Consider the following 52,752-nt stretch of genomic DNA (forward strand, 5'->3'; position numbering starts at 1 on the left):
CATTTAAATTGATGTAATTTTGTATTGTTCAATTAAATTTAGCCGATTGAAACTGCATAACTACTTGATATCCTGTAGATTATTATATATATAATTCTTATATATATTTTTTTCTATATATTCTTAAAAAACAATAAATAAAATAGAAATAGAGGTGTGTGCATATGTGAATATATATATTTTATATTTTTTCGAGCAATATAACTGGTCGGGATATGACTATCAGAATGCTGTCTGTTTCGCGCGGCCTCTATGTTGAATTTCGTCAATATATTGATCACTCTTTAGACATACTGACGGAAGCGCAAAACCTAATGTCCTAGAAATGGGTAGATGTTTATTGATTTGGCGATGGTAAAATGAAATGAATGGAAACGAAGCGAAAATATATCCTTTTCGGCATGGGATATGATTGTTCCTCTCTTATATCTCTTAGACATTGTTTAAAGCGTATAAGCTGTGTGTGTGTATCTATCGTTTCTTATTCAAAAATTAATATGATCACTTCAAACAAAATGAAATTCCGCCGAGGAAAAATATTTGCAGCATTGAATAATTTTCCTGAGTGAATTAAAGAAAGTACTGGAATGTGTTGAATTATTCTGCCCAGTAGAGTCTGCATCTTCTACTTCTATACAAAATTAGAAGAAAACATTTTTGCCCTCGGTTAATTGGTATAATTAAAAAGAAACTGAGCAAAGACAAACAGTTCCGTAGGGACAAGAAACGGAAAAGCGCAAAATAAAATGCTTTTTTTTTAAATTATCCAAGCTTTGAGAAAATGTAAATAAATAGTTGTGTGTGAGAGAGAGAGAGAGAGGGAGAGAGTCTGTGTGCTTGGTATCATCTACTGTGGTTGATGATGACGACAACGACGAAGAGGTTGGTGATTGATGAAGCTAATTATGACGGTAATGATGATTAAATTAATAAGAAACACGATACTTACTTTCATCAATGAATTTCATGTGGCTTTTCTTAACTCCTAAGTTAAGCAATTCCTGGGAATTGTTCAAAACTGGGAGATATTGCGCCGCAGTTGACTTTCAGTCATTTCGCTAAATACTGTACAGTAAATAGCAAATATTTTATTTCTGTTTGAGCTGAAATAAAAAATAAATACATACATGTATGTCGGTATGTATGTATGTATGTAGCTAGCTAGCTAGCTAGAAATATAATACATACTATATAGATATATATATATATATATTATATATATATATATATATATATATATATTATATATATATATATATATTATATATATATATATATATATATATATATATATATATATATATAATATAATTCGAGACAAAACCACTATTTTAAAACCAAACAAGGAAAGACTTAATCAATACATAAAATTTTAATATAAATTAAATAAACCGCCACTACAAATGTTTCATGTCTGCTCCGACAATCTTCAGGTGGATTTTCGATCTAAAAATAGCAATATTTTAAAATATAATTTAAAATAATTTAAATTAATAAAACAATAAAATTATCAATGAAAGAATGTAAAAAAATAAAAATATAATCTATATATAATCTATATATAATCTATATATAATCAATATATAATCTAAAATAATCTAAAATAAACCCTATAAACAATTGAATATAAAAACCTATTATAAAAGTTCTCATATTTAAAAATGTACAAAAACCAAAACCACAGACATGAAACATTTGTAGTGGCGGTTTATTTAATTTATATTAAAATTTTATGTATTGATTAAGTCTTTCCTTGTTTGGTTTTAAAATAGTGGTTTTGTCTCGAATTATATTATATAATATTTTACTATAAATTGGATTTAACCCTAAATCTGATTTTTCCCTATTTTGGATTCATTCCCTAATATTATTATATATATATATATATAATATACATTCGTTTAAAAGCTGCCCTGTTAATCTTGGGGTCCAACAATGACACCATGCATTGAGTACATATTAAGTTTCATGAAACATGAATATTTCTCAAGCAATGAACAATTTTCATCAAAGCAATGATATAATTTGTCGACTCGGAACTTATTGCAAAGCTTCATGATAAACAACAGTACCACCACCATCGCCACCATATCTGCCATACACACGCCATCCAGACTTCTGACGCCATCACCATCAATACTTTTCATCACTTCCCCCTCCACAACCATCACCACTGTCTTTCACATCGCTTTCTATCACTATATTCAAATATAGCTCAGGATTGGATTATCATAGCTAAAATAACCGCATTCAATATGGTTGAGAACAGAATTAGTTAAGAAGGCTCGAACTACAAGCGGGTGACTAAAAGTTGTCTTAAGAATATATTCGTCCACTAAGAAATCCACATGAAGGCCTTCACTCCCTGCATAAATCTTTAAATACACTTTATATATATATACATACATATATATATATATATATATATATATATATATATATATATATATATATATGTAATTACCTGGTTGGTTTTAAATTGCGTGTTAGCCACCTTCAATATTTTATAATCTTCACATTGCCATTTTGTGAAATCAGTCCCTAATTCCTATGGCATTCTCAATGATACTGAGAGGCGTGAGTTAGCCTCCACCAGCCGTAATGGAGTGAGCATTGCTGATGAGTATTAACTTCCTATAAGAGATTACCATGCTAATCTAATCCATCTGGCTTACCGTGGGGAATGTTCTCCCCACTGTCAATGCAAACAGACCATATGTCTTTTTGTGGCTAAGGAGTCTATGACTAATATTTTCTAATAATGCTGGTGCTCACTGCACTCTTTTCACACTTAGTGACTGTGAATTATTCCTTGTTGGTTTCAAATTGCCGGTAGCCACCACAATTTATATATATACACACCCATATATATGTGTGTATATATATGTGTGTATATATATTGTGTGATGTTATGTATGTATATATATATACATATATATATATACAGCAATTTAATAAATAAAACATATGCATACATACATACATATATGTACATACCTACATCTATACGTATATATACATATATATATGAGTACAGGACACTACAAAAAAGCGTAGAACACAACGAAAAACATGAAATCAAACAAGGAAACGGACTCTTTTCAACAACGAAAAAACAGAGTACAAGACAAACAATACAAGGAACATTCCCCTTCTTCAGCTGCTCCTGTTTCGACTCAATGCGTATATGTATATATATGTATATATATATATATAAATATATATATATATAGATATATATATATATATATATATATATATATATATATATATATATATATATATAATATAGGTATGTATGTATATGTATATATGCATATATATATATATATACATATATATATATATATATATATATATATATATATATATATATACATATATATATATACAGTCTCTGTATCTTTATATGGGTTTGTTTGTCCTTTGTATAATAAAACATTGATAAAACACTTAAACATTTCATTGAATGTATGAATTAGTATATTGTGGGTCACAAGTACAACACTGTTGATTATTGTGACGTATAATACATGCGATGATGCCGCTCTGGTAACACACACAGAAGAAGCCCTCCAAAGGCTCATTAACTGTTTTGAGCAAGCATGTAACGACTTTGGCTTAGCTATCAGCCTTAAGAAGACCAACATCATGGGTCAGGCTACATCGGACAAGAGGTGGAGAAGTTTACCTTCTGGGCTCTACCGTCACCTACAACCTATCCCTTGACGCTGAGCTCAATATACGCATTGGCATTGCAAGGCAGCTGCGCGATGGCCCAACTCTCCAACGGACTTGGGACAACAATAAGCTGACCAAGACCACAAAATAAGATCTACCAGGCATGTGTACTCAGCACTCTACTGTATGGAAGCGAGACCTGCGCTATACACACGCCAAGAGCGTCGCCTAAACATCTTTCACCTGCGCTGCCTCCGAAAAATCCTCCACATCAAATGGCAGAATCATATCCCCAACAAAGATGTCCTCAGGCAAGCAGGAATACACAAGCATGTTTGCACTCCTCACACAAAACGTATGAGATGGCTTGGGCTGTTAGCCGTATGAAAGATGGCAGAATCCCCAAGGACATACTCTAACGGAGAGCTTGCTAGCGGTACCAGGTCTGTGGGTAGCCGATCTTACGTTACAAGGATGTTTGCAAAAGGGACATGAAGGCCTGCAACATCAACATTAGCGGTTGGGATGCAGTCGCCGGCAACCGTGGAGAATGGCGTCGTACAGTAAAGAGTATACAGAGGAGTGACAGAAGAGAGAGGAGAAATGGAAAGAAAGGAAGAGACATGAACAAGAGACCATGGCACTACAACCAGCCAGGAACAGTCTTCGCTACATTTGCAGTACCTGCCAGAGGGAGTGTTTGTCCAGATAGGACTACACAGCCACAGCAAGAAATGTAACAGGAAATAAAATATAACAGCCGGACTAGACCTAGAAAAAAAAAAAAAAATGCGCAACTCCATTGTCTCCCGAGACAGAAAGGATGCCAAACAATACATGCGATAAAATCGAATGTTTGGAACAAAAGCAAATAAATTTGAATAAATGTGCTAGAAGCATTTGCTTACCCACAGTCTTCAACTCTAAATGTTCCCGTCACGGTTGAAAGGTCATGCTCCATCTGCAAAAGCCGGATGTATATATATATAAATATATTATATATAATATATATATATATATATTATATATATAATATATATATATATATATAATATACATACATTAATGAAAGAAACTGAGTTTGATTTAAAAGTCGTTGAGATGTATTGAAAAATAGATAAAGAATATTTTATTCTGAAACGCAGGATAATGCTAATGATATAACGTGAACCGGATGAAATATCCATAATTTGCAGAAAAATCTGTCGGCGGCCAGCTATGTGACTACACCTCACACCCCTGTGATTACGCTTTAAGTGCTTTACCATTAAGCTAAACTGCGCGAACGACAAATACTTCTGCAAAGTTAGGCTATATACATCTAGCTTTATAAGACGCGTAATCTGGCCGCCGACAGAGTTTTCGGCAACAGGTGAATACTTTATCCTGTTCATGCTATACTATTAGCATCATCCTGCGTTTGAGAATATAATTATATATAAATATATTAGCTTGACACTCGGTAAAGTGGGGGAAATGAGAGGGTTTTTAATGTTCCGAGCATATCTCTTTTTCAGAAAGGAAAACGAAAATGTTGAGAAGAAAAATATTACCAAAAGGAAGTGTGTGTGTGTGTAAACATAAGATTAGTGATATTTTTGAGTAGGATTTTATTTACTGTCAGAATCGGAAATTATATCACGGAATATATTAAGACAAAATAGTGGATAGAACAGTCTTTTTATTGACCAGAAAAAATTCAGTAAGTTAAAAAAGAAAGTTTTATGTAATAGTTTACTATCAGTAAATGGAGTTGAATGTCTGAATTTCATGAAACCTCACTATTTATTTGACGTTTCACATTTCTTCTATAAAATATGCATGTGTGTGTGTGTATGTGTGCGTGAGAGTGTGTATGTGTATGCATGTGTGCGCATGTTCAGTGCATATGTGTGCGCGCATGTGCGTCTGTGTACGGAGAAAGAGAGAGAGAGGGCAGATATCTACTCACGGCTCTTGATATGTTCTCAGCGGGGATTTTATATTCGTTGAACTTTTTAAAATCAAACGAAATACGAGGGATTTGGTCCAGCCTATGGATTGATATAGAAAATAATCTCTGCTTTTATAAATGAGACACACGTCATAGATGCACATAAAACCCACATACGTAGATAAAAATATACATTTATAATCACATATACACTTAAAATACTATATATATATATATATTATTCTTATTCTACCTATTATATACGTTTTTATTATTATTATTATTATTTGCAATTTACTTAAGCATTGACATTTAATTATTATTTATTTTTTATATTTCTATTATATGTAATTTTCTAGATGGTGTAATTTAATTGTTCATTTTGAATTGATAAAAAGTGTTTTTTTTTATTTTATTTTTTATATACAATCTTATAATGTGTGAAATTTGATTTAGTATTTCTAATTTAATTTTTCCCTTGTAAGTTTGGATTTTATTCACTCAAATAATATTATTATATATATATATATATATATATATATATATATATCTATATATATATATATATATATATATATATATATACACACTTATCATTCTTCCCTTCTTCCTGTCGCTCTCTTCGTGTATCGGCTATCAATGCCTGCACGTGGATGATTGGTTCCATACATCGTTAGGACCTTTCTTGACTTCCTGTCCAACTCCTTTAGCTTCTCCTCCGTCCACTTCAGTTTTCCAGCATCATTCCGAACTACTGCTACTGACTGCGTGCGAGTTTATCGCCGAAATTATGTTCCAGGCATTCAGCTTTCTAACCAATTTTTGCTCACTCGCCAAAAGTGCTCTCTTTTACTCTTTTCCTTCATGTCGTGGTGTTTATTTCCATCTGTGAGTGTGTGTGTGTGTTAGAGAGAGAGAGGGGGGGAGAGGGAGAGAGGGAGAGAGAGCATTGCAAACAGTATATATATACACACACACGTATACACATCAAAATATTTTCCCGTATATTAATTACTATAAATATTCTTATTAACTATCAATTTGTAATAAACTTGTTAGTGTTTATTTAGACAATAAATAACACTTACCAATGAAATCATTCTGTTACACAAGTGTCCGACGCAACAACCAGTACAAGACGTGCCATTCGTCCGTTTATTGCATGTAAGGGTATTGTTTCTCATAGCTTCAACACATTTTCTGTATGTGCTGCAGGACCTTTCAGTCTTCAGTTTAGCACCGTTCATTGATATTGCGAATCGGCATACAGGCTGTAATAATAGATATGAAAATTATACACTACAACAACAATATTTATTAGGACGATTACTGCTAATTACAGCAACAACAACAGAAACAACACCACTGGGGATGTTTACCATGCAAGTAAGTTTAATCATTGCTTTAAAATACCCAAAAGCAATAAATGAAACCGTAAAAGAGTTGCCGAATTGTTGAAAGTTAACAGCATAAGTAAAATTCCGTAAAAGTTATTGCTATTTAGTATTCAAAAATCATGTTTTAAATGCTTACAGTGTCCAAACCTCTCGGATCACAAGGAGATATGGCCATCGGATCACGGTCTGTATCAAAACCGCATCGCACTGTCACCCATTGCCCAACTTAAAATAGGTTAAATTATCCTAATAAAGATGTATCAATTCTCTAAAATTTCTTCTTACTGGAGGAATGCTCAAGAGGAATTTTTCATATAAAATTTACGGAAAATCATGCGTACAAAACTCACCAACAAGAGAAACTAATATGCCTTTACCCAAAGATGAAAATGAAATATAATTGTCAGATTGAACTCCTCAGTCCAAGCAAATAAAACAGAAAATACATAAAACGAACACAAGAGAAACTTCGTTTTATTTTGCAAGTATATTTTATATGAAAATACGGTATATTAGTATAAAATTTGGAGAGAAAACAACCAAGGTCTTGTTAACTTAATAAGGGACATTCTGAAAACGAAAAATATCAGAAATGGAGAAGAATATTTAAGAAAAGAATCCATCACGAAAACGCAATTAATAATCGCAAACACCTAACAATAATAAAAGCAATGAAAATGTAGACATTGAAGTTAGAAATAAGATTTGCATTGCCTTAGTTTGAAATTGAAACTTGTTTCTTCCAATGTTGGAAAAGTTTTAGAAAGAAAATTGGATCTCCCAAACTGAGTGAGGATGTCATGAAAAAATAACCAATGATAGTGTCCGAAGGCTGGCGTCTTCAAAAGAGCCAATGGAGTCGGTGATTGCAAATGAATGAATCATTACATAAGCTAACTCAGCTTCAAGAAAACAGAAAGGTCTGAGATCAGAACAGACAATGAAACAGGCAACAGATTGCAGCCATGCTCTTATGTCACGCTCTATTCTCCTATATTCTCGTAATGTGAAGCATTGATCTGTGACATTACCGGTGTCTTTTATTGTTTCTCTTGTGTTTCTTTCACCAATGTACAACTGTGTATTCAGAGATATGCCTGACAATTTTAATTTGTGTTTTAGCTGCGTTTTAAAGTTATAGGTTTTACCTTTCTGTGAAACAATATGACCCCCACCTATTATGTTCTGGAGAGCTTATTGTACTACTTGATGTGAGGGAAGATTTAATCTGTTTCGAATATTTCATAACCTCGTATATCAAACAACCTCTTTTGCTATGGCCAGCAGATGAAGGAAAAGTCTCATTTGCTTCTTAACTTATTCAATCCGCTCCCTGTAATGTTTGCGAACTGGTAGGGCCAGGTTCGACTTCCAGTTACCCCTCTAAGGTTGGTGACCCGAGGTCATTCGACAAGGAACCTTGATTCCAAGTTGACTTATAGCCACATACATTCATGCATCCTACTCTAAGGACAGCCATGTTTGTCGGAGAAAGGTCACTCTAAGTTCGTGTGTTCGTTTCTTGAATAGGTATTCCTGGACAGGGTAGAACGTTGCGTCCTTGAACAAGGCACTTCATTTCACTTTGTCCCAGTCTAATCAAGTGAAATGTGTCCCAACCTAGTGATGTTCATCTATTTCTCTCTTCAATCGTCACATCCTTCTCGTCCCATTGAGTCATGAATAAGAAGATCGACAGGGTGTGTGTATGTCTACGCAGGCGCATAAAAAAAACTAGCGAAAGCATAGTACAATCTATGTGGACTTAATGGCTTTCGAGTGACGGTTGTGGATATATTTTAACGAAAAGGAAGAAAGTAATATTCCAGTTTACCTCTGTTCCTGGACAGCTTGTCACTTCCGATTTATTGCATTTAATTCCTGAACATGTTTGACACTGTAAATTCCGTTGAAATAACGAGTAATCTACAGAATACAAGTAAATATCTGTATTTATGAACCAAATAATGCAATGCATAGCAATAACAAGAAATATTTTCTTTCAGATGTAAAAACAAATGTATGCGTGTTAGTATTGAAATCAATACATGTTAGACATATAAAGCAAATTATTAACAAAGACTATAAACCTATTTTCATGTTCATTCGGAAACGTTTCAATAATGTCACAAATTCAACTGAGAGAAGCATGAAAGCCACTTGTTGTCCTTTTAGTATTCTGATGTAACAAACACGTGAAAATCGTTGAACAAGTCAAATAAAGGGATTAAATTTGTAAGTTGCAACCATTGATGCAGTGGGAACTCCCTAATGAAACCTGAGAATCTCATTTAAGTTATGCTGCAATGTCATATAGTATGTGAAGAAGGCCATAATATGTGAAGTGAGCAAAACAATATTTGGATAAACAATAAAAATTATGATCACTAATATTGTGCTTTTTCCAATATACACACATTTATGTATGTATGTATGTATGTATGTATGTATGTATGTATGTATGTATGTATGTATGTATGTATGTATGTATGTATGTATGTATGTATGTATGTATGTATGTATGTAAAGGTTTTAGTTGCCAATCCTGTAAAATACATTGTAGATATTTAGCTGGGCTAAAAAGTCACATTCGATCACAGCACCAGTAACAGTTAAGCTTCGTCCAATGGCCATACTCGGTAACAAGGGGGCAGCCATAATAATACATGTATGTATTATGTATGTATGTATGTCATTATTCACTGTTATTTCAAGATTTCTTGGCAATAGAGAAGGAGAGAGTTTCTATCCTACACCTACGGCTCCTTCATTGGAATTTCAACAACATCAATATTGCCATCATCTCGGAACTTTCTACCAACATATCCATGCATAGTCTCCTGTTTATAGATACTCATCTGTTCATCTAATGATACGTTGCGGTAGAGTCGTGCGACATCTTTGAGCATGTATTCTGTTATCAGATAAGGAATGTTGCTCAAGGAGCTGCCTTCCAAGTCATATGAATTATGCAAACTTGGTCAAAGGATGCACTTTGACATTTGTGGTTATAAGATGTTACCGAAAGGATATGATACGACATTCAAAGACATTTTGCATCGATGTTAAGCCCCTGCCGCCTTGTTTTCGTTTTAAGGAGAGGGGGTCTACTTTACCGTTTATGTGGAAATTATGTGTACTTGTCAGTATTTTCCGGGTTTTCACATAAACAGCTCGGATCTCATCAAGTGACCAATAAAACAGCCCAAATGTCAGTATGAGTACTTGCACAGCAAACACGTTTGTGGGCAATGTTTTATTGAATGCATAGATTTCTGAGGTCGAAATTTTATTTATTCAGCTGTAATGTTCTTTGTTTATACTTTAATGACACCTGTAAGTTAATGGTACCTGTAAAAAAGCACTTGTTTTGTTACAGGTGCTGTTATGAGATATATTTTCAACCACCCCTAGATATCTGTAACATTCCTCTTCAGATATAGGGGAAACTGTCAGGTCATTGATGGCGATGTTGCTAGTCTGGTTTACATTTTTCGCCCTTTTCACAACCATATAACATTTATCCTGAACAAACGCCAACCCAACATTTTTTGAGAATGTTGTAACTTGGTCAAGGCTCTTTTTCATCTCATCCATATTCTTTGCATAAAGTTTTTAAGTCATTCACAAAGAAACAGCGTTCAATTTTGTAATTTCTGTTTCCTTTTGAACCAATGAGATATCCTTAACATGAATGACATGAGGTTTACAGAAAGTATAAACAACATCATAACGAGGTTGTCCCCTTGGAATATGCCTTTGCGATATTGTATTCTGTCAGTGATAATAGTCACTCTTTGTGTTTAATTTCATGATGGTGGCTCACAATGGAATCAGGTCAGCTATGGCTTTGATTATGCCTCACTGGAAATTTACCAAGCTGAAGGACTTCTAGCATCCATGAGTGTGTATGTATGTACGTATGTACGTATGTATGTATGTATGTATGTATGTATGTATGTATGTATGTATGTATGTATGTATGTATGTACGTATGTATGTGTATGTACGTATGTATGTATGTATATCTGTATGTATGTATGTATGTATATGTATGTATGTATGTATGTATGTCCGTATGTGAAAATGTATGTATGTATGTGTGTGCGTATGTACATACATATACATACTGACTCATATATTTTCTCGAGTGATGTGCTTCATCGGACTCCATTTTAAGTCTGTCATTTGGAACCTTCGCTGTTTATGCCGGATTCTTCTCTGTTGTAAACAATCAAGGCTGGTCTTTGGTTTCAGGATATCTTCCTACTTTCCCCCAACCAATCACAGCAGCCTTCTGAATGATCATGAGCATTGACTGTCTTCCTGGCTAAGCGCTAAATATACTTTACCTCTCTACTTTACTCTCTCTACTTTTTCTTCTCTCTCTCTCTCCTCCGCAGCATCACTCTTACCAACCCACATCCTCACATTATTTGTCCCTCCGCCCACATTTACACTTTATACACACTTCACACGCTAGACCACAGTTTCTACCTACACATCTCACTTCGGTAGCACAGTTACTCTCTGCACACTTTATTACACACAAAGACAAACACACACACACACACACATACACACACTTGTCCCATTGGATATTCTACATTTGACACACACATACAAATGCATACACACTCGTACATAGACTCATACATATTCCCTCACGCCACTCACTCTTCAAACACATACACACCTCACACACACATACCCATACTCACAAGTGCTGCCCTCACACATTCACTTTTGCACCCAACGTTTTGCTTTGTATCTCTAAACCACTCACTTCTCTCTCTCTCCCTCCTCCTCCTCCTCCTTTTTCCTCCCACTACTGCTTGGCTCCTACTAACAGTTTACCTCCCCTATACGCACACATACCGCACCCTTCTTCTCTCCCTTTCCATTCGTGTTCACTCTTCTTCGAATAAAACCACTTTTGCTCTTCTCTCCTTCTTTCGTCAGCCATTTTCTGTCTCTCACTTAACCCATGTGTACCAACCCTTTGCTTGTACAGTTTACATTATTTGACCTTCATGAAGTGTGCCATCTTTTTCAGACAATTTACATTACTGAATGTTTTGCCTGCATTTTGCCCTTTCTTGTCTTGGTATTTGATCTTCTGAAGCAACTTTTCTCTCTTATTCGATTTTTATCCTATAGATTCTACTGCAACTGTCCATGTCACGTTTGCTGACTTTACAGTGTTCCCAGAGCATTGAACAGCAGTGATGGTGTCTGAATTGTGGTAACCGTCATGAATTATCATGAATACAGGTTTCTCTCTTCCAATATTTAGATGGCTTTCAAGGCGGCAAGCTGGCAGAAACGTTAACACACCGGGCGCAAAGCTTAGCAGTATTTCGTCTGTTTTTTCACGTTCTGTGTTCAAATTCCACAGAGGTCGACTTTGCTTTTATCCTTTCGGGGTAGCAGTTGCGTACTGGGGTCGATCCAATCGACTGGCCCTCTCCCCCCAAATTTCATGCCTTGTGCCTAGAGTAGCAAAGAATATTAGATGGCTTCCAGTCCGCCATATCAGCTTTTTTCTCAGCTACAACTTTATGCTCTCTAACGCCTTTGCTTACCAATACACTACGTTTTCCTTAATATAATGGGACATAAAATCGTTATATTTAATACCGACACTCTGTATATCCATCCATCTACCATCTTCAACGCTCATTATTCCTGGGAGGGTCATGAGGACATCTGGTGCCTCAGGTACCTCCTGCATAGGGTACTATCAGAGGCAACTGCCAATACGCATACTGATTGCATTCTCAAGCATGACCAAATGAGGCTATGGATATTTTCTAGCTATCACTTTTTGGTGGTCTAACTCTACATTCCCTGCTGTTTTTCATCATTTTAAAGAATCGATCTTGCGATTTTGTCATGTGACATCCTAATCGCATGTCCGCATTACCGGAAATGTAGTGGCACAATACGGAAAAGTACCGACCTGATCTGGAGAGACTCCCTCATCTCCAAGGTACACACTGTGTCGAGTAAGCTACTCCAGTTTTTTCGGAGGAATCCCATTTCGTCGGCCGCTTCTCTGTTTGAGATCAGACTCTTTCAGTCGTTAGCCAATATTCATGACAACAGATGAGAATGGGCACGAAACCCAAACTGAAGATAGTGTGTTTGGCTTTGTTACCAAGTTGTCCTCTTCTGGGGATCGAATACTGGAACATTTTTTTGTATCTCGGGAGGGTCATTAAGCCAATAAAAAACACACGTACTGGTTCTATTTCACTCATTCATTATTCGTCACTTTGTTAACAATTTGTTAACGAATTAACTAAATGAATGTTTGATTAACCGTTTGGTTAACCTATCAACCAGTTATGGTTGTTAGCGACATTTTGTTGTGTGTGTGTGTGTGTGTGTGCTGTTGATGGTTGTGTGATACAGTTGAATCTATAAGTTCGTTGGAGAGAAGATGTGAATGTAAAGCGTGCGAATGGTAAAACGTTTATTCCTCATATCTTTATCTATAGTTTCCCTTTCATAAGACATTATATTGCAAGCTTCAGAGAATAACCCGGATTTTCTTAGTATTAATAATAAAAGAAAAGAAGAAACGAGAATTTTACTTACTTTGACATTGCGAATAATCCAGTATAGGTATTCGTTTCCCTGAGCCTTCCTGACACGTGCCAGAGACAGCAACAGTTCTGTTATAGACTTTTTTAATATACTTAACGAAGGCTGGCAAGTGACATCCACACTTCATAAGGTTATTGTTTTCGAGGTAACTGTAATAATAAAGAGAACTCTGAATGCGTTTCAGATCAACAGAGAAATTCCTATGTGATTTGACAAGAAACAAAGATTATAAAATTTGAGCAGGTTTATAAACGCTATGGCATTCATTTTTTTAAGTGTTGTTAATAACATCAATATTGCGAAATGGTTTCTAGTAGAAAGTGGAAGCACTAAGGTTCTTTTCTCTTTTAGCTTAGATATTGAATAATAAAGTACCTTTAAATAAGATTACTAGCCACTTGAAACGATTCTATTTTATTGTAGTTTAGGGACATTTTAGTGTCGGGAATTTGGTGGTAGGGATCTTGCGCCGCTCTGTCTGAGAAAACTCGTTTAGATGGGCGGTTTTGGCGCTAAGAAGGTCGTGTTTATTCTATGTAGCAACTGGTTTTAAAACTAGAGACGTACCAGCGCAGAAACTGAGAGATTACAGTGTTGTACATTTTATAGCTTCAGCGGTACAGACATGTATAGTAATACTCCTAATTAAGAAGGGGAAAATTAATATTCAATTTTGATATATCAATTTGAATATTTTCAGTCAATAATAAATCTCTGATCGAGATGTAAACAGTAACCGCTCGACAACGTAAAGTATAATAGCCATCTCAATATGGCTAACCACTAAGGGTGGGTGTTACTATAGCTTTTAACCCCAGGAGATCATCGTCAACGCAGGGTATTCACCGGATTCCGATCGTAAACCGGTGATTACCGTGCGTTGACAAGAGGCAAATACCTCGAAACTGCGGTCCGTGCGTATCACTTAGGCTTATGAGAGAGGGATGACCTCCCTTTGCAAATACCATAAGGGCACAGATAGTGTGCCTAAAGCCAGCTGGAGACGATGATCTCCTGGGGTTACAAGCTACAGTAACACCCACCGTTAGTGGTTAGCCATATTGAGATGGATATTATACAATATTTTCAGTGTTTTTAAAAAAGAGCAACAGCAAGAACAACAGCAACAACATCAACAAAAATACAACAAAAACAACAACAACAACAAAAACAACAAAACAATAATAATAATAATTACACAACCATGACTATTTGAAGTGAGAAATAGAAGGTTGTTGACAATGAAGAGAGTAGAGGTGATACCAGTAGTAATTGGTACATTTGGAAGTATTAGCACTCAACTCCCAGCATGACTGAAAACAATTGGTACAAGTGTGAAGGTAGAACACCTAAAAGAAATCAGTATTGCTTGGAACGCAAGAATTCTTCGTAGGGTTCTTGAAGTATAAACAGTAAACAAGTACACTTTCCATCAAACCCAGAAAAGTAAGCTGTGAGTTTTCATATGATATGATGATGATGATGATGATGATGATGATGATTATATGATGGTGATGATTATGATGGTGATGGTGATGATAATGATGATGATGATGATTATGATGGTGATGATTATGATGATGATGGAGGTGATGATGATGATGATGATGTTGATGATGATGAGGAGGAGGAATACATTCTTTAAATGAGAATGCATGGACAGTTTGAAAAGAATAAACAGGATGTTAAGGATAATACAGCATCGTGGGCATGGCTTGAGCGAAGTGATTTGAAGCGTACCACTGAAAGCCTGATCATTGTTGCATAAGACCAGGCTCTCGCTGCCTCATTGGTCTGTCTCATTCGCTGTGTATTGACCAAAACCAAATAATCCATTGATGAGGAGGTCATCCGATAATCCCTAAAGCCAAAAACCTCTCAGTTCAATTGTCTTATGTCTGAGTAGAAATTAGAGGGAAAATGAATAAAAGAAGGTTTAACCTTCTCATTTGACCATTCACATGCAATCATAGACATCTTCATACACATTCAAGCATGAATATGGTAGTAGAAAGTAAAGTTAGAGTTACAGAGAGAGAGAGAGAGAGAGAGGGGGTATGAATGTAATCCATTCACACCACTCTGTACTACAAACTGCAGTAGATTTATTAGAGAGGAGAAATGAGAAAATGATAATTGAAAATACAGATACCAAATAAAATTAGGTAGGATGTGGTTAGAGAATATATAAATGGCATACTAGATTTAGAGGATATTCTAGATATAGATGATATGCTATTGAATTATTGAATATGATTTTCAGAAGAGAATATTCTGAACCTTTTAGGAATTTTGCTACATCGTAATGCAATTCTATAATGTTCTGATAAATACAATTTTGAAATAGTCTGCTTGTATACCTCCCAACCTCTAATACTGCGCAAACGTTGTTAGTTTTTTACTATTTGTCTCCCTTAAAAGGTTCTCCATTCCAAGCAGTGTGGTTAAGCTTTAATAGGGATAGGATCGTGTTAAATTTCCCTCTCTTTCTTTACCTCTCCACACACACGTGTATATATACATGTGTGTGTGTGTGTGTGTGTGTGTGTGTGTGTGTATTAACACAGAAGAATGGAGATATCATACACATTGAATCAGATTGGCAAATCACAAAATCTTGCGATACAGTAATACTGCGTATTAATCGGCCCTTTAGTTACAGGGTGTTCTCTTTTCATGTTCTGAGTTCAAAATTTGGAGGACGATTTTGCCTTTCATCTTTTTGGGGTCGATGAATTAAGTACCAGCCGAGCACTAGGGTGGATGTAATCGACAAGCCCCCAGCCACAAAATTGCAGGCCTTGTGCTTATCGTAGAAAGAATATTTTAGCCCCTTGATTACCAAATTACCAAATGGCTTCGTGGTAGAAAAACAGAGGCAAATACAGCAATCATCAGAAATATTTGAATGGAATTTTTGTGGTTCTTATTCCTTCTGATAACTCCGTTGTCATAAGGATATAATAAGTAATAACAATATATATATATGTGTGTGTGTGTGTATGCTTATATATGCACATACGCATACACACACAGGAAAATTTATATATGTGTGCATGAAGGTTTGTATGTAGGCCACTCTCTCGACTCCAGTTAATTATGAGTATTTATAAACATGGGGTAAACTAGATCAAACCAACCTTCTGATATTTGAACATAATCTTTTCGATAATAAAACACAGTGCTCGGAAATCATGTTGATCCACTGAAATTTAAATCAACTCATTGTTGTTTATTACCAACAACATTTAACGAGGAATTGAGAATTTTATGACCTCATTTTTATTTTTTTCATTTTCCTATAACCCAAAAAACTGTTTTGCTTACATTTTAACTATGCTGGGAAGAATAAGAAGCGCCATCTTCATATTTTTCTATTGGGTTGCTGTTCAAATATCTGAAAAAGAGACAAATATTACACACTTTAAAATAAGTAAAATTAAATAAATCTGTTTACTCTTGTTCATTTCTAAATTGCTTTTTAGTCAACACTAACAGGGTAAATGCTGATATTACACACTACAATTGTTTATTCCTCTTTATATTTCTATGGGAAGTGTTGTTTGAACAAGAATAGGTTCCTTCAATCTAACTTAATTATCCTAACAGAAAACCTGATAACAAAACAGCAAAAGATGGAAGGGAATAAAATACAAAAATAAAAAAAAATAACAAGGAGACTTTCTTATGTGCACAATATGGGTTTTAGTCAACATTCTCATCTATGGTAGAAATATCTTCCTCCATACAGGCAAGGTTCTGTGGCAGGAAAATTACATCTCACATCCATGGATTCTTTAGTCCAACTGTGTGGCACCTTGGACAAATAACATTAACTATAACCTTGGGTCAACTAAGCGTTGTGAGTAAATTTGCTGCAGGAAACTGTGTGGATTCCCTTCGTATATATATATATATATATATATATATATATATATATATATATATATATATATATTATATATATATATATATTATATATATATATGCGAGTGCTTGATAACCAATATTGGTTTGTTTACGTCCCCCGTAACTTAGTGATTCCTCAAAAGGTATCCGACTGATTAAGTGCCAGATTTTAAAAATTCAGTACTAAGGATGATTTGTTCGAGTAAACGCTTGAAGGTAGTACTCCAGCATGGCCGCAATCTGATAACTGAAACAAGGAATAGTAAAAGTACATACTCCAGTAGCAGTGTAATGATAAAAAAGGTTTTCAAAACAATAAAATAATAATTATTGCAATAACATTGACCATCTTCAGACCAGTGCATAACTATCAGAATCCTATTCAAAGTTCATAAAACAATGGTCACCTTTTGGTAGAAGATAAATACTGGGTACCTATAAATTGACTTTACAATTTGAACACTTCAGAAGACAATGAAGAACAAGGATAACTCATCAAACTTTATTGGAAATCTTTGGCAAACAAATATCAGAAGCATTAGAACACTTCGACGTGGATTTAATTGTTACCAATTCTACGTCGCTAAAAGCCACACTTCTTTTTTGTCGGTTGAATTTTATAACGGGATTTTTACTAAAAGAGTCTTCCCCATGAAGACGTTCTTTTAAATTTGATTAATCTACACATTTCCTTTGGAAATAACTGAGATATTTTGATTCAAAGTCACTTTTTTGCCTTACGCTGCCATTTTTTACCTCGAAAACTTTGAAATAAATATTTTAAAGAATCAATTTCCAATTATTTTAGCTCGAAATGTAGCTTACATCTCGATCATCATTGCCAAAACGATGCAATTAATTAGGTTGAGAGCTGAATTACTAATTAAATCATGTAATAGGAGTGGAAGAGCTGCACTCTGTTGTTCACAGTCTCTAAGTGAAGTTCAGTAACAAGGACGGGGAGTCAAATGTTGGGGTGCCAGGTGGGATAATCTATAGTCACCTTGATACTTTGGTGGATGGAGTTGGCTACTTGCTGGATGCTCTCCATTATGTTCCTCTCAGTTTCTACATTACCGTTACTAGAGCTGGTCTTAACTGTGATATTAATGCCATCTATATACCTACAGTAAATTAGAAGAGTTGTGGACTGTTTTGCCAAGGATTGCTTAGGTTTTCTGATCCACCAGGTCATGAAGAGGCCGGCAATATCTCCAGATACACCGACACAAATGGCCGCACCTTGAACTTACATGTATAGTTTCAAGCATTTGTCTTATGAAGGAAGGCCGAAGACGCACGACCTTTGTTCTCTCGAAAAACGACGACGCCGTGGTGATCTCATTCTTGGTCCCTACATCATAAGCGGAAAGTGTATCCTCTCGAAAGAGCTGTTCTTCACTCCTGCTCCAGAGCGTCGGCTGCAGGGTCACTCCGAAAAGCTCTATCTACGACGATTTCATCTCAATCGAAGGAGAGGGGCTATCTCCGTCCGGGTTGCGGATCCGTGGAATAAGCTGCCGGACGAGATAGTGAAGATGCCGACGACCGCTCGGTTCAAAGTCTCTCTTGACCAGAAATAGCCTGAACTCTTTGTATGACCACCCTCCCTGTACATAACGCCCTGTCCCCCTACATGGCCTTGCTTTTGCTTTTTGAGACAAAAAATTAAACTAAACTAAACTAGTGATACTTTAGTCTGTGGTTCTTCAAGGTGGTTCTTACGCTAGCTCCTACTGCCTGTGCAATCATTCCTTTCTCCTAATTGTTGTTCTCAGGGAGTTGGGTGGGTAGGGTCAAGCCACACCAGCGCTCAGTGGTGCATTTATTTACTGCTGAAGTGATGGTGGGTGGTCTAAGAATCTGTGATCTGGCGGGGTAGAATATATAGTCTAAGAACGAGACACGGATCACGCGTGTTGACATCACAGAACTACACTTCACATTTCACAGACAATCTCATTACATTATACTCCAGCAAAATCGATGTCAATAGATGGGTAGAGGGAAGCAAGTCCTTAGTGTCCACTACACAACATGTGAAGAACTTGGAGTGACCAAAAATACTCATTTTATTGAGGATGTCCTCAGTGCTAACAGAAGAAGAAGAAGAAGAAGAAGAAGAAGAAGAAAAAGAAGAAGAAGAAGAAGAAGAAGAAGAAAAAGAAGAAGAAGAAGAAGGAGAAGAAGAAGAAGAAGGAGAAGAAGAAGAAGAAGAAGAAAAAGAAGAAGGAGAATAAGGAGGAGAAGAAGAAGGAGAAGAAGAAGAAGAAGAAGAAGAAGAAGAAGAAGTAGAAGAAGAAGGAGAATAAGGAGAAGAAGAAGAAGAAGAAGAAGAAGAAGAAGAAGAAGAAGAAGGAGAAGAAGGAGAAGAAAAAGAAGAAGAAAGAAGAAGAAGAAGAAGAAGAAGAAGAAGAAGGAGAAGAAGAAGAAGAAGAAAAAGAAGAAGAAGAAGAAGAAGAAGAAGAAAAAGAAGAAGTAGAAAAAGAAGAAGGAGAAGAAGAAGAAGGAGAAGAAGAAGGAGAAGAAGAAGAATAACGGCAATGCGGATAAATAACTGCCAGTCGTTGTCATGTCCAAACACATTCAAATAGATATATCATGAATAGAGTCCAGTAGTTGATTCGTCGATATATTAAGGAAATGCGAAAAAATGTCATCGTTCAGAAGATATATGAAGCAGGAAGAAACGTTGCTTAGTTTGAATAATGTTCATTATGTGAAGAAAGAATTTATATGGAAATATAACGAATAAGGGAAGAAGAAGAACAAGAAGAAGAAGAAGAAGAAGAATAGAAGAAGAAGAAGAAGAAGAAGAAGAAGGAGGAGGAGGAGGAGACGAAGAATAAGAAGAAGAAGAAGAAGAAGAAGGAGAAAAGAAGAAGAATGAGGAGAAGGAGAAAAAGGAGGAGGAGAAGGAGAAAAAGAAGAAGAAGAAGAAGAAAAACAAGAAGAAGAAGAGGGGGATTTAGGAAGAAGAAGAAGAAGAAGGAGAAGAAGAAGGAGAGGGATAATAATAATAATAATAATAAGAAGAAGAAGAAGAAGAAGAAGAAGAAGAAGAAGAAGAAGAAGAAGAAGAAGAAGAAGAAGAAGAAGAAGAAGAAGAAGAAGAACAAAAACTTCAACAACAATAACAAAAACATTATCTCGGTGGAATTGTGGATAAATAACCACACGGCACCACAGAATCAACAGAACAATGTGAAATAAAATAGTAGCTAAAACTTATATTAATAGTGCAGATACAGACATACATATGAACATACACATATATTTTCAGGAATAACATTTTTATGCAGACAATTATCAACTGACAGTCATTGACATGTTCAGACTCAATCAAATAAATATAACACGAATATGAGAACTGAATATGATTTACAGTAATAGAGAGTGAGAAAACATGGAAATAAGGGGATATTAAATTTAAAGACATAGTATATTCCTCATGTATAAACGACAACATTGAAAGAACTTACAATTCCTCTAAGCTGTGAAGGCCTTGAAACATCTCCTTTTCAATCCTTGAAATTTTATTGTTGCCAAGGTTTCTGAAGCAGGAAACAATATTGGTTAGATTGACATAGTGTGAATTGCGATAACATATTCAATATTGTTCTTTATGAAAAGGGAAAAAATATAGGAAAATAACACAAGAAGAAGAGGAACAGGAAAGAGATTGAGAAGAAGAAGAAGCCAAAGAAGAAGGGGAGGTGGGGAAGGGGAAACGGAGAAGACAAGGAGGAAGTGGAGGGGGAGAAGAAGTAGAAGAAGGAGGAGTTGGAGGAGGAGGAACGAAGGAGAGGAAAATGGCTGAGGACGGAGTAGGACAAGGAGATGAAGGAGGGGTGGGGGAAATAGGAGGAGGAGCAGAGGGTAGAGTAGAAGAAAAAGATGTAAATTATTAAAAAGAGGAGGAGGGTGAGGAGACGAAGAAGAATAGGCAAAAGAGAAGAAAAAGAAGAAGAAGAGGAAAAAGAAGAAGAAGAAGAAAGCGATGAAGAAGGAGGAGGAAGAGGAGAAGGAGGGAGAGAATTACAAAAAAGAAGATGAGAAAAAAAAGAAGAAGGAGGAGAAGGAGGAGAAGTAGAAGAAAGTAGAAGTAGGAGTGGAAGAAAAAGAGGAAGAAGAAAGAGGATAAGGAGGGGGAGGGGAAAGTAAGAATTACAAGAAGGAGGAGGAGGAGGAGAAGAAGAAGAAGAAGAAGAAGAAGAAGAAGCAGAAGAAGAAAAAGGAGGAGGAGTAGAGGTAGAAGAAGAGGAAGAAGAACAGGAAGCTGTAGAAGAAAGAGAAGACGGAAGAAGAGGCAAGAGGTGGAGGAGGAGGATGAAGGGGAAGAAGAAGTTAGAGAAAAGAAAAAAAGAAGAAGAAGGAGGAGGAGAATAACAAAATGAAACTATGAAGAAGAAAGAGCCGAAAGAGGAGAAGTAGATGAAGAAATAGAAAGTAGAATAAGAAGAAGTAGAAGAAAAAGAAAAATAAGGAGGAAGATGAGGAGGAGAAGTACAAGAAGAAGAAGAAGAAGAAGAAGAAGAAGAAGAAGAAGGAGAAGAAGAAGAAGAAGGAGAAGAAGAAGGAGGAGGAGGAGGAGGAGGAGGAGGAGGAGAAGAAGTAGAAGTAGAAGTAGAAAGAAAGAAAAAGAAGAAGAAAAGAAGACGAAGAAGAAGAAGAAGGAAAAGGAGGAGGATGAAGGGGAAGAAGAAGAGAAAGGAGGAGGATGAGAAGAATATGAAGAAGTAGAAAGTGTAGAAGAGGTAGAAGACGAAGAAAAAAAGAAGTGGTAGAAAGAGAAGAAGAAAAGGAAAATGATGGAGGAAGACGGGGAACAGAAGTAGAAGAAGAAGACGAAGAAGGAGAAGAAGAAGGAGAATAAGAATAAGAATTAGAAGAAGAAGAAGAAAAAGGAGCAAGAGAGGAGAGGGGTGGAGATGGACGAGAATTACAAGAAGAAAAAGGAGGGGTGGGGTGGTGAGAGGAGGAAGTGAATTACAAGAAGTAAATGTAGATGAAGAAGAAGAGAATAAAATTAGAAGAAGAAAAGAAAGAGGAGGAGGTGGAGGAGGAGAAGAAGAAGAATAGTTTAAAAGAAGGAGAAGAAGAAGAAATTGAAGAAGAGAAGAAAAAGAAGGAGGAGGATGATGAGCAGGAGGTGAGGCGGAGGAAGGAGAAGACGAAGAAGAAGAAGAAGAAGAAGAAGAAGAAGAAGAATAGTTTAAAAGAAGAAGGAGAAGAAGAAGAAAATGAAGAAGAAGAGAAGAAAGTAAGGATAGGAGGAGGCATGAGGTTGGCTAAGGAATAAGAAGAAGGAAGACTAAGACTAAGAATATAAGAAGAAGACGACGACGACGAAGAATAAGAATAATAAGAAGAAGAGTATAAGGAAGAATAAAGAATAGAAAAGAAGAAAAGAAGAAAAAGACGAAGACGAAGAAGAAGAAAGGAAGAAGAAGAAGGGGAGTAGAAGAAAAGAAGAAGAAGAAGAAGAAAGAAGTTATATTGAAAATCATGGTGTTGAAGACGAAACTGAAATTGTTCTTAAAATATCAGGAAATAATTCAAGGATAGATCGATAAATTTTGGGCGAGAAGACATGGCTGAAAAATCATGGAATATACGGAATCAGAAATCAACATATTCAAATGCACTCATACGCATTCTTATATTCATAGTATCAACGACGGAATGCGGTATGCACACTCACATCACACATATTCCCACTCACCCTTGTGGAAATATGGTGAGAGAGATTATTTCATATCGCTTCATTGTCAGAAGAATATTAGAAAACACACGCTTACAAGAAATATATCAGCAGTTTAATTGTATCAGGCCAAATATTCCAGCTTACATGTACAGTAAGTATTTCAGGTTTACAGATAGAATGTATGTGACTATATTATTCGAATATATATTTTTCGCTTCCAATTTAGTTGCTCTATTACATAAATAACGTGAAGTGAATGACAAAATTCGAAGTTGAATGATAATATCGAAACATGAAGGAGAATATTGAAATAGGAAATGGAGGAGGATGTAAAATATAAAATAAAGGAATAATATATTCACATTTCACACAGAACTACACTTATATATGAACATACACAAATACTTCAGCTAAAAATATTTGATGCAAACATGTAAACTCACAAACGTTACCATTTCTAATACAAATTCATATCAAAATCATTGAAATTGGGGAACAAAATGAGTTATTTAGATGCGAATTGAAACGAAGCAAGTACAAGAAAGGAACATTATATTTTTCCTATTATTTCACATTTTCTCTCAAATTCTCTCTCTTTCTTTCACATTGTCTCGCTCTCTCATATTCTTCTTTGTATATTCCTAAATCGTGTTGATTCTACAAATTCGAATTGATTTTGTTTGGTGGAGTCTGAAATTTTATACATTTGTGAGCTTATATATCAGCATCAATTATTACATTCGGAAAATAATATCAAGAAACTGAAGAACTTACAATTCTGTTAAATTGCAAAGCCCCGTGAATACACCTTCTTTGATGGTTGCAATGTTGTTGGAACCAATATTTCTATAGCAGTAAAGAAAGAGTAAAATAGATTATATGGAAAATATTTGTGATACGACATCAAACACTGTGACTTCAGAATGAAAGGAAGAAAAAGAAGAAATATAACGAAGAAGAAAAAGAAGAAGAAGGAGAAGAAGAAGAAAAGAAGAAGAAGAAAAGAGAAGGTAGATGAAGAGAAGAAGAAGAATAAAAAGAAGAATAAGGAGGAGGAAGAGGAGAAGAAGAAGAAGAAGAAGAAGTAGAAGAAAACGTAGAAGAAGAAAGGAGAAGATAAAGGAGTAGAAGACCTAGAAGAAGAAAAAGAAGAAGAGGAGGCGGAGGAGGCGGAGGAGGCGGAGGAGGCGGAGGAGGCGGAGGAGGAGGAGAGGTGGGGATGTTAGGAGGAGGACAAAGGAATGGATGACTGAGGAGGGGCAGCTGGGGATAGCAGCAGAAGGAGCAGGAAGAGCAGGAGGATGAGAATAAGAGGAAGAATTGGCAGAGAATGGAAAAGAGGGAGACCATTGAAGAAGCAGAAAGTACAGAGAAGAAAAAGAAGAAGAAGAAAAGAAGGCAAAGAAGAAGACAAAGAAGAAGTAGAACAGGAAGAAAAGTAACAAGAAGAAGAAGAAGATGAAGTAGAAGAAGAATAAGAGGAAGAAGAAGAAGAAGAAGACGACGAAGAAGAAGAGGAACATGCAGGAGATGAAGAAGGAAAGAAGAAGACGAAGAAGATGAAGAAGAAAAATAGAAGAAGAGAAAGAAGAAATTAAAGAAAAAGGAGGATGAGTAGGACGAAGAGGGGAGGTTGAGGAGAAGAATTGCAATAAGAAGAAGAAGAAGAAAAAGGAGAAGGAGGTGGAGGAGGAGGGGGAATAGGAGAATTACAAGAAGAAGAACAAAACAACAACAATAACAAAAAAATTATCTCGGTGGAAGTGTGGATAAATAACCACACGGCACCACAGAATCAACAGAACAATGTGAAATAAAATAGTAGCTAAAACTTATATTAATAGTGCAGATACATACATACATATGAACATACACATATATATTTTCAGGAATAACATTTTTATGCAGACAATTATCAACTGACAGTCATTGACATGTTCAGACTCAATCAAATAAATATAAGACGAATATGAGAACTGAATATGATTTACAGTAATAGAGAGTGAGAAAACATGGAAATAAGGGGATATTAAATTTAAAGACATAGTATATTCCTCATGTATAAACGACAACATTGAATGAACTTACAATATCTCTAAGTTGTGAAGGCCTTGAAACATCTCTTTTTCAATCCTTGAAATTTTATTGAAGGAAAGAGATCTGAAGCAGGAAACAATATTGGTTAGATTGACATAGTGTGAGTTGCGATAACATATTCAATATTGTTCTTTATGAAGAGGGACAAAATTATAGGAAAATAATACAAGAAGAAGGGGAACAGGAAAGAGATTGAGGAGAAGAAGAAGACAAAGACGAAGGGGAGGAGCGGAAGGGGAAACGGAGAAGACGAGGAGGAAAAGGAGGGGGGGAGAAGAAATAGAAGTAGGAGTTCGAGGAGGAGGTGGGGAGGAGAAGAAAAAGCTTGAGGTCGGAAGAGGACAAGGAGATGCAGGAGGGGTGGGGGAAATAGGAGGAGGAGCAGAGGGTAGAGTAGAAGAAAAAGATGTAAATTATTAAAAAGAGGAGGAGGAGGATGAGGAGACGAAGAAGAATAGGTAAAAGAAAAAGAAGAAGAAGAGGAAAAAGAAAAAGAAGTAGAAGAAGGCGATGAAGAAGGAAGAGGAAGAGGAGAAGGAGGGAGAGAATTACAAAAAAGAAGATGAGGATAAAAAGAACGAGAAGGAGAAGGAGGAGAAGTAGAAGAAAGTAGAAGTGGGTTAGGAAGAAAAACAAGAAGAAGAAGGAGAAGTAGAAGAAGAATAAATGAAGTAGAAGAAAGAGAAGTTGAAGAAAAAGAAAAATAAATAGGAAGATGAGGAGGAGAAGTAGAAGAAGAACAACAACAACAATAACAAAAAATTTATCCTGGTGGAAGTGTGGATAAATAACCACACGGCACCACAGAATCAAGAGAACAATGTGTAAGAAAATAGTAGCTAAAACTTGTATTAATAGTGCAGATACATACATACATATGAACATACACATATATATTTTCAGGAATAACATTTTGATGCAGACAATTATCAACTGACAGTCATTGACATGTTCAGACTCAATCAAATAAATATAAGACGAATATGAGAACTGAATATGATTTACAGTAATAGAGAGTGAGAAAACATGGAAATAAGGGGATATTAAATTTAAAGACATAGTATATTCCTCATGTATAAACGACAACATTGAAAGAACAATTTCTCTAAGTTGTGAAGGCCTTGAAACATCTCTTTTTCAATCCTTGAAATCTTATTGTTGCGAAGACCTCTGAAGCAGGAAACAATATTGGTTAGACTGACATAGTGTGAATTGCGATAACATATTCAATATTGTTCTTTATGAAAAAGAACAAAATTATAGGAAAATAATATGAGAGGAAGAGGAACAGGAAAGAGATTGAGGAGAAGAAGAAGCCAAAGAAGAAGGGGAGGAGGGGAAGGGGAAACGGGGAAGACAAGGAGGAAGTGGAGGGGGAAAAGAAGTAGAAGAAGGAGGAGTTGGAGGAGAAGGAACGAAGGGGAGGAAAAAGGCTGAGGACGGAGTAGAACAAGGAGATGCAGGAGGGGTGAGGGAAATAGGAGGAGGAGCAGAGGGTAGAGTAGAAGAAAAATATGTAAATTATTAAAAAGAGGAGGAGGGTGAGGAGACGAAGAAGAATAGGTAAAAGAGAAGAAAAAGGAAAAGAAGAGGAAAAAGAAGAAGCAGAAGAAGGCGATGAAGAAGGAGGAGGAAGAGGAGAAGGAGGGGGAGAATTACAAAAAAGAAGATGAGAAGAAGAAGAAAGAGGATGAGAAGGAGAAGTAGAAGAAAGTAGAAGAAAGAGGATAAGGAGGGGGAGGGGAAAGGAAGAATTACAAGATGAGGAGAAGAAGAAGAAGAAGCAGAAGAAGAAAAGGAGGAGTAGAGGTAGAAGAAGAAGAAGAAGAACAGGAAGCAGTAGAAGAAAGAGAAGAAGAAGGAAGAGGGGGCAAGAGGTGGAGGAGGAGGATGAAGGGGAAGAAGAAGTTAGAGAAAAAGAAAAAAAGAAGAAGGAGGAGGAGAATAACAAAATGAAAATATGAAGAAGAAAGAGCCGAAAGAGGAGAAGTAGACGAAGAAATAGAAAGTAGAATAAGAAGTAGAAGAAAATGAAATAGAAGAAAGAGAAGTTGAAGAAAAAGAAAAATAAGGAGGAAGATGAGGAGAAGTACAAGAAGAAGAAGAAGAAGAAGAAGAAGGAGGAGGAGGAGGAAGAGACGTAGAAGCAGAAGTAGAAAAAGAAGAAAAAGAAGAAGAAAAAAGAAGACGAATAAGAAGAAGGAAGAGGAGGAGGATGAAGGCGAAGAAGAAGAGAAAGGAGGAGGAGGAGAAGAATATGAAGAAGTATAAAGTGTAGAAGAAGTAGAAGACGAAAAAAAAAGAAGTGGTAGAAAGAGAAGAAGAAAAGGAAAAAGATGGAGGAAGACGGGGAACAGAAGTAGAAGAAGAAGACGAAGAAGGAGAAGAACAAGGAGAATAAGAATAAGAATTAGAAGAAGAAGAAGAAAAAGGAGCAAGAGAGGAGAGGGGTGGAGGTGGACGAGAATTACAAGAAGAAAAAGGAGGGGTGGGGTGGTGAGAGGAGGAAGTGAATTACAAGAAGTAAATGTAGATGAAGAAGAAGAGAATAAAATTAGAAGAAGAAAAGAAAGAGGAGGAGGTGGAGGAGGAGAAGAAGAAGAATAGTTTAAAAGAAGGAGAAGAAGAAGAAATTGAAGAAGAGAAGAAAAAGAAGGAGGAGGATGATGAGCAGGAGGTGAGGCGGAGGAAGGAGAAGAAGACGAAGAAGAAGAAGAAGAAGAAAGAAGAAGAAGAAGAAGACGACGACGACGAAGAAGAAGTAAAAGAAGAAGGAAGATAAAAGAAAAGAAGAAAAGAAGAAGAAGAAGAAGAAGAAAGAAGAAGAAGAAGAAGAAGAAGATACATTAAAAATCATTGTCTTCAAGACGACCCTTAAAATGTTTTCATAATATCATGAAATAATTCAAGGATAGAATGAAAAATTTTGGGCGAGAAGACATGGCTGAAAAATCATGGAATATACGGAATCAGAAATCAACATATTCAAATGCACTCATACGCATTCTTATATTCACAGTATCAACGACGGAATGCGCTCTGCACACTCACATCACACATATTCCCACTCACCCTTGCGGAAATATGGTGAGAGAGATTATTTATTTAATATCGCTTCATTGTCACAAGAATATTAGAAAACACACGCTTACAAGAAATATATCAGCAGTTTAATTGTATCAAGCCAAGTATTCCAGCTTATAAGTACAGTAAGTATTTCAGGTTTACAGATAGATGTATGTGACTATATTATTCGAATATATATTTTCCGCTTCCAATTCAGTTGCTCTATTACATAAATAACGTGAAGTGAATGACAAAATTCGAAGTTGAATGATAATATCGAAACACGAAGGAGAATATTGAAATAAGAAATGGAGGAGGATGTAAAATATAAAATAAAGGAATAATATAGTCACATTTCACACAGAACTACACTTATATATGAACATACACATATACTTCAGCTAAAAATGTAACCTCACAAACGTTACCATTTCTAATACAAATTCATATCAAAACCTTTGAAATTTGGGGAACAAAAAAGAGTTAATGAGATGCGAATTGAAACAAAGCAACTACAAGAAAGGAACATTATATTTTTCCTATTATTTCACTTTCTCTCTCAAATTCTCTCTCTTTCTTTCACATTGTCTCGCTCTCTCATATTCTCTTTGTATCTTCCTAAATCGTGTTCATTCTTCAAATTCGAATTGATTTTGTTTGGTGCAGTCTGAAATATTATATATTTGTGAGCTTATATATCAGCATCATTACTTTCGGAAAATAATATCAAGAAATTGAACAAACTTACAATGTCTTTAAATTCGAAAGGCCCGTGAATAAACCTTCTTTGATGGTTGAAATGTTGTTCCATCTCAGATCTCTATAGCAGTAAAGAAAGAGTAAAATAGATTATATGGAAAATATATGTGATACGACACCAAACACTGTGATTTCAGAATGAAAGGAAGAAAAAGAAGAAAGATAACGAAGAAAAAGAAGAAGTAGACGGAGGAGGAGGAGAAGAAGTAGAAGAAGAAGATGAGTAGAAGAAGAAAGTAGAAGAAGGAGAATTGGGCAGGAGGTGGAGGGGGCGGAAGAGAAGGTGTAGTGGGGAGGTTAGGAGGAGGACCAAGGAATGGATGACTGAGGAGCGGCAGCTGGGGGTAGAAGCAGAAGGAGCAGGAAGAGCATGAGAATGAGAATAAGAGGAAGAATTGGCAGAGAATGGAAAAGAGGGAGACAAGTGACGGAGCAGAAAGTACAGAGAAGAAAAAGAAGAAGAAAAAAAGAAGAAGAAGAAGAAGAAGAAGAAGAAGAAGAAAAATAGAAGAAGAATACAAATAAGTAGAAAAATAAGAAGAAAAAAGAAGGCAAAGAAGAAGACAAAAAAGAAGTAGAACACGAAGAAAAGTAACAAGAAGAAGAAGTAGATGAAGTAGAAGAAGAAGAAGACGACGAAGAAGAAGAGGAACATGTAGGAGATGAAGAGGGAAAGAAGAAGACGAAGAAGATGAAAAAAAAGAAAAATAGAAGAAGAGAAAGAAGAAATTGAAGAAAGAGTAGGATGAGTAGGACGAAGAGGGGAGGTTGAGGAGGAGAATTGCAATAAGAAGAAGAAAAAGGAGGAGAAGGAGGTGGAGCAGGAGGGAGAATAGGAGAATTACAAGAAGAAGAACAAAACAACAACAACAACAATAAAAAAAATTTATTTCGGTGGAAGTGTGGATAAATAACCACACGGCACCACAGAATCAAGAGAACAATGTGTAAGAAAATAGTAGCTAAAACTTATATTAATAGTGCAGATACATACATACATATGAACATACACATATATATTTGCAGGAATTACATTTTTATGCAGACAATTATCAACTGACAGTCATTGACATGTTCAGACTCAATCAAATAAATATAAGACGAATATGAGAACTGAATATGATTTACAGTAATAGAGAGTGAGAAAACATGGAAATAAGGGGATATTAAATTTAAAGACATAGTATATTCCTCATGTATAAACGACAACATTGAATGAACTTACAATTTCTCTAAGTTGTGAAGGCCTTGAAACATCTCCTTTTCAATCCTTGAAATTTTATTGCTGTCAAGAGATCTGAAGCAGGAAACAATATTGCTTAGATTGACATAGTGTGAATTGCGATAACATATTCAATATTGTTCTTTATGAAAAGGGACAAAATTATAGGAAAATAATACAAGAGGAACAGGAAAGAGATTGAGGAGAAGAAGAAGACGAAGAAGGGGATGAGGGGAAGCGGAAAAGAAGAAGACTAGGAGGAAAAGGAGGGGGAGTAGAAGTAGAAGAAGGAAGAGTTGGAGGAGGAGGAGGGGAGAAGAAGAAGAAGGAGGAGGACTGAAGAGGACAAGGAGATGAAGGAGAGAAAGGAACATAGGAGGAGGATGGGCAGAGGAAAAGAAGACAAAGAAGAAGAGGAGGAGGGGAAGGGGAAAATAAGAAGACAAGGAGGAAGAGGAGTTGGGAGAAGAAGTAGAAGGAGGAGGAGGAGAAGGATGAGTAGGAGGAGTAGGCGGAGATGAGGAGAAGTAGGTTGAGGACGGGGGAGGACAATGAGATGCAGGAGGGGGAATAGGAGGAGGAGGAGGAATGGGAGGAGTAGAAGAAGAAGATGTAGAAGATTAAAAAGAGGAGGAAGAAAAAGAAGATATAGAAGAATGAAGGGGATGGAGAGGAGAAGAATAATAAGAAGAAGAAGCAGGAAAAAGAAGAGGAAGAAGAAGTAGAAGAAGAAGAAGAAGAAGAAGAAAAAGAAGAAGGAGAAGGAAATGGAGGAAAAGAGATGGATGACGAGGAAGGGGAAGGAGAAGAAGGAGAAGAAGAAGAAGAACAACAACAACAACAAGAATAAGAAGAAGAAGTAGGAGGAAGAGGAGGAGAATAACAAAATGAAGAAGATAAGAAGAAGAAGAAGAAGAAGAAGAAGAAGGAGGAGGAGGAGGAAAAGTAGAAGAAGAAAAGAACAAAAAGAAGAAGAAGGAGAAGAAGAAGACGACGACGACGAAGAAGAAGTAGAAGAAGAAGAAGGAGAAGAAGAAGAAGAAGAAGTAAAAGAAGAAGAAGAAGAAGAAGAAGAAGAAGAAGAAGATACGTTGAAAATCATGGTGTTCAAGACGAAACTGAAAATGTTGTCATAATATCAGGAAATAATTCAAGGATAGAGCGGTAAATTTTGGGCGAGAAGACATGGCTGAAAAATCAGGGAATATACGGAATCAGAAATCAACATATTCAAACGCACTCATTCGCATTCTTATAGTCATAGTATCAACGACGGAATGCGCTATGCACACTTACATCACTCATAATCCCACTCACACTTGTGGAAATATGGTGAGAGAGATTATTTATTTCATATCGCTTCATTGTCAGAAGAATATTAGAAAACACACGCTTACAAGAAATATATCAGCAGTTTAATTGTATCAGGCCAAATATTCCAGCTTACAAGTACAGAAAGTATTTCAGGTTTACAGATAGAATGTATGTGACTATATTATTCGAATATATATTTTCCGCTTCCACTTCAGTTACATAAATAACGTGAAGTGAATGACAAAATTCGAAGTTGAATGATAATATCGAAACACGAAGGAGAATATTGAAATAAGAAATGGAGGAGGATGTAAAATATAAAATAAAGGAATAATATAGTCACATTTCACACAGAACTACACTTATATATGAACATACACATATACTTCAGCTAAAAGTATTTGATGCAAACATGTAAACTCACAAACGTTACCATTTCTAATACAAATTCATATCAAAACCTTTGAAATTTGGGGAACAAAAATGAGTTATTGAGATGCAAATTGAAACAAAGCAACTACAATAAAGGAACATTGTATTTTTCCTATTATTTCACTTTCTCTCTCAAATTCTCTCTCTTTCTTTCACATTGTCTCGCTCTCTCATATTCTTTTTGTATCTTCCTAAATCGTATTCATTCTACAAATTCGAATTGATTTTGTTTGGTGCAGTCTGAAAGTTTATACATTTGTGAGCTTATATGTCAGCATCAATTATAACTTTCGGAAAATAGTATCAAGAAATTAAACGAACTTACAATTCTTTTAAATTTGAAAGCCCCGTGAATGTACCTTCTTTGATGGTTGAAATGTTGTTCTCGTACAGATCTCTATAGCAGTAAAGAAAGAGTAAAATAGATTATATGGAAAATATTTGTGATTCGATATCAAACACTGTGACTTCAGAATGAAAGGAAGAAAAAGAAGAAAGATAACGAAGAAGAAGAAGAAGAAGAAGAAGATTAAGACAGGAAAAGAAGAAGAAGAAGAAAGGAAAAGAAGAAGAAAAAGAAAGAAAAAGGAGAAGAAGAAGCAGTAGTAGAAGAAAAAGAAAAGTAGAAGAAGGGGAATTAGGGACGAGGTGGAGGATGTGGGGGTGGAGCAGAGGTGGGGAGGTTAGGAGGAGGACAAAGGAAGGGATGCCTGTTCAGGGGGCCGCTGAGGGTAGCAGCTGAAGGAGCAGGAAGAGCTGGAGACTGAGAATAAGAGGGAGAATTGGCAGAGAATGGAAAAGAGGGAGACCAGTGACGGAGCATAAAGTACAGAGAAGAAAAAGAAGAAGAAGACAAAGAAGAAGAAGAAGAACAAAATTAGAAGAGGAAGAAGGAGGAGGAGAAGAAGTAGAAGAAGAAGCAGAAGAAGAAGAAAACAAAGAAAATTAAGAAGAAGAAGAAAAAAGAAGGCAAAGAAGAAGTAGAACACGAAGAAAAGTAACAAGAAGAAGAATAAGTAGAAGAAGAAGAAGAGGAAGAAGAAGAAGACAAAGAAAAGGAAGAAGAAGAAGAAGAGGAAGAAGAAGAAGACGACGAAGAAAAGGAACATGAAGGAGATGGAGAAGGAAAGAAGAAGACGAAGAAGATGAAGAAGAAGAAAAATAGAAGAAGAGGAAAAAGAAATTGAAGAAAAAGGAGGATGAGTAGGACGAAGAGGGCATGTTGAGGAGGAGAATTGCAATAAGAAGAAGAAAATGAGGAGAAGGAGGTGGAGGAGGAGGGGGAATAGGAGAATTACAAGAAGAAGAACAAAACAACAACAACAACAACAAAAATATTATCTCGGTGGAAGTGTGGATAAATAACCACACGGCACCACAGAATCAAGAGAACAATGTGTAAGAAAATAGTAGCTAAAACTTATATTAATAGTGCAGATACAGACATACATATGAACATACACATATATATTTTCAGGAATAACATTTTTATGCAGACAATTATCAACTGACAGTCATTGACATGTTCAGACTCAATCAAATAAATATAAGACGAATATGAGAACTGAATATGATTTACAGTAATAGAGAGTGAGAAAACATGGAAATAAGGGGATATTAAATTTAAAGACATAGTATATTCCTCATGTATAAACGACAACATTGAAAGAACTTACAATCTCTCTAAGTTGTGAAGGCCTTGAAACATTTCTTTTTCAATCCTTGAAATATAATTGTAGGAAAGAGATCTGAAACAGGAAACAATATTGGTTAGATTAACATAGTGTGAATTGCGATAACATATTCAATATTGTTCTTTATGAAAAGGGACAAAATTATAGGAAAATAATACGAGAGGAAGGGGAACAGGAAAGAGATTGAGGAGAAGAAGAAGAAGAAGGAGAGTAGGGGAAGGGGAAAGAAGAAGTCAAGGAGGAAGAGAAGGGGGGAGAAGAAGTAGAAGAAGGAGGAGTTGGAGGAGGAGGAGGGGAGGTGAATAAGGATGAGGACAGGGAAGGATAAGGAGATGCAGGAGGGGGAGGAAAATAGGAGGAGGTGCAGAGGGTAGAGTATAAGAAGATATAGAAGATTAAAAAGTGGAGGAAGAAAAAGAACAAGTAGAAGGAAGAGGAGGGTGAAAAGAAGAAAAAGAAGAAGAAGAAAAAGAAGAAGTAAAACGAGAAGAAGAAGCGGAAAATGAAGAAGAAGTAGAAGCAGGAAAAAAGGAGAAGAAGGAAGAAGAGAAAAATAGGTGGAGGCGGAGGTGGAAGAGGAAGGGGAAGAAGAAGAAGACAGATGAGAAGGAGGAGGAGGAGGAGGAGGAGGAAGGGGAAGTAGAAGAAAAAGAAGGAGGAGAAGGAGGAGGAGGAAGAGTAGTAGAAGAAGAAGAATAAGATGAAGAAGAAGAAGATGACACTTTGAATATCATGGTATTCAAGATGAATCTGGAAATGTTCTCAAGATATCAGGAAATAATTCAAGGATAGATCGAGAAATTTTGGGCGAGAAGACATGGCTGAAAACTCAGGGAATATACGAAATCAGAAATCAACATATTCAAATGCACTCATACGCATTTTTATTTTCATAGTATCAACAACGGAATGCGGTATGCACACTCACATCACACATAATCCCACTCACACTTGTGGAAATATGGTGAGAGAGATTATTTATTTCATATCGCTTCATTGTCACAAGAATATTAGAAAACACACGCTTACAAGAAATATATCAGCAGTTTAATTGTATCAGGCCAAATATTCCAGCTTACAAGTACAGAAAGTATTTCAGGTTTACAGATAGAATGTATGTGACTATATTATTCGAATATATATTTTCCGCTTCCACTTCAGTTACATAAATAACGTGAAGTGAATGACAAAATTCGAAGTTGAATGATAATATCGAAACACGAAGGAGAATATTGAAATAAGAAATGGAGGAGGATGTAAAATATAAAATAAAGGAATAATATAGTCACATTTCACACAGAACTACACTTATATATGAACATACACATATACTTCAGCTAAATGTATTTGATGCAAACATGTAAACTCACAAACGTTACCATTTCTAATACAAATTCATATCAAAATCATTGGAATTTGGGGGAAAAATGAGTTATTGAGATGCGAATTGAAACAAAGCAACTACAATAAAGGAACATTATATTTTTCCTATTATTTCACTTTCTCCCCCAAATTCTCTCTCTTTCTTTCACATTGTCTCGCTTTCTCCTATTCTCTTTGTATCTTCTTAAATCTTGTTCATTCTACAAATTTGAATTGATTTTGTTTAGTTCAGTCTGAAATTTTATACATTTGTGAGCTTATATATCAGCATCAATTAATACTTTCGGATAATAGTATCAAGAAATTAAACGAACTTACACTGTTTTTAAATTGGAAAGCCCCGTGAATACACCTTCTTTGATGGTTGAAATGTTGTTCCCGAAAAGATATCTATAGCAGTAAAGAAAGAGTAAAATAGATTATATGGAAAATATTTGTGATACGACATCAAACACTGTGACATCTGAATGAAAGGAAGAAAAAGAAGAAAGATAACGAAGAAGAAAAGGAAGAAGAAGGAGGAGGAGGAGGCGAAGAGGAAGAAAAGTAGAAGAAGAAGAATTAGTAGAAGAAGAAAGGAGAAGAGGTAGTAGAAGAAAAAGAAGCGAAAGAAGGAATACCTGGAAAAAGGAGGAGGAGGATGATAAAAGGGAAGAAGAAGTAGAAGAAAAAGTAAAAGAAGAAGAAGAAGGGGATGGGAGGAAAAGAATAACAAGAAGAAGAAGATAAATATAAGAAAGACGAGGAGGAGGAGGAGGAGAAGTAGGTGAAGAAGTAGAAATAAGAAGAAGAAGAAGGAGAAGAAGAACAACAACAAGTCGAAATAGAAGGAGGATGAGGAGGGGGAGGGGAAGAAGAAATATTGCAAGAAGAAGGAAGGAAAGAACAGGAAGAAGAAGATGTAGAAGTAGTAGAAGCAAGAAAAAGAAGAAAGATAACGAAGAAGAAAAGGAAGAAGAAGGAGGAGGAGGAGGCGAAGAGGAAGAAAAGTAGAAGAAGAAGAATTAGTAGAAGAAGAAAGGAGAAGAGGTAGTAGAAGAAAAAGAAGCGAAAGAAGGAATACCTGGAAAAAGGAGGAGGAGGATGATAAAAGGGAAGAAGTAGAAGAAAAAGTAAAAGAAGAAGAAGGGGATGGGAGGAAAAGAATAACAAGAAGAAGAAGATAAATATAAGAAAGACGAGGAGGAGGAGGAGGAGAAGTAGATGAAGAAGTAGAAATAAGAAGAAGAAGAAGGAGAAGAAGAACAACAACAAGTCGAAATAGAAGGAGGATGAGGAGGGGGAGGGGAAGAAGAAATATTGCAAGAAGAAGAAGGAAGGAAAGAACAGGAAGAAGAAGATGTAGAAGTAGTAGAAGCAAGAAAAAGAAGAAGATGAAGGAGGTGGAGGAGAAGGAGATAGAGAATAACAAAAACAGAAGTGAAGAAGAAGAAGGAGGAGGAGGAGGAGTAGAAGAAGAAGTAGAAAGAAGAAGAGGAAGAAAAAAAGAAAAAGACAAAGAAGAAGAAGAAGGAAGGGGAGGAAAAAGGAGGAGGAGGAGTGTGAAGGAGGAGAATAAGTAGGAGAACATGAAAAAGAAGAAGAAGATGAAGGAGGAGGAGGTTGAGAATAACAAAAAGAAGAATATAAGAAGAAGAAAGAGGAGTAGGAGGAGAAGTAGATGAAGAAGTAGAAAGTAGTGGTAGAAGAAGACATAGAAGAAGAAGAAAAAAGAAGTAGAAGAATGAGAAGAAGAAATGAAAAAGAAGAAGGAAGGAACAGAAGAAGAAGAATTAGAAGAAGAAGCAGAAGAAGAAGAAAATGAAGCAGGAGAGGAGGGGAGGAGGAGAATAACAAGAAGAAAAAGGAGGAGGCGCGGAGAGGATTGGGTAGAAAAAAAGAAGAGGAAAAAAAGAAGTAGAAGAAGGAAGGGGAAAAAGGAGGAGGAAGAAGATGAAAGGGAAAAAGTAGGGGTAGAAGAAAAAGAAGAAGAAGAAGAACAAGGAGGAGGAGGAGGAGGAGGAGTAGATGAAGAAGTTGAAAGTAGAAGAGGAAGAAGTGGAAGAAGAAGAAAAAAGGAGAAGCGAGAGAAGAAGAAGAAGAAAAAGAAGAAGAAGAAGGAGGAGAAGAAGGTGCAGCAGGAGGAGAGGAACAGAAGGAAGAAGAAGAAAAAGAAGAAGAAGAAGAAGAAGAAGAAGAAGAAAAAAGGAGAAGCGAGAGAAGAAGAAGCAGGAGGAGGAGGAAGAGAAGGAAGAAGAAGAAAAAGAAGAAGAAGAAGAAGGAAAATAAGAAGAAGAAGAAGGAAAAGAAGAAGAAGAAGGCAGAATACGAAATGACAAAAAGATGAAGAAGAAGGCGGAGAAGGAGAATAGAATAAGAAAAAGAACAAAAAGAAGAAGAAGAAGAAGAAGAAGAAGAGGAAGAAGAAAAATATAAAGCGGGAGAAGAAGAAGAAGAAGAAGAACAACAACAACAACAAAAAGAAGAAAAAGAGGAAGAAGAAGAAGAAGAAGTGGAAAAAGAAAAAGATAAAGAGGGAGAAGAAGAAGAACAACAACAAAAAGAAGAAGAAGAAGAAGAAGAAGAAGAAGAAAAGATAAAGAGGGAGAAGAAGAAGAAGAAGAAAAAGAAGAAGAAGAAGAAGAAGAAGAAGAAGAAGAAGAAGATGACAATTTAAAAATGATGGTGTTCATGATGAAACTGAAAATGTTCTCATAATATCAGGAAATAATTCAAGGATAGAGCGATAAATTTTGGGCGAGAAGACATGGCTGAAAAATCAGGGAATATACGGAATCAGAAATCAACATATTCAAATGCACTCATACGCAATCTTATATTCATAGTATCAACGACGGAATGCGGTATGCACACTTACATCACACATATTCCCACTCACCTTTGTGGAAACATGGTGAGAGAGATTATTTATTTCATATCGCTTCATTGTCACAAGAATATTAGAAAACACACGCTTACAAGAAATATATCAGCAGTTTAATTTATCAGGCCAAATATTCCAGCTTACAAGTACAGTAAGTATTTCAGGTTTACAGATAGAATGTATGTGACTATATTATTCGAATATATATTTTCCGCTTCCACTTCAGTTACATAAATAACGTGAAGTGAATGACAAAATTCGAAGTTGAATGATAATATCGAAACACGAAGGAGAATATTGAAATAAGAAATGGAGGAGGATGTAAAATATAAAATAAAGGAATAATATAGTCACATTTCACACAGAACTACACTTATATATGAACATACACATATACTTCAGGTAAAAATATTTGATGCAAACATGTAAACTCACAAACGTTACCATTTCTAATACAAATTCATATCAAAATCATTGAAATTTGGGAACAAAAATGAGTTATTGAGATGCGAATTGAAACAAAGCAACTACAATAAAGGAACATTATATTTTTCCTATTATTTCACTTTCTCTCTTAAATTCTCTCTCTTTTTTCACATTGTCTCGCTCTCTCCTATTCTCTTTGTATCTTCCTAAATCGTATTCATTTTACAAATTTGAATTGATTTTGTTCGGTGTAGTCTGAAATATTATACATTTGTGAGCTTATATATCAGCATCAATTATTACGTTCGGAAAATAATATCAAGAAACTGAACGAACTTACAATTCTTTTAAATGTGAAAGCCCCGTGAATGCTCCTTCTTTGATGGTTGCAATGTTGTTGTTCCACAGTTCTCTATAGCAGTAAAGAAAGAGTAAATTAGATTATATGGAAAATATATGTGATACGACATCAAACACAGTGACATCTGAATGAAAGGAAGAAAAAGAAGAAAGATAACGAAGAAGAAGAAGAAGAAGAAGAAGAAGGGGAAGAAGAAGAAGAAGAAGGAGAAGAACAAGAAGAAGAAGAAGAAGAAGAAGAAGAGGAAGTAAAAGAAGACGAAGACAAAGAAAAGGAAGAAGAAGAAGAAGAAGAGGAAATAGAAGAAGACGACAAAGAAGACGGAACATGAAGGAGATGAAGAAGGAAAGAAGAAGAGGAAGTATAAAAAGAAGAAAAAGAAGAAGAGAAAGAAGAAATTGAAGAAAAAGGAGGATGAGTAGGACGAAGAGGGGAGGTTGAGGAGGAGAATTGCAATAAGAAGAAGAAAATTAGGAGAAGGAGGTGGACGAGGAGGGGGAATAGGAGAATTACAAGAAGAAGAACAAAAACAACAACAACAACAACAAAAATATTATCTCGGTGGAAGTGTGGATAAATAACCACACGGAACCTCAGAATCAACAGAACAATGTGTAAGAAAATAGTAGCTAAAACTTATATTAATAGTGCAGATACAGACATACATATGAACATACACATATATATTTTCAGGAATAACATTTTTATGCAGACAATTATCAACTGACAGTCATTGACATTTCAGACTCAATCAAATAAATATAAGACGAATATGAGAACTGAATATGATTTACAGTAATAGAGAGTGAGAAAACATGGAAATAAGGGGATATTAAATTTAAAGACATAGTATATTCCTCATGTATAAACGACAACATTGAAAGAACTTACAATTTCTCTAAGCTGTGAAGGCCTTGAAACATCTCTTTTTCAATCCTTGAAATTTTATTGTAGCCAAGATCTCTGAAGCAGGAAACAATATTGGTTAGATTAACATAGTGTGAATTGCGATAACATATTCAATATTGTTCTTTATGGAAGGAGACAAAATTATAGGAAAATATACAGAAGAAGAGGAACGAAAGAGATTAAGGAGAAGAAGAAGAAGAAGAAGAAGAAGAAGAAGAAGAAGAAGAAAGAGAGGAGGGGAGGGAAAAGAAGAAGTCAAGGAGGAAGAGAAGGGGGGAGAAGAAGTAGAAGAAGGAGGAGTTGGAGGAGGAGGGGAGGTGAAGAAGGATGAGGACAGGGAAGGAAAGGAGATGCAGGAGGGGGAGGAAGGGAGGAAAATAGGAGGAGGTGCAGAGGATAGAGTATAAGAAGATATAGAAGATTAAAAAGTGGAGGAAGAATAAGATGAAGTAGAAGGGAGAAGAAAGGGGAGGAGGAGAAGAAGAGAAGAGGAAGAAGAGAGGAGAAGAAGAAGAAGGAGAGAAGAGAAAGAAGAAGTAAAAGGAGAAGAAGAGCGGAAGAAAATGAAGAAGAAGAAGAAGCATGAAAAAAGAAGAGAGAAAAAGAAAAAGAAGGAGAAGAAGGAAGAAGAGGAAAATAGGTGGAGGCGGAGGAGTAGGAGGAAGCGGAAGGAGAAGAAGAGGACAAAGGAGAAGGAGGAGGAAGAGAAGTAGGAGAAGAAGAAGAAGAAGAAGAAGAAGAAGAAGAAGAAGAAGAAGAAGAAGAAGAAGAAAAGAAGAAGAAAAGAAGATGACACTTTGAATATCATGGTGTTGAAGACGAAACTGAAATTGTTCTTAAAATATCAGGAAATAATTCAAGGATAGATCGATAAATTTTGGGCGAGAAGACATGGCTGAAAAATCAGGGAATATACGGAATCAGAAATCAACATATTCAAATGCACTCATACGCATTCTGATATTCATAGTATCAACGACGGAATGCGGTATGAACACTCACATCACACATATTCCCAATCACACTTGTGGAAATATGGTGAGAGAGATTATTTATTTCATATCGCTTCATTGTCACAAAAATATTAGAAAACACACGCTTACAAGAAATATATCAGCAGTTTAATTGTATCAGGCCAAATATTCCAGCTTACATGTACAGTAAGTATTTCAGGTTTACAGATAGAATGTATGTGACTATATTATTCGAATATATATTTCCCGCTTCCAATTCAGTTGCTCTATTACATAAATAACATGAAGTGAATGATAAAATTCGAAGTTGAATGATAATATCGAAACACGAAGGAGAATATTGAAATAAGAAATGGAGGAGGATGCAAAATATAAATAAAGGAATAATATAGTCACATTTCACACAGAACTACACTTATATATGAACATACACATATACTTCAGGTAAAAATATTTGATGCAAACATGTAAACTCACAAACGTTACCATTTCTAATACAAATTCATATCAAAATCATTGAAATTTGGGTAACAAAACTGAGTTATTGAGATGCGAATTGAAACAAAGCAACTACAATAAAGGAACATTATATTTTTCCTATTATTTCACTTTCTCCCCCAAATTCTCTCTCTTTCTTTCACATTGTCTCGCTCTCTCCTATTCTCTTTGTATCTTCCTAAATCTTGTTCATTCTACAAATTTGAATTGATTTTGTTTGGTTCAGTCTGAAATTTTATACATTTGTGGGCTTATATATCAGCATCAATTAATACTTTTGGATAATAGTATCAAGAAATTAAACGAACTTACACTTTTTTTTAAATTGGAAAGCCCCGTGAATACACCTTCTTTGATGGTTGAAATGTTGTTCTCGGAAAGATATCTATAGCAGTAAAGAAAGAGTAAAATAGATTATATGGAAAATATTTGTGATACGACATCAAACACTGTGACTTAAGAATGAAGGAAGAAAGAAAAAGAGAAAGAAGATAACGAAGAAGAAGAAGAAGAAGAAGAGACATGGAAAATGAGGTGTTCAAGATGAAAACCGAAAAAGGATTGAAGAGAGAAGAAGAAGTAGAAGAAGAAGAAGGAGAAGAAGAAGAAGAAGAAGAAGGAGAAGAAGAAGAGAAGAAGAAGAAGAGAAGAGAAAAGAAACAGAAGAAGAAAAAAAATAAAAAGGCGTAAAGATGAAGATTACAAGAAAAGAAGAAAAAAGAAGAATACGAAGAAGAAAAAGAAGAAGAAGAAGAGAGACGAAGAATAATAATAAGAAGAATAAGAAGACCAAGAGGAGAAGAAGAAGAAGAAGAAGAAGAATAGAAGAAGAAGAAAAGAGGAGGAGGAGAGAAGAAGAAGAAGAAGAAGAAGGAAGAAGAAGAAGAAGAAGAAGACGGAGAAGAAGAGAGAGAAGAAGAAGAGAAGACGAAGAAGAAGAAGAAGAACAAGAGGAAGAAGGCAGAAGATGCAGGAGGAGAAGAATATCTTAATGTGGCAGCAGTTTCATGTTTATTTCTTACTTGACTTGCACAACCTCGAGTATCCGCTTCGCCTCTCTATGTACCAACACACACATCCACACACATACACGCACATATACGCACATACACACATATATGCTCAGAAATATACACACATATGTATATCTACCTCTGGGTGCGAGTATGTGTGCGAACCTCGTCCCGGTAGTGGTGTTCTTTTTACCTGTCGATATAGTTTATTATCGAATCTAAAGGTGTTGTCTTCTAGTTCCCGGCGTGTGTCTTTGGAAATGTGTTTTGAAGCGTTCGTCCATCCGTCCGCTATGTTTTTCTACCCAGTGTTTGATTGCTTCCAGGCCCAAAGTGTGATGTATTTGTACAAAGATTAGTCAAATCTTTTAAGTATAGTACGTTCTGGGACAGTGGGTGGAATGTGTTTGATGAAATCCATATCGTCTCGGGTATAGCTGGGCATTAATGGGCACAACGGTTTGAGGAGTATATCCAAAAGATGGCTCAGTTGTTGTGTTGGGGCTCAGGGTCCAGCAACTGTTGGTCTCAATTTGATGTCAGTAGGTCTTAGTATTTTTATATGCTGATCCTTGCATTTTGGAGCATTCGCAGATCTTGGGTGATCCATAGAAATTACTCTCTTTCATTACAGAGCTGCATAAATAATCTTTCTCATTATCTGTGAACGAACGTTGGTATTCATTTATCTGACTTTTGGGTGTATTCATTATTACTTTTTCCGGGTGTCTTGGTTCTTCCTTGTAGCAGGATTGGTCTGTTTCCAATATTTTATCTTTATAGTAGTCTTGGTCCGTGACTGCTTTCACCCTTCCCTAATCGGTTTCTTTTAGGATGATTGAATTGTCATTCTTCAGTTTGTAAGGCTTTCTTTTCTTCTTCAGGAAGGTTCTGTTCGCTTTACGGATATTTTATTATATATGATATAAAACGGATTTAAGTCACCACGTAAAGTATGAATGAAAAACACATATGCATGTAAAATATGAGAAAAGAATGGATGTTCAAAATATTTGTGATTTGAATTAGATTTACAAAGCCTTCGTTGCAACATCAGTTTTCAGTGGAAGATATTTTTATCATCTCAGAAGTCAGCTTTATTTATAAATATCTTGTTTCTGTCCAATGAGCATTCCATTTGTTATTACACTTTGCTGTCAAAAGTAATTTACCTTTGCAAAAGTAAACTCCTTTCCTTTGCTTAGTTGATGCATAAAAGTTCTTCATAAAAATAAATAAACCCCCAAAACTTCAAGACTGAAATAATAGACTAGGAAGGAAAGCATAACAGAAATGGAAAGGGATTTATTAATAGAATTGGTGATGGTAGAGTGGGGAAACCCTTATTTAATTTTGAGTCATGTGCTACAAGGGAGAACAACCTTACATGGTGATTTAACTGGCTAAGGGTGTTATTTAAAAAAGGGATGAGACAACATACATTGCCTTAGTTTTTTAGTCTTTGTTTAGCCCTTTGCTCCTTACTCTTGCTGTATTAAACCTCAGTTTGTTCCCATTATTAACCACCTATACTAAATCCTTCATCCCCTAAATAGCATCCCTGTTCATCATTCCTGTAAAGGTTGACCTGCAACAGCTCAAACGGAATATTAATGATATCTGTCTCACAAGTATTGGAGATCTTGCAGGAGTTAAAAAACTTGTATGATCCTTTCTCCAAAATCGGTAAAATAAAAAGTGTGGGATTTTAACTCAGATCACAAACAACTGGACAATATACTGCAAGGTGTCATATTCGACGTCCTCATAGTTGCATTTGTTCATTGAACTGTTATGGTTCTTTATTGATCTCGGAAATGAATGACCCAAGGTTGACCTTGGCGGGACTTGAAGTCAGATTGCCGAGTGTCAGAACGTGATGTATTCTGCTAGACGGTCAAATGATTTGTGCCAAACCTCGCTCAAGTTATGAACGATGAAAATATCTAACTTATTAAACAGAACTTCAACTTTACTATTCAACATCTTGAGTTATACGAGATTTAGGAATTCTATTATTGAAACTTTTCTCTTTATTTTACATTAGGATTTCTCATTTTGTCAAAACGTTCCAAATGTTTTGAGAAATAGATCTGATCGAATGAATTGATCCACTTTAGTATTAGGATATTTGATTAAAACTGAAAGTTTAAGGTGATTAATGCAATGATGCAAGCCAATTAACTGGAAGTAATCACCTGGAAGAGCAATGTGTTGCAACAGAGTATTTGTTATGATTTATGTATCAAATAATTACTCTTTTTTATTCTATTCCATTTCTTGAGACGTTAAATTTTAATAATTTACTTAAAAATTGCGTAAGATTTCAGGTGAACGGGGATACATCAATCAGCCGAAACTTCAAATAACCTTCCATAATTTTGTAATAAGGTTTATTGTGTTCATGATAGGGTAAATTTTTCTGATGACATTCTATCAAAAATAAATTCCTCATAATTTGTTAAAATAACACTATTTTGATTTCTTCACTTAGGTATTTTAAGAATTTGGTAATTTAAGCGGATCTCGTCATTATCTGCTGTTTAATCCATCTGTTTCATTTTTAATTATAAAAATAATAATTTCTTCCATAGGAACAAACCTGAAATTTTGGGAAAGGGACAAGTCCTTTACATTGATCTCAGAGATTAATTGCTATTTATTTTACTGACTCCAAAAGAATGAAAAACAAAGTCAACCTCGACAGAATTTAAAATCGAAACGTAAAGACGAACGAAATACCGCTCAACATTTTGTCTGGCGTGCACAACGATTCTGATAGCTCGCTGCATATTCTATTATAAAATTAACACAAACAATAATTAACAATTATTCTGTGACACGATCAACTGATATTATATCATATTACTGTAATAATAAGCAACAATTCAACTAATTAATGATATAATATAACTATGTGGAATACACGTTTTCTTAGCACTAAAGTTTTTATACTGTCCGTTCATTGAATATACCGTAAGATTTGATAAGTTCAGACAAATGACATCAAAGTCAGATACTAGTCAGATCCAATCACTGTGTATGAGATGTTATATATTATAAATTCAATATGGTAAGAAACAGTTTATTTGACTTCACAACAGGTAACATATCGATTTGTTTTACTCTAACATAAGATTGTGCTTAAGGCTGTGAGATAAACAGCATAAGCGATTAGCTGAGAACATAATCAATGAGAATTTAAAATATTGGATGTGGAAAATACGTAGAAAGTGTCAAATACTTACAAATATTCAACATTCGTCGGAATTGGTTGTGGAATTGATAGTAAATTGCGACGTGCACAATTTATTCTCGTTGTAAGTGAATTGCAAGTACATATCTTGCATATATCTGAATCAGCTTGAGTCTCCAAAAACAATATCGTACACAGTATCAACACAAGAGACCGTCTATATGATACTACGTGGTGAAACATATTGCCAGGCGTAGATTTATCTGTAAAAGAAGAAAATAGGAAATGTCAGAGATTTCAATGTTATTAACTTCAAATTGCAGATTCTCCGAAGCAACTAAAATTCACCCCTGTTCCACATGACAAATATATTTTTGTTTTCGTGATTGGATATTTAAAGCTAAAAAATTAAATTTCGATAAATTAGTGTGAAGAAATTTATAAAAATATTATAGCTTTAACGCGTAATAATATCAAAGAAAACACCAAACACACACACACAAACACAAACGCACTCCTACACACATCTGTAACCATCTTCGGGGGTGGGGTCTAATATATTTACAAAACTAGTGAACCATGAGTTTCGTAGACCCTAAATACGCAGTGGTTGTAAACCCGGTTGGGTCGTTAAATCCGATGGGACCCCACAAGCAACTGTATGGTAACAAAGGATTTTTCCTGTACCCCAGTTTTAGAAGCGTTCATACAAAGTTTTCCTTAAATGAACTATCATGATTTCATTTTACTTACTTTTTTTTTACTGAAAACAAGAATAAAGCATGAACGTAAATCTATATATATAAAACTCAACTTGTGTGTCTGTCTGTGTATCTGTGTGTGTGTCTGTGTCTTTTACTTCCCGGCACATCTCCTCCTAGCCAACAAATCGTAGAACCACCAAACATGGGTCACTTAAAGTTTAGGCGAATGAAAATTGAACTGCGCTATTTCTGTTCCGAAATTCATCTCGCAAGTGCAAAAATCGATAATGTGTTTGTTTAGGCCTTCTCCCATGCATTGAATAGTGAACTTTACTCAGTCAGCTGTTTGACGTGAACTGTGTTCACCACGCATGCAAGCATGCGTAAATTGCATGAAAAATAAACAAATCACGATATAAAAACGAATCGCCGTAAACATTGTAGAAATTCGGCAAAGAAATGAATTTTCGGGGTGTAGCCTGGAGGGTTTTTTCGTATTAATCGTTGGAACTTTGTGAACTCATACCAATTGTTTTCATAACATTTTTAACGCTTTGAATTAAATATGACCATTTTGCGTTGAGTCTGCAGTTTGAATCACTAACCAAATTTTAGCAGGCAGGATTTTTGATCATCACAATATATCGCCAGCGACTCCCTGAAACTCTCCTCTGATATCCTCGTTGAGAAATACTGTTCTAAAAGAATAATTCAACAATGCAATTTTCTGTATGTTATATGTGTTTGTAAGTCCTGGTGTTTTTGTTATGTATTTGTCTGAATATTTTTTTATCATGCCTAATGCACCTACTATGATAGGAATTGTTTCTGTTTTTAGATTACACATTATGGTTACCTCTATTTCTAGGTCTTTGTATTTTGAAAGTTTTTCCGTTTCTTTATTGTTATTATTATTCTTATCTGTGTCCGGTTTTGGAGACTAGTTGTTCGGAGCTCTAAGTTTTCTTTAGAATTTGTTGTTACAATGTCGTTTTCAAAATTTTATTGACCACAGAACCCACCTCGCTGTAAGCGGGGCTAGCTGCAGTGGCCAGAATTCGCCCCTTAAAGGCGAATTTTGAGTTTTAAAAACTACAATTTAATATTTTAAAAAGAAAAAGTTCAGTCTGGCTTCCCAAATCGAGGCAATAAAGGTTCTTACATCATCCGTTTTGACGTTTTGTCACCTCCGCTTGTTAATATTTTTGAGAAACATAGCAAAGACAGCAGCAGCAGCAGCAGCAGCAGTAGTAGCAACAACAACAACAGCATCACAACCATCAGCACCAACAAAAACATAACAGAAAAATGAAGAGGAGGCAAGGAATCAATCCACTTTGACCCTAAAAAAGAAGACACACCACCAGAAATAGACAGCTGATTCTTGGTGGTAGATGTCCTCTTGGACATATAGGTCAAAACGAGCATCTTACAGATGCGGAAACTTTACAAACAAAACTATTCGGGTCAAGGCCTAAAATTGTGGGTGAAAATGGACAGCCAAAGTCTGGACACAATTCCAGATATCATAAATTCACACGTTGGCACCAACCTCCACGTGGCCTTTGAAAGCTGATGGTTTCGGTATCATCTGTGTGGGAACACAAATCATCTAAAATTCTTCTATTGCCCACAACAAATTAGAGAAAGGAGCCTCTCAATTTTGCCAACATCATCAACACCACCACCACAGCAACAATAACAACAATAGCAACAGCACCAACAGAGGCAGGTGACCATCGTGGCTACAAAATCAAGAATAACAGTAGCAGCAACACTAATCGCAGCAGCACGGGCAGCAGCAAAAACAACAGCATCAACCCCGGTCCCCACCACCAAAAACGCAACAACGTTATGAATAGGACAACGCCAAAAAGCTCTACAAGATTTGCCCCTCCCCTGTTCGGAGCACTCAGACATACCTTGCGCGGATAGGGACGACGAAAGACCAAAATGGCAAGAGGTCGCCTGAACACACAAAAGAAAAAGAAACAGAACCAAAAACACACAGACAATTCAGACATAGACTTGCCCAAATGCATCAATAAATTAACATTGATATTTTTTCACCGTTGTTGCAATCATCTGAAATGCAACTGTCAAAGCGCGATATTCGAGCAATTTTGCTATTCAACATCAAAAAAGGATGTAAAGCAGCTGAAACTTCTCACGATGTCAACGAAACGTTTGGTGAGGAAATGACCAGTGAGTGGTCAGTTTGAAAATGGCTTAAACGATTTAGCAGTGGAAACCTGAAAATCTTGAGCGTAGTGGACGCCCGTCTGTCATCGATGACGGTCAACTGAAGATCGTCATTGAGAAAGACCCACGTAAAACCACTCGAGAACTAGCAAAAGAACTTCAAGTCAGCCAGAAAATGCCTGAAACCATTTGCATGCGATCGGAAAATCAGAAAAGCTCGACAAATGAATACCACACGATTTGAATGAAAATCAGAAAATGTGAACTTATGAAATGTGCTCGTCACTTCTTCGCCGAAACCAGACCGATCCAATTCTTGACCGTATTTGCGATGAAAAGTAGATTCTGTATAATAATAGAAAATGTTTTTCGCAGTGGATGGACCCAAATGAAGCACCGAAAAGCTTCCCTAAACCCGATCTCTTCAAAAAAGAGATTATGGTGATTGTTTAGTGATGTGCCGTTGGACTCATCCACTATAACTTATTAAAACCCAGAAAATCCATTACTGCAGAAACATATTACCAAGAAATTGCCAATGTGAACGAAAAACTGCTACTCCTCTGTCTCAGACTGGTCAACAGAAGAGGGCCAATCATTCTTCATGACAATACTCGACCACACGTTTCACTAATGACGCTCCAGAAGTTTAGGGAATCTGGCTACGAAGTTCTTCCTTACTCAGCCTACTCCCCAGACCTTTCTCCCAACGTCTATCACTTTTTCAAGTATCTTTATGGTTTCCTTCGAGAGAAGGAGTTCAAAAATCAAACCGATGCTGAAAGCGCGTTCAAAGAGTCCATCAGCTCCAGAACTCCAGATTTTTATGTTAACGGAATAAACAAACTTTGTAACTCATTGGCAAAAATGTGTTTATAGTAATGGTACAGACTTTGATGAATAAAATTTCCCCATTGCTGGAATACATTGTGATGAATTTCACGTTTCAAAACGTTGCTTACTTTTTACTCAGCCTGATATTTATTTCCATGTCAAACGGGAATGAGGGGCGGGGTGGAATGGCAGTGTTGTCCCAGAGACGCCTGGATCTCAACACAAAGATTATCTTCCTGGACTCAGAAGGTAAGTTGGTGGTCCTGGACGTCGTGAACAGTAGTAACGGAGGTGTCCTCAGTCTGGTGGCTGTTTATGCCTCGACACGTTCAGGATAGCTGAACATCTTCAGACGTCTGGAGGTTTTCCTTGGAGTGTCTAGACCAGGTGTCTGTAACCTGTGGCACGCGTGTCATGTGTAGCACGCGGAACAATTCACAATGGCATGCACACCACTTGGCAAAAAATAAAAGTAAAATTTTATTTATAACTAACTCTGAGGAAGCGACATCATAATAATTAAATTACATATCTTTTTTACGATCCATCTATTCTAGCCTAAACTATCTGAAGTTAGTTGTATTTGGTAGTATTACATTTCCTTAAAAATATAGTACTACTGAACACAATTTTGATACGAAATTATGAATGTTAGCACAATTAATTTGTTTGTAAGCTGGTGCTGAAAGCATTTCTATGGACTTTATTACTGAAGCCGGGAGCTAGAGGTGCGAACGCTTATTGTTTCGAACTCGGCTGTATATTTGGTTGACCACTTTACAGCAGCCAGTCTAAATAAAGACACTCTTTAAAATCGGCTGCTACATTGCGGGTCGTCTATAAGTAGACGCTTTTAAAATTATTCTCACATTTTGGGAAGAAAAAGCGGTAACGAGTAGGGTTTTCAAAAGGAATTAAACATGAAAAGTCAAAAATTATAGTTATTTTCTTAGGTTTCAATTTCTCCTTCGGAAGTTAAGTTGTCTGATCTTTTGGGTATATATTTTTTTGTTTATACATATCATTTATTTTAATCTAATTATTTTATTATTACAAAAATTAATTCATTAAATTAATTTCATTCTTTTTTACTATTTATTTTATTCTAATTATTTTATTTAGTTATTTTTATTTGTAGAACCTAATTTAAGGGTTTATACACCTGACATATCAATTATCAATATATAGTGCAGCAAATTGCATAACAAAGGACCAAAATTTGACGTTCGTTCATTTCAAGATTTCTGGAGCACTGAGTATGGATTTGTACAACAAAATCATCGAGTTGTGTGTGCGTTCTGCTGTGAATTTGTCGTATGTCGTACATCAAGTGTTCAAATACACTATCAAACTAGACACCAGACTATGTCTAAAAACGCTGATGATAAAAGGCAAATCATAAAAAGGGCTATTTCTAGTTACAAATGAAGGACTTCTGTTTTTGTTCAAATGCTTGGAACCAACAATGAAGCCAAATAATGTAGTTAGACAATTGCTCAATGTATAGTTGAGAAAGGTAAACCTTTAACAGTCGGAGAATTTATCAAAAAAGATTTTCTGAGAAGTGCAAAACTTTTGTTCAGTGATCAAGCAAACGCTGAATAAATACTGTCTCGAATTCAAGAAATACCAACTTCTGCATGATCAGTTGAGAGACGTGTAACTGATATAGCTGAAAACATAATTATAACACAGAAAGTTAGATTACAAAAAGCTGCTGCATTCAGTGACCCCTATCGATGAAAGTACTCAAGTGAATGACATGGCGCACCTAGCAATTGTTGCAAGATGCTGGGACAATGATCGTATTTACGAAGAATCATGTTGTTTGATTATTCCTCTTACCAATACATCTACAGGACAGGACATTCTGACTGCATTTCTAAATTATTTCGAAAATCAAGCCATTAATACAAATAAAATATTTTGTATTACTACTGGTGGTGCACGTGCAGTGGGTGGAAAGGAAAAAAAGATTTATTAAGCGTCTTGAAAATCACATTTCACGCAGTTTAATGTGTTTTAATTGCATTGTACATCAGGAAAATTTAGTTGCAAAACTTTCGTCACAAAGCTTGAGTTCTGTCGTGGAAACTGTTGTTAAAATAGTTAACTTCATGGTTTCTTGCTCTTCACTGACTCACAGACAATTTAAGTCTCTTCTGCAGGAACTGGACAGCGAATATGCAGACTTCCCACTTCACAGTAAAGTCCTGCAGCGTAGACTCGGTTAAAATTTCTCTCTCCCATTTATTATATATACGTGCATTCGAACGTAGAAGGGAACAGCTATCCGGTTGCCGCTATTTGGATCCCGTTCTGTCCACTACTCTGATTAGTTGGTATTGGCGCAATTTGTCGCGCCAAACTACCGCGTATCACCAGTCGGAGTCAGCCTGTTCTCTACCCCGTTTTGGCCTACTTCTCCTTATAAAAACTCAGCCTTTTCTCCTGTCGTCTTTTGGTTCCAGACCTTTTAAGGTATAGGCACTGACCACAAAGACACAGCCAGTTCCAGAGACTTACCAACTTTGTCCAACAGCATTCCAACAACCTCCGAATTCGTCGCCACCACCATGTCCTTAACGTCTTCAACATCATCTCTCTACGTACACAGCTCTGCAAGCGATGCATCCAGGTTCCAACACTTCACTGTTCGTGAATTACTTCATCATGGGTCAACAACAAATATACAACCAGTATGAACTCCTGTACAAGTTACCCAGGCAGCAGCATCACAGCCACGACATCACGTTCAACATATACCTGTAATTGTCTCCTACATCTATGAACCCATACGCATACATTCTGTTCTCATGACGGCATGTCTATCGTTCAGTATACATGATGCACACACAGACACATCCGTTAACATATCAATAAATCTTCTTTTAATCATTCTACGCGGTTGTCTCCTTTATCCATCTGGCAAATAGATGGTACTATCAATTTTCTCTTTATTGTAAGGGCTGTGTGATGTGGTACTAAAGAGCCATTCTTGTCAACTCGCATCGCACGGTCCTTACAGTCCGTTGGCTTTGTCGGGGTAATGTTTTGAACAGATTTGTATCATGCTTAGAAGAATATTTCTTGAAAGGAAACAGTTGCCAGAATTGAACAACGAAGACGGTTTATTTAAACTGATGCTTCTAACTGACAGTCACTTGAATGATTAAAATTTGCATTTACAAGAGAGAGGTCAAACAGTACTTGATGTTTTTGAATATTGGAAAGGATTTTGTTAAAATCAGATTTTTTTTGCGTGATAAACTTAGCAATACATAAAAATACTTTCCAAATGTAAAAGCTTATTCAAATCGATTTAATATTTAATAAAAACGAACTTCAAAAATATATTGCAACGTTGAAAGAAGAATTTTCCAAGTGAGATAAATATTTCAAAACAAATTCTCCTATATTTTCATTTCTCATCAAACCCGACTTTGAGGGATTTGAAAACGAACCCAATTCATCTATCACTTTTGGGCTCAACAACAAATATACAGGATAGCTTTGAAGTGGAAATGATTGAATTAACCACTTCAGAATTATGGGGGGAAAATTTA

At 35.8% G+C, this 52,752-nt stretch overlaps 1 protein-coding gene across 13 annotated transcripts; it reads right to left on the reverse strand.

The window, feature by feature from the left end:
* Positions 1-980: 980 nt before the first annotated feature.
* Positions 981-45,727, reverse strand: LOC115230610 (slit homolog 2 protein-like). 13 transcript variants are annotated; one of them, XM_036499719.1, is made up of 15 exons: positions 45,499-45,727; positions 39,748-39,819; positions 38,836-38,907; positions 33,806-33,877; positions 32,455-32,526; positions 30,387-30,458; positions 29,151-29,222; positions 26,435-26,506; positions 25,328-25,399; positions 13,615-13,772; positions 8,846-8,937; positions 6,703-6,885; positions 5,633-5,714; positions 4,590-4,642; positions 981-1,103 (listed from the first exon to the last, which is right to left on the reverse strand). In XM_036499719.1, the coding sequence occupies exons 1-13, from the start codon at positions 45,687-45,689 to the stop codon at positions 5,685-5,687; spliced, it is 1,230 nt and encodes a 409-aa protein (XP_036355612.1). In that variant the 5' UTR covers positions 45,690-45,727; the 3' UTR covers positions 981-1,103; positions 4,590-4,642; positions 5,633-5,684. The 13 variants fall into 13 exon arrangements, with proteins under 13 accessions (XP_036355612.1, XP_036355613.1, XP_036355615.1 ...); XM_036499720.1 differs by lacking the exon at positions 39,748-39,819 and adding an exon at positions 41,585-41,622 and having other exon boundaries at positions 38,836-38,869; XM_036499722.1 differs by lacking the exons at positions 33,806-33,877; positions 39,748-39,819 and adding exons at positions 35,525-35,596; positions 41,585-41,622 and having other exon boundaries at positions 38,836-38,869.
* Between the last annotated feature and the right edge of the window lie 7,025 nt (positions 45,728-52,752).

Source organism: Octopus sinensis, unplaced genomic scaffold, assembly GCF_006345805.1.
Source record: "Octopus sinensis unplaced genomic scaffold, ASM634580v1 Contig15886, whole genome shotgun sequence".
NCBI classification, from domain to species: Eukaryota; Metazoa; Mollusca; class Cephalopoda; order Octopoda; family Octopodidae; genus Octopus; species Octopus sinensis.

Coding starts and splice junctions, on each gene's coding strand:
- LOC115230610 (XM_036499719.1), bottom strand. CDS start 45,689: ATGTTTCACCACGTAGTATCATATAGACGGTCTCTTGTGTTGATACTG. Junction 30,459..32,454: donor CTTTCAAATTTAAAAGAATT/GTAAGTTCGTTT, acceptor TTCCTGCTTCAG/ATCTCTTGACAGCAATAAAA. Junction 8,938..13,614: donor GGATTATTCGCAATGTCAAA/GTAAGTAAAATT, acceptor TGTATTCTGTAG/ATTACTCGTTATTTCAACGG.